This window comes from Lissotriton helveticus, chromosome 3_1 (genome assembly GCF_964261635.1).
Source record: "Lissotriton helveticus chromosome 3_1, aLisHel1.1, whole genome shotgun sequence".
In the NCBI taxonomy this organism is placed as follows: Eukaryota; Metazoa; Chordata; class Amphibia; order Caudata; family Salamandridae; genus Lissotriton; species Lissotriton helveticus.
Genome location: NC_136061.1, coordinates 1,200,604,477 through 1,200,676,565, shown reverse-complemented (window position 1 = coordinate 1,200,676,565; position 72,089 = coordinate 1,200,604,477). Strand labels below are relative to the sequence as shown.

Below are 72,089 nucleotides of genomic sequence, written 5' to 3'. Positions count from 1 at the left end.
GCAAGTGTACAATCGCTCTGTGCCTCGATATCTGTGCCACACTTAAGTCTAAGATATCAGAGTGATCTGTGTGTGGTGGTTGTAAGGGGCCCAAAGACAATCTTCTCTCAGTGAGCTTGATTTCACTGCTGACCAAATTCATTGCATGTTCTAGCATGGTGTCTATAGAAGTTATTTTATGCACTGGGGTAATATCATTGTGTTTGCCCATTATGGCGTGACCCAATCTCCCACAAGTATTCTATAAAGGGAGACGCACCACTCACCACTCATAAGCCGATTACGAAAATGTTAGAGAATTGGCCTGGCCCGGCCTCCTCCTGCCCCGGATGGCCACAGACGGTCCCGCCCTTGTCCCGGGCTTAACTCGCGCACGATCCCGCGACGCGGGGGCTCTCAGCGATCTTTATGCGCCTCCGGGCGCGGGACAAGGCGTGCGCAGCTTCCGGGCGCAGGTGAAGATGGGTGTTGAAATCCCCCCCTCACTGCGGCCTAGCTGTGATCTAAAGAGGCTGCGGCGGCAGGGGGAGACTAGCGGCAAGGGCGCGATGCAGGGCGCCAACAGCAATCAGGCAGAGTCCACCAGGAACCCCCACGGCCACAAAGGTAGGTCAAATGTTATTCATAAATAAAGTTTACCAATATGTTATAAAAATATATTCACGCATTGTAAGTATTCTTTTTTTTTAATTAAAATTGATAATTAACTAGTAATGAACTAGTAATTTTTAATAAATGTAAATGTATAATAGTTTTAAATAATATTCTTACATTTAGGATGCTCATTTAGGCTTCTTTTCCCTCCCAAGTTACTCTTAAAATGTCTTGAAATAAGATAAACGCAGCAATCACCTAGACATCTATAGAAATAAACCAAGGACATTTCATTACATTGAAATCAATGTAAAAGCATGGGAACTTTTTAAAAAATATTTTTTTAGAATAGTTAATTATTATCTATAATTTTTTGTAAAACATATATTAAAATATATCTTTTTAAAATATTTTTTACAAGAGTTTACATTTTTTTAAAGAATAATACAATTTTAAAATAACTAAAAGTAATTTAGTAATTTACTGTTAGGAGTATTAATTACTATTCTTACTCCAGGGGGGTGTAATAGTAGGCTAAGTGTTGGATAGTGTAGGGGTTAAAAGTACTATTCTTACTCCAGGAGGGTGTGAAAGTAGAGTAAGTGTTGGACAGTGTAGGGGTAAAAATGACTATTCTTACTCGAGGGGGGTGTAAAGTAGGATAAGTGTTGGATAGTGTAGGGGTTAAAATTACTAATCTTACTCCGGGGGTGTAATAGTAGGGTAACTGATGGATAGTGTAGGGGTTAAAGTTACTATTCTAACTCCAGGGGGGTGTAATAGTAGAGTACAGTAAATTACTTATTTACTTGCATTTATTTAAAAATAAATACAAGTAATTTACTGTTAGGAGTATTAATTACTATTCTTACTCCATGGGGGTGTAATAGTAGGCTAATTTTTGGATAGTGTAGGGGTTAAAATTACTATTCTTACTCCAGGGGGGTGTAAAAGTAGGGTAAGTGTTGGATAGTGTAGGGGTCAAAATTACTATTCTTACTCCAGGGGGTGTACAAGTAGGGTAAGTGTTGAATAGTGTAGGGGTTAAATGTAGTATTATTACTCCAGGGGTGTAATTGTAGGGTAAGTGTTGGATAGTGTAGAGGTTAAAATTACTATTCTTACTCCAGGGAGGTGTAAATGTAGGGTAAGTGTTGGATAGTGTCGGGGTTAAAATTACGATTCTTACTCCAGGGGGATGTAATAGTAGGGTAAGTCTTATATATTGTAGGGGTTACACTTATTCTTCTAACTCCAGGTGGGTGTAATAGTAGGGTACGTGTTGGATAGTGTAGGGGTTAAAATAACTATTCTTACACCAGGGGGGTGTAATAGTAGGGTAAGTGTTGGATAGTGTAGGGGTAAAATTCCTATTCTTACTCCAGGGGTGTGTAATAGTAGGGTAAGTGATGGATAGTGTAGGGGATAAAATTACTATTCTAACTCCAGGGGAGTGTAATAGTAGAGTAAGTGTAGGATAGTGTAGGGGTTAAAATCCTCATGATAACTCCAGGGGGGTTTAATCTTAGGATAGGTATTGGATAGTGTAGGGGTTAAAATAACTTTTCTAACTCAAAAGGGGTGTAATTGTATGGTAAATGTGGATAGTGTAGGGGTTACAATTACTATTCTAACTCCAGGGGGTGTTATAGTAGGGTAAGTGTTGGATAGTTTAGGGGTTAAAAATACTATTCTAACTTCAGGGGGGTGTAATAAAGGGTAAGTGTTGGATAGTATAGGGGTTAAATTTACTATTCTTACTCCAGGGGGGTGTAATAGTAGGGTAAGTGTCGGATAGTGTAGGGGTTAAAATTACTATTCTTACTCCAGGGAGGTGTAAAAGTAGGGTAAGTATTGTATAGTGTAGGGGTTAAATTACTAATCTTACTCCGGGGGGGGGGGTGTAATAGTAGGGTAAGAGATGGATAGTGTAGGGGTTAAAATTACTATTCTAACTCCAGCGGGGTGTAATAGTAGAGTACAGTAAATTGCTTATTTACTTATTTAAAAATAAATACAAGTAATTTAGTAATTTACTGGTAGGAGTATTAATTACTATTCTTACTCCATGGGGGTGTAATAGTAGGCTACTTATTGGATAGTGTAGGGGTTAAAATTACTATTCTAACTCCATGAGGGTGTAAAAGTAGGGTAAGTGTTGGATAGTGTAGGGGTCCAAATTACTATTCTTATTCCAGGGGGGTGTAAAAGTAGGGTAAGTGTTGGATATTGTAGGGGTTAAATGTACTATTTTTACTCCAGGGGGGTGTAATAGTAGGGTAAGTGTTGGATAGTGTAGTGGTTAAAATTACTATCCTTACTCCAGGGAGGTGTAAAAGTAGGGTAAGTGTTGGATAGTGTGGGATTAAAATTACTATTCTTACTCCAGGGGGATGTAATAGTAGGGTAAGTCTTATATAGTGTAGGGGTTCAACTTACTATTCGAACTCTAGGGGAGTAAAATTACTATTCTTACACCAGGGGGGTGTAATAGTTGGGTAAGTGTTGGATAGTGTAGGGGTTAAAATTACTATTCTTACTTCGGGGGTGTAATAGAAGGCTAACTGAAGGATAGTGTACAGGATAAAATTATTATTTTAACTCCAGGGGAGTGTAATAGTAGAGTAAGTGTTGGATAGTGTAGGGGTTAAAATTCCTATTCTAACTCCAGGGGGTTTAATCTTAGTATAAGTATTGGATAGTGTAGGGGTTAAAGTTACTATTCTAACTCCAGGGGGGTGTAATAGTAGAGTACAGTAAATTACTTATTTACTGAAAAATAAATACAAGTAATTTACTGTTAGGAGTATTAATTACTATTCTTACTCCATGGGGGTGTAATAGTAGGCTAATTTTTGGATAGTGTAGGGGTTAAAATTACTATTCTTACTCCAGGGGGGTGTAAAAGTAGGGTAAGTGTTGGATAGTGTAGGGGTCAAAATTACTATTCTTACTCCGGGGGGGTGTAAAAGTAGGGCAAGTGTTGAATAGTGTAGGGGTTATATGTAATATTATTACTCCAGGGGCTGTAATTGTAGGGTAAGTGTTGGATAGTGTAGAGGTTAAAATTACTATTCTTACTCCAGGGAGGTGTAAATGTAGGGTAAGTGTTGGATAGTGTCGGGGTTAAAATTACGATTCTTACTCCAGGGGGATGTAATAGTAGGGTAAGTCTTATATAGTGTAGCGGTTACACTTATTCTTCTAACTCCAGGTGGGTGTAATAGTAGGGTACGTGTTGGCTAGTGTAGGGGTTAAAATTACTATTCTTACACCAGGGGGTTTAATAGTAGGGTAAGTGTTGGATAGTGTAGGAGTTAAAATTCCTATTCTTACTCCAGGGGTGTGTAATAGTAGGGTAAGTGATGGACAGTGTAGGGGATAAAATTACTATTCTAACTCCAGGGGAGTGTAATAGTAGAGTAAGTGTAGGATAGTGTAGGGGTTAAAATCCTCATGATAACTCCAGGGGGGTTTAATCTTAGGATAGGTATTGGATAGTGTAGGGGTTAAACTAACTATTCTAATTCAAAAGGGGTGTAATTGTATGGTAAATGTGGATAGTGTAGGGGTTACAATTACTATTCTAACTCCAAGGGGTGTTATAGTAGGGTAAGTGTTGGATAGTTTAGGGGTTAAAAATACTATTCTAACTTCAGGGGGGTGTAATAAAGGGTAAGTGTTGAATAGTATAGGGGTTAAATTTACTATTCTTACTCCAGGGGGGTGTAATAGTAGGGTAAGTGTCGGATAGTATAGGGGTTAAAATTACTATTCTTACTCCAGGGAGGTGTAAAAGTAGGGTAAGTGTTGGATAGTGTAGGGGTTAAAATTACTAATCTTACTCGGGGGGGGGTGTAATAGTAGGGTAAGTGATGGATAGTGTAGGGGTTAAAATTACTATTCTAACTCCAGCGGGGTGTAATATTAGAGTACAGTAAATTGCTTATTTACTTATTTAAAAATAAATACAAGTAATTTAGTAATTTACTGGTAGGAGTATTAATTACTATTCGTACTCCATGGGGGTGTAATAGTAGGCTACTTATTGGATAGTGTAGGGGTTAGAATTACTATTCTAACTCCATGAGGGTGTAAAAGTAGGGTAAGTGTTGGATAGTGTAGGGGTCAAAATTACTATTCTTATTCCAGGGGGGTGTAAAAGTAGGGTAAGTGTTGGATATTGTAGGGGTTAAATGTACTATTTTTACTCCAGGGGGGTGTAATAGTAGGGTAAGTGTTGGATAGTGTAGTGGTTAAAATTACTATCCTTACTCCAGGGGGATGTAATAGTAGGGTAAGTCTTATATAGTGTAGGGGTTCAACTTACTATTCGAACTCTAGGGGAGTAAAATTACTATTCTTACACCAGGGGGGTGTAATAGTTGGGTAAGTGTTGGATAGTGTAGGGGTTAAAATTACTATTCTTACTTCGGGGGTGTAATAGAAGGCTAACTGAAGGATAGTGTACAGGATAAAATTATTATTTTAACTCCAGGGGAGTGTAATAGTAGAGTAAGTGTTGGATAGTGTAGGGGTTAAAATTCCTATTCTAACTCCAGGGGGTTTAATCTTAGGATAAGTATTGGATAGTGTAGGGGTTAAAGTTACTATTCTAACTCCAGGGGGGTGTTATAGTAGAGTACAGTAAATTACTTATTTACTTGCATTTATTTAAAAATAAATACAAGTAATTTACTGTTAGGAGTATTACTTACTATTCTTACTCCATGGGGGTGTAATAGTAGGCTAATTTTTGGATAGTGTAGGGGTTACAATTACTATTCTTACTCCAGGGGGGTGTAAAAGTAGGGTAAGTGTTGGATAGTGTAGGGGTCAAAATTACTATTCTTACTCCAGGGGGGGTGTAAAAGTAGGGTAAGTGTTGAATAGTGTAGGGGTTAAATGTAGTATTATTACTCCAGGGGTGTAATTGAGGGTAAGTGTTGGATAGTGTAGAGGTTAAAATTACTATTCTTACTCCAGGGAGGTGTAAATATAGGGTAAGTGTTGGATAGTGTCGGGGTTCAAATTACGATTCTTACTCCAGGGGGATGTAATAGTAGGGTAAGTCTTATATAGTGTAGGGGTTACACTTATTCTTCTAACTCCAGGTGGGTGTAATAGTAGGGTACGTGTTGGCTAGTGTAGGGGTTAAAATTACTATTCTTACACCAGGGGGGTTTAATAGTAGGGTAAGTGTTGGATAGTGTAGGGGTTAAAATTCCTATTCTTACTCCAGGGGTGTGTAATAGTAGGGTAAGTGATGGATAGTGTAGGGGATAAAATTACTATTCTAACTCCAGGGGAGTGTAATAGTAGAGTAAGTGTAGGATAGTGTAGGGGTTAAAATCCTCATGATAACTCCAGGGGGGTTTAATCTTAGGATAGGTATTGGATAGTGTAGGGGTTAAAATAACTATTCTAACTCAAAAGGGGTGTAATTGTATGGTAAATGTGGATAGTGTAGGGGTTACAATTACTATTCTAACTCCAGGGGGTGTTATAGTAGGGTAAGTGTTGGATAGTTTAGGGGTTAAAAATACTCTTCTAACTTCAGGGGGGTGTAATAAAGGGTAAGTGTTGGATAGTATAGGGGTTAAATTTACTATTCTTACTCCAGGGGGGGGTGTAATAGTAGGGTAAGTGTCGGATAGTGTAGGGGTTAAAATTACTATTCTTACTCCAGGGAGGTGTAAAAGTAGGGTAAGTGTTGGATAGTGTAGGGGTTAAAATTACTAATCTTACTCCGGGGGGGGGGGTGTAATAGTAGGGTAAGTGATGGATAGTGTAGGGGTTAAAATTACTATTCTAACTCCAACGGGGTGTAAGAGTAGAGTACAGTAAATTGCTTATTTACTTATTTAAAAATAAATACAAGTAATTTAGTAATTTACTGGTAGGAGTATTAATTACTATTCTTACTCCATGGGGCTGTAATAGTAGGCTACTTATTGGATAGTGTAGGGGTTAAAATTACTATTCTAACTCCATGAGGGTGTAAAAGTAGGGTAAGTGTTGGATAGTGTAGGGGTCAAAATTACTATTCTTATTCCAGGGGGGTGTAAAAGTAGGGTAAGTGTTGGATATTGTAGGGGTTAAATGTACTATTTTTACTCCAGGGGGGTGTAATAGTAGGGTAAGTCTTATATAGTGTAGCGGTTCAACTTACTATTCAAACTCTAGGGGAGTAAAATTACTATTCTTACACCAGGGGGGTGTAATAGTTGGGTAAGTGTTGGATAGTGTAGGGGTTAAAATTACTATTCTTACTTCGGGGGTGTAATAGAAGGCTAACTGAAGGATAGTGTACAGGATAAAATTATTATTTTTACTCCAGGGGAGTGTAATAGTAGAGTAAGTGTTGGATAGTGTAGGGGTTAAAATTCCTATTCTAACTCCAGGGGGTTTAATCTTAGGATAAGTATTGGATAGTGTAGAAGTTAAAGTTACTATTCTAACTCCAGGGGGGTGTAATAGTAGAGTACAGTAAATTACTTATTTACTTGCATTTATTTAAAAATAAATACAAGTAATTTACTGTTAGGAGTATTAATTACTATTCTTACTCCATGGGGGTGTAATAGTAGGCTAATTTTTGTATAGTGTAGGGGTTAAAATAACTATTCTTACTCCAGGGGGGTGTAAAAGTAGGGTAAGTGTTGGATAGTGTAGGGGTCAAAATTACTATTCTTACTCCAGGGGGGGGTGTAAAAGTAGGGTAAGTGTTGAATAGTGTAGGGGTTAAATGTAGTATTATTACTCCAGGGGTGTAATTGTAGGGTAAGTGTTGGATAGTGTAGAGGTTAAAATTACTATTCTTACTCCAGGGAGGTGTAAATGTAGGGTAAGTGTTGGATAGTGTCGGAGTTAAAATTACTATCCTTACTCCAGGGGGATGTAATAGTAGGGTAAGTCTTATATAGTGTAGGGGTTCAACTTACTATTCGAACTCTAGGGAAGTAAAATTACTATTCTTACACCAGGGGGGTGTAATAGTTGGGTAAGTGTTGGATAGTGTAGGGGTTAAAATTACTATTCTTACTTCGGGGGTGTAATAGAAGGCTAACTGAAGGATAGTGTACAGGATAAAATTATTATTTTAACTCCAGGGGAGTGTAATAGTAGAGTAAGTGTTGGATAGTGTAGGGGTTAAAATTCCTATTCTAACTCCAGGGGGTTTAATCTTAGGATAAGTATTGGATAGTGTAGGGGTTAAAGTTACTATTCTAACTCCAGGGGGGTGTTATAGTAGAGTACAGTAAATTACTTATTTACTTGCATTTATTTAAAAATAAATACAAGTAATTTACTGTTAGGAGTATTAATTACTATTCTTACTCCATGGGGGTGTAATAGTAGGCTAATTTTTGGATAGTGTAGGGGTTACAATTACTATTCTTACTCCAGGGGGGTGTAAAAGTAGGGTAAGTGTTGGATAGTGTAGGGGTCAAAATTACTATTCTTACTCCAGGGGGGGGTGTAAAAGTAGGGTAAGTGTTGAATAGTGTAGGGGTTAAATGTAGTATTATTACTCCAGGGGTGTAATTGTAGGGTAAGTGTTGGATAGTGTAGAGGTTAAAATTGCTATTCTTACTCCAGGGAGGTGTAAATATAGGGTAAGTGTTGGATAGTGTCGGGGTTCAAATTACGATTCTTACTCCAGGGGGATGTAATAGTAGGGTAAGTCTTATATAGTGTAGGGGTTACACTTATTCTTCTAACTCCAGGTGGGTGTAATAGTAGGGTACGTGTTGGCTAGTGTAGGGGTTAAAATTACTATTCTTACACCAGGGGGGTTTAATAGTAGGGTAAGTGTTGGATAGTGTAGGGGTTAAAATTCCTATTCTTACTCCAGGGGTGTGTAATAGTAGGGTAAGTGATGGATAGTGTAGGGGATAAAATTACTATTCTAACTCCAGGGGAGTGTAATAGTAGAGTAAGTGTAGGATAGTGTAGGGGTTAAAATCCTCATGATAACTCCAGGGGGGTTTAATCTTAGGATAGGTATTGGATAGTGTAGGGGTTAAAATAACTATTCTAACTCAAAAGGGGTGTAATTGTATGGTAAATGTGGATAGTGTAGGGGTTACAATTACTATTCTAACTCCAGGGGGTGTTATAGTAGGGTAAGTGTTGGATAGTTTAGGGGTTAAAAATACTCTTCTAACTTCAGGGGGGTGTAATAAAGGGTAAGTGTTGGATAGTATAGGGGTTAAATTTACTATTCTTACTCCAGGGGGGGGTGTAATAGTAGGGTAAGTGTCGGATAGTGTAGGGGTTAAAATTACTATTCTTACTCCAGGGAGGTGTAAAAGTAGGGTAAGTGTTGGATAGTGTAGGGGTTAAAATTACTAATCTTACTCCGGGGGGGGGGGGTGTAATAGTAGGGTAAGTGATGGATAGTGTAGGGGTTAAAATTACTATTCTAACTCCAACGGGGTGTAAGAGTAGAGTACAGTAAATTGCTTATTTACTTATTTAAAAATAAATACAAGTAATTTAGTAATTTACTGGTAGGAGTATTAATTACTATTCTTACTCCATGGGGGTGTAATAGTAGGCTACTTATTGGATAGTGTAGGGGTTAAAATTACTATTCTATTCCATGAGGGTGTAAAAGTAGGGTAAGTGTTGGATAGTGTAGGGGTCAAAATTACTATTCTTATTCCAGGGGGGTGTAAAAGTAGGGTAAGTGTTGGATATTGTAGGGGTTAAATGTACTATTTTTACTCCAGGGGGGTGTAATAGTAGGGTAAGTCTTATATAGTGTAGCGGTTCAACTTACTATTCAAACTCTAGGGGAGTAAAATTACTATTCTTACACCAGGGGGGTGTAATAGTTGGGTAAGTGTTGGATAGTGTAGGGGTTAAAATTACTATTCTTACTTCGGGGGTGTAATAGAAGGCTAACTGAAGGATAGTGTACAGGATAAAATTATTATTTTTACTCCAGGGGAGTGTAATAGTAGAGTAAGTGTTGGATAGTGTAGGGGTTAAAATTCCTATTCTAACTCCAGGGGGTTTAATCTTAGGATAAGTATTGGATAGTGTAGAAGTTAAAGTTACTATTCTAACTCCAGGGGGGTGTAATAGTAGAGTACAGTAAATTACTTATTTACTTGCATTTATTTAAAAATAAATACAAGTAATTTACTGTTAGGAGTATTAATTACTATTCTTACTCCATGGGGGTGTAATAGTAGGCTAATTTTTGGATAGTGTAGGGGTTAAAATTACTATTCTTACTCCAGGGGGGTGTAAAAGTAGGGTAAGTGTTGGATAGTGTAGGGGTCAAAATTACTATTCTTACTCCAGGGGGGGGTGTAAAAGTAGGGTAAGTGTTGAATAGTGTAGGGGTTAAATGTAGTATTATTACTCCAGGGGTGTAATTGTAGGGTAAGTGTTGGATAGTGTAGAGGTTAAAATTACTATTCTTACTCCAGGGAGGTGTAAATGTAGGGTAAGTGTTGGATAGTGTCGGAGTTAAAATTACGATTCTTACTCCAGGGGGATGTAATAGTAGGGTAAGTCTTATATAGTGTAGGGGTTACACTTATTCTTCTAACTCCAGGTGGGTGTAATAGTAGGGTACGTGTTGGCTAGTGTAGGGGTTAAAATTACTATTCTTACACCAGGGGGGTTTAATAGTAGGGTAAGTGTTGGATAGTGTAGGGGTTAACATTCCTATTCTTACTCCAGGGGTGTGTAATAGTAGGGTAAGTGATGGATAGTGTAGGGGATAAAATTACTATTCTAACTCCAGGGGAGTTTAATAGTAGAGTAAGTGTAGGATAGTGTAGGGGTTAAAATCCTCATGATAACTCCAGGGGGGTTTAATCTTAGGATAGGTATTGGATAGTGTAGGGGTTAAAATAACTATTCTAACTCAAAAGGTGTGTAATTGTATGGTAAATGTGGATAGTGTAGGGGTTACAATTACCATTCTAACTCAAGGGGGGTGTAATAGTAGGGTAAGTGTTGGATAGTTTAGGGGTTAAAAATACTATTCTAACTTCAGGGGGGTGTAATAAAGGGTAAGTGTTGGATAGTATAGGGGTTAAATTTACTATTCTTACTCCAGGGGGGTGTAATAGTAGGGTAAGTGTCGGATAGTGTAGGGGTTAAAATTACTATTCTTACTCCAGGGAGGTGTAAAAGTAGGGTAAGTGTTGGATAGTGTAGCGGTTAAAATTACTAATCTAACTCCAGGGGGGGTGTAATAGTAGGGTAAGTGATGGATAGTGTAGGGGTTTAAATTACTATTCTAACTCAAGCGGGGTGTAATAGTAAAGTACAGTAAATTGCTTATTTACTTATTTAAAAATAAATACAAGTAATTTAGTAATTTACTGGTAGGAGTATTAATTACAATTCTTACTAAATAGGGTGTAATAGTAGGCTACTTATTGGATAGTGTAGGGGTTAAAATTACTATTCTAACTCCATGAGGGTGTAAAAGTAGGGTACTAGTTGGATAGTGTAGGGGTCAAAATTACTATTCTTACTCCAGGGGGGTTTAAAAGTAGGGTAAGTGTTGGATAGTGTAGGGGTTAAATGTACTATTTTTACTCCAGGGGGATGTAATAGTAGGGTAAGTGTTGGATAGTGTAGTGGTTACAATTACTATCCTTACTCCAGGGAGGTGTAAAAGTAGGGTAAGTGTTGGATAGTGTGGGGTTAAAATTACTTTTCTTACTCCAGGGGGATGTAATAGTAGGGTAAGTCTTATGTAGTGTAGGGGTTAAACTTACTATTCGAACTCTAGGGGAGTAAAATTACTATTCTTACACCAGGGGGTTGTAATAGTTGGGTAAGTGTTGGATAGTGTAGGGGTTAAAATTACTATTCTTACTTCGGGGGTGTAATAGAAGGCTAACTGATGGATAGTGTACAGGATAAAATTATTATTTTAACTCCAGGAGAGTGTAATAGTAGAGTAAGTTGTGGATAGTGTAGAGGTTAAAATTCCTATTCTAACTCCAGGGGGTTTAATCTTAGGATAAGTATTGGATAGTGTAGGGGTTAAAGTTACTATTATAACTCCAGGGGGGTGTAATAGTAGAGTACAGTAATTTACTTGCATTTATTTAAAAATAAATACAAGTAATTTACTGTTAGGAGTATTAATTACTATTCTTACTCCATGGGGGTGTAATAGTAGGCTACTTATTGGATAGTGTAGGGGTTAAAATTACTATTCTTACTCCAGGGGGGTGTAAAAGTAGGGTAAGTGTTGGATAGTGTGGGGATCAAAATTACTATTCTTACTCCAGGTGGGGTGTAAAAGTAGGGTAAGTGTTGAATAGTGTAGGGGTTAAATGTAGTATTATTACTCCAGGGGTGTAATAGTAGGGTAAGTGTTGGATAGTGTAGAGTTTAAATAACTATTCTTACTCCAGGGAGGTGTAAAAGTAGGGTAAGTGTTGGATAGTGTCGGGGTTAAAATTACGATTCTTACTCCAGGGGGATGTAATAGTAGGGTAAGTCTTATATAGTGTAGGGGTTAAACTTATTCTTCTAACTCCAGGTGGGTGTAATAGTAGGGTACGTGTTGGCTAGTGTAGGGGTTAAAATTACTATTCTTACACCAGGGGGGTTTAATAGTAGGGTAAGTGTTGGATAGTGTAGGAGTTAAAATTCCTATTCTTACTCCAGGGGTGTGTAATAGTAGGGTAAGTGATGGACAGTGTAGGGGATAAAATTACTATTCTAACTCCAGGGGAGTGTAATAGTAGAGTAAGTGTAGGATAGTGTAGGGGTTAAAATCCTCATGATAACTCCAGGGGGGTTTAATCTTAGGATAGGTATTGGATAGTGTAGGGGTTAAACTAACTATTCTAACTCAAAAGGGGTGTAATTGTATGGTAAATGTGGATAGTGTAGGGGTTACAATTACTATTCTAACTCCAGGGGGTGTTATAGTAGGGTAAGTGTTGGATAGTTTAGGGGTTAAAAATACTATTCTAACTTCAGGGGGGTGTAATAAAGGGTAAGTGTTGAATAGTATAGGGGTTAAATTTACTATTCTTACTCCAGGGGGGTGTAATAGTAGGGTAAGTGTCGGATAGTGTAGGGGGGGGGTGTAATAGTAGGGTAAGTGATGGATAGTGTAGGGGTTAAAATTACTATTCTAACTCCAGCGGGGTGTAATATTAGAGTACAGTAAATTGCTTATTTACTTATTTAAAAATAAATACAAGTAATGTAGTAATTTACTGGTAGGAGTATTAATTACTATTCGTACTCCATGGGGGTGTAATAGTAGGCTACTTATTGGATAGTGTGGGGGTTAGCATTACTATTCTAACTCCATGAGGGTGTAAAAGTAGGGTAAGTGTTGGATAGTGTAGGGGTCAAAATTACTATTCTTATTCCAGGGGGGTGTAAAAGTAGGGTAAGTGTTGGATATTGTAGGGGTTAAATGTACTATTTTTACTCCAGGGGGGTGTAATAGTAGGGTAAGTGTTGGATAGTGTAGTGGTTAAAATTACTATCCTTACTCCAGGGGGATGTAATAGTAGGGTAAGTCTTATATAGTGTAGGGGTTCAACTTACTATTCGAACTCTAGGGGAGTAAAATTACTATTCTTACACCAGGGGGGTGTAATAGTTGGGTAAGTGTTGGATAGTGTAGGGGTTAAAATTACTATTCTTACTTCGGGGGTGTAATAGAAGGCTAACTGAAGGATAGTGTACAGCAGTGTTTCCCAAACTGTGGTCCGCGGACCCCCAGGGGTCCGTGACACATTCCCAGGGGGTCCGTAGACAGCAGTTTTAAAAGGACAGAAAAGTTTCTTGTGTAATTAGCAGCTTTCCAGCAACAATAAAAGTGTCAAGATAATGCCAGTGATTTATGTACCTGCTGGAGAGCAAGGCGAGTTTTGTTCAGTAGCAGCTTTGACTTAACTAATGTAGCACAGAGGGTTAATGTGCCTACTGCAAAGAACGTGTAGCATGCATTTTAGAAAAGCAGTATTTTATGTGCATAGGTTCGTGGTTACTGCTTTTGTCACAGTGATTATTTTGTTACTGTGCACTTCATAAGTGGCAATCGTAATCTAGCAGAGGGGCCTATAAACTGTCATCAAAGAGCTGCTTGGAAACTGCATGGTACCAGTTAGTAACTTATATTTTTCCCCAGTTATTCATTATCCGGATGCTGCTAAAAAGATTTATTTCGGCGGAAATATACTTTTAATGTTACTAGCCACTGTGTTATGTTGTTTATCCTGTTTTTGTGCTTTTCCAGACCAAGCACTCTTTAAAAATGCCTACCAGTATGAATGACATGTAATCCTTGTAGTCCCCTTTACCTTATGTAACATTTTATATACACACTGATTTACATGTATGATTCAATGTCTCTATATGTGTGTGATGTAAAGTGCTCTGACATCCTACAATGGTATGAGAGATGCTATAAAACAAATGAAATACATGTGACAGAGAAGCTGTTCCTTCAATATAAAATACTAAGGGCCAGATGTACCATCCGTTTTTATATGTGCGAATGGGTTCGTGAACCCATTTGCGCATGCAAAAACCTATTGGGCCATATACATAGCCTATTTCGCGAGTTGCAATTTGTTTGTGACTCGCTAAATAGGTTTAGCAACTTGCTATTTGGAAGAGGCATTCCCTTCCAAATAGCGAGTCTCATGTACAAATGTTTTTCGGTCGCAAAACACTTGCAATTACCACCTACTTCAAGTAGATGGTAATGCATTTGCCAATGGGAAGGGGTCCCCAGGGGAAATAAATGCTAAATTATTTTTTAAGGGCAGGCTGCGGTCCCAGAGACCTCTGCCTGCCCTTAAAAAATGAAACTAAAACGTTGCGTTTTCTTTTTTTTTTTTTTAAATGCATGGTAAACGGGCTGCATTTTTAAAAAACTGCTTTATTTAAAAGCAGTGCCAGACATGGTGGCCTGCTGAGCCAGCAGGCCACCATCCCTGGGAGGGCGGGCATTTCCAATGGACTCGCAAATTGCGAGAGGCTCATTAATATTAATATTAATGAGGCCCGCATTTGCGACCCCATTGGGAATCCCAAACAGTGTTAAACACACTATTGTACATTTCGTTTAGTGACTCGCAATTTGCCACTTGCATTGTGTCGCCAATTGCGAGGCGCTAAATGAGATGGTCGTACATCTGGCCCCAAAATCCTTAGTACTTCGAGTATTTGTTTTGTGTGAACACGTGTGTGTTTTTTTAAATTACTGTTTTTATATTTGAAATGTAACTCCTACAAATTGCTCGGGGGTCCCCGGCTTCCAGTGGTGACTCAATGGGGGTCCTCAGGAGTCAAAAGTTTGGGAACCACTGGTGTACAGGATAAAATTATTATTTCAACTCCAGGGGAGTGTAATAGTAGAGTAAGTGTTGGATAGTGTAGGGGTTAAAATTCCTATTCTAACTCCAGGGGGTTTAATCTTAGGATAAGTATTGGATAGTGTAGGGGTTAAAGTTACTATTCTAACTCCAGGGGGGTGTTATAGTAGAGTACAGTAAATTACTTATTTACTTGCATTTATTTAAAAATAAATACAAGTAATTTACTGTTAGGAGTATTAATTACTATTCTTACTCCATGGGGGTGTAATAGTAGGCTAATTTTTGGATAGTGTAGGGGTTACAATTACTATTCTTACTCCAGGGGGGTGTAAAAGTAGGGTAAGTGTTGGATAGTGTAGGGGTCAAAATTACTATTCTTACTCCAGGGGGGGGTGTAAAAGTAGGGTAAGTGTTGAATAGTGTAGGGGTTAAATGTAGTATTATTACTCCAGGGGTGTAATTGTAGGGTAAGTGTTGGATAGTGTAGAGGTTAAAATTACTATTCTTACTCCAGGGAGGTGTAAATATAGGGTAAGTGTTGGATAGTGTCGGGGTTCAAATTACGATTCTTACTCCAGGGGGATGTAATAGTAGGGTAAGTCTTATATAGTGTAGGGGTTACACTTATTCTTCTAACTCCAGGTGGGTGTAATAGTAGGGTACGTGTTGGCTAGTGTAGGGGTTAAAATTACTATTCTTACACCAGGGGGGTTTAATAGTAGGGTAAGTGTTGGATAGTGTAGGGGTTAAAATTCCTATTCTTACTCCAGGGGTGTGTAATAGTAGGGTAAGTGATGGATAGTGTAGGGGATAAAATTACTATTCTAACTCCAGGGGAGTGTAATAGTAGAGTAAGTGTAGGATAGTGTAGGGGTTAAAATCCTCATGATAACTCCAGGGGGGTTTAATCTTAGGATAGGTATTGGATAGTGTAGGGGTTCAAATAACTATTCTAACTCAAAAGGGGTGTAATTGTATGGTAAATGTGGATAGTGTAGGGGTTACAATTACTATTCTAACTCCAGGGGGTGTTATAGTAGGGTAAGTGTTGGATAGTTTAGGGTTTAAAAATACTCTTCTAACTTCAGGGGGGTGTAATAAAGGGTAAGTGTTGGATAGTATAGGGGTTAAATTTACTATTCTTACTCCAGGGGGGGTGTAATAGTAGGGTAAGTGTCGGATAGTGTAGGGGTTAAAATTACTATTCTTACTCCAGGGAGGTGTAAAAGTAGGGTAAGTGTTGGATAGTGTAGGGGTTAAAATTACTAATCTTACTCCGGGGGGGGGGTGTAATAGTAGGGTAAGTGATGGATAGTGTAGGGGTTAAAATTACTATTCTAACTCCAACGGGGTGTAAGAGTAGAGTACAGTAAATTGCTTATTTACTTATTTAAAAATAAATACAAGTAATTTAGTAATTTACTGGTAGGAGTATTAATTACTATTCTTACTCCATGGGGGTGTAATAGTAGGCTACTTATTGGATAGTGTAGGGGTTAAAATTACTATTCTAACTCCATGAGGGTGTAAAAGTAGGGTAAGTGTTGGATAGTGTAGGGGTCAAAATTACTATTCTTATTCCAGGGGGGTGTAAAAGTAGGGTAAGTGTTGGATATTGTAGGGGTTAAATGTACTATTTTTACTCCAGGGGGGTGTAATAGTAGGGTAAGTCTTATATAGTGTAGCGGTTCAACTTACTATTCAAACTCTAGGGGAGTAAAATTACTATTCTTACACCAGGGGGGTGTAATAGTTGGGTAAGTGTTGGATAGTGTAGGGGTTAAAATTACTATTCTTACTTCGGGGGTGTAATAGAAGGCTAACTGAAGGATAGTGTACAGGATAAAATTATTATTTTTACTCCAGGGGAGTGTAATAGTAGAGTAAGTGTTGGATAGTGTAGGGGTTAAAATTCCTATTCTAACTCCAGGGGGTTTAATCTTAGGATAAGTATTGGATAGTGTAGAAGTTAAAGTTACTATTCTAACTCCAGGGGGGTGTAATAGTAGAGTACAGTAAATTACTTATTTACTTGCATTTATTTAAAAATAAATACAAGTAATTTACTGTTAGGAGTATTAATTACTATTCTTACTCCATGGGGGTGTAATAGTAGGCTAATTTTTGGATAGTGTAGGGGTTAAAATTACTATTCTTACTCCAGGGGGGTGTAAAAGTAGGGTAAGTGTTGAATAGTGTAGGGGTTAAATGTAGTATTATTACTCCAGGGGTGTAATTGTAGGGTAAGTGTTGGATAGTGTAGGGGTTAACATTCCTATTCTTACTCCAGGGGTGTGTAATAGTAGGGTAAGTGATGGATAGTGTAGGGGATAAAATTACTATTCTAACTCCAGGGGAGTTTAATAGTAGAGTAAGTGTAGGATAGTGTAGGGGTTAAAATCCTCATGATAACTCCAGGGGGGTTTAATCTTAGGATAGGTATTGGATAGTGTAGGGGTTAAAATAACGATTCTAACTCAAAAGGTGTGTAATTGTATGGTAAATGTGGATAGTGTAGGGGTTACAATTACCATTCTAACTCAAGGGGGGTGTAATAGTAGGGTAAGTGTTGGATAGTTTAGGGGTTAAAAATACTATTCTAACTTCAGGGGGGTGTAATAAAGGGTAAGTGTTGGATAGTATAGGGGTTAAATTTACTATTCTTACTCCAGGGGGGTGTAATAGTAGGGTAAGTGTCGGATAGTGTAGGGGTTAAAATTACTATTCTTACTCCAGGGAGGTGTAAAAGTAGGGTAAGTGTTGGATAGTGTAGCGGTTAAAATTACTAATCTAACTCCAGGGGGGGTGTAATAGTAGGGTAAGTGATGGATAGTGTAGGGGTTTAAATTACTATTCTAACTCCAGCGGGGTGTAATAGTAAAGTACAGTAAATTGCTTATTTACTTATTTAAAAATAAATACAAGTAATTTAGTAATTTACTGGTAGGAGTATTAATTACAATTCTTACTAAATAGGGTGTAATAGTAGGCTACTTATTGGATAGTGTAGGGGTTAAAATTACTATTCTAACTCCATGAGGGTGTAAAAGTAGGGTACTAGTTGGATAGTGTAGGGGTCAAAATTACTATTCTTACTCCAGGGGGGTTTAAAAGTAGGGTAAGTGTTGGATAGTGTAGGGGTTAAATGTACTATTTTTACTCCAGGGGGATGTAATAGTAGGGTAAGTGTTGGATAGTGTAGTGGTTACAATTACTATCCTTACTCCAGGGAGGTGTAAAAGTAGGGTAAGTGTTGGATATAGTGTTGGGTTAAAATTACTTTTCTTACTCCAGGGGGATGTAATAGTAGGGTAAGTCTTATGTAGTGTAGGGGTTAAACTTACTATTCGAACTCTAGGGGAGTAAAATTACTATTCTTACACCAGGGGGGTGTAATAGTTGGGTAAGTGTTGGATAGTGTAGGGGTTAAAATTACTATTCTTACTTCGGGGGTGTAATAGAAGGCTAACTGATGGATAGTGTACAGGATAAAATTATTATTTTAACTCCAGGAGAGTGTAATAGTAGAGTAAGTTGTGGATAGTGTAGAGGTTAAAATTCCTATTCTAACTCCAGGGGGTTTAATCTTAGGATAAGTATTGGATAGTGTAGGGGTTAAAGTTACTATTATAACTCCAGGGGGGTGTAATAGTAGAGTACAGTAATTTACTTGCATTTATTTAAAAATAAATACAAGTAATTTACTGTTAGGAGTATTAATTACTATTCTTACTCCATGGGGGTGTAATAGTAGGCTACTTATTGGATAGTGTAGGGGTTAAAATTACTATTCTTACTCCAGGGGGGTGTAAAAGTAGGGTAAGTGTTGGATAGTGTGGGGGTCAAAATTACTATTCTTACTCCAGGTGGGGTGTAAAAGTAGGGTAAGTGTTGAATAGTGTAGGGGTTAAATGTAGTATTATTACTCCAGGGGTGTAATAGTAGGGTAAGTGTTGGATAGTGTAGAGTTTAAATAACTATTCTTACTCCAGGGAGGTGTAAAAGTAGGGTAAGTGTTGGATAGTGTCGGGGTTAAAATTACGATTCTTACTCCAGGGGGATGTAATAGTAGGGTAAGTCTTATATAGTGTAGGGGTTAAACTTATTCTTCTAACTCCAGGTGGGTGTAATAGTAGGGTACGTGTTGGATAGTGTAGGGGTTAAAGTTACTATTCTTACACCAGGGGGGTGTAATAGTAGGGTAAGTGTTGGATAGTGTAGGGGTTAAAATTACTATTCTTACTCCAGGGGTGTGTAATAGTAGGGTAAGTGATGGATAGTGTAGGGGATACAATTACTATTCTAACTCCAGGGGAGTGTAATAGTAGAGTAAGTGTAGGATAGTGTAGGGGTTAAAATCCTCATGATAACTCCAGGGGGGTTTAATCTTAGGATAAGTATTGGATAGTGTAGGGGTTAAATAACTATTCTAACTCAAAAGGGGTGTAATTGTATGGTAAATGTGAATAGTGTAGGGTTTACAATTACCATTCTAACTCCAGGGGGGTGTAATAGTAGGGTAAGTGTTGGATAGTTTAGGGGTTAAAAATACTATTCTAACTTCAGGGGGGTGTAATAGAGGGTAAGTGTTGGATAGTATAGGGGTTAAATTTACTATTCTTACTCCAGGGGGGTGTAATAGTAGGGTAAGTGTCGGATAGTGTAGGGGTTAAAATTACTATTCTAACTCCAGGGAGGTGTAAAAGTAGGGTAAGTGCTGGATAGTGTAGGGGTTAAAATGACTAATCTTACTCCAGGGGGGGTGTAATAGTAGGGTAAGTGATGGATAGTGTAGGGGTTAAAATTACTATTCTAACTCCAGCGGGGTGTAAGACATTCTCAATTTGCGATTAGCAATTAGAGAATCGCAAATTGAGAATGCTATTTCAAGGGTGCAAGGGTGTCAAAAGGACACCCTGTTGCACCCCAGAAATAAGCATGGGTGCACATATGGCGCACATACACATTGCACTTTGAAAAATGCAAAAAAGTGAAATTTTCAAAGAAATCGCAAATTACCACCAACTTGAAGTTGGTGGTAATTAGCGATTCCTTAAAGCCAAATTGCACTTTTTTGGTGCTTCTTACATTGCACTTAAGGAATTGCAAAATTTGCGATTCCTTAAATGCAATCGCAAAATAAGGAATGGCAAATTTTGCGATTCCTTATTTTGCACGCAATTTTGCCTTACTACATACCACTAAGCAAAATTGCGATCGCAAACGCCAAAATACTGCGAATTTCGGCATTTGCGATCGCAATTTTTCTTGATACATATGGCCCTAAAATCCCCACTGCGTCATTCGGTTACAATTTCTTGAACTTTTACCATGGATAATGTTACCACCCATTCTGTGTAAATGAGGTCAGAGTAGGGAATAAACTGGGGATCAGTTTCACCAGACCCAAAACTGGATTCTTAACTATTAATGTCCTTTTTCCAAAAACAAAGTTCCCTAGGTTAGAGTAGTAATTTTGCACTACTCCCATTCTGACAGTAGAGCTGGAACTAGGGGTTCGGCAGGTGCTGCAGCATCCCCATATGAACCGCAAATATCATGGCAGGAGAATCGGCATGAATAAGGCCTTTCATGCTTCCATTTCTTGCAGGGTTTGGAAGATCAGAGATTAAACGCAGTAGAGATTTGAAGCGATTTCTGGTCACAAACTACTATTCATTCTCTGCACATGTAGATACATATTTTCTTTGTCACCAAACCGAGGACATTTTGCTTTAATTCAAACATTGTTGAGATACTGGGTATCACACAGCAGTGGCGCTGGAAGTAGTGCACATCTGGGGCTGCAACACCCCTGCTTGGATGACCTGAGACGTTAAGCAGGTTAATGTGCAGGAATGAGGCATTTTACAATCCTTAATTTATTCAGGATTCAGTGTCTTGTCAGAGAGGGAACAATGTGAATATGTTTCAAGAAAATTAAAAAGTGCGTCCATTTTGTGACTCAGATAGAATTTGTTATTGTCATTCTTCTGAGGTATTGGTTTTGAAACTTCCAAATATACTGTTATGCTATGCATATCAAGTTATCTTAAATTGTGTTCTGTTATGCTGTATCTTGCTATGTTACTCTTTGTAATGCTGTGTTTTAATGCTGCATCATGGTATATTATGCTATGCAATAGTTTAATATGCTGGATCATGTTATGCTAAAATATTCTTATTAAATCATGTTGTGTTACATTTTGTTGTGCTGCCTTATCTCATGCTTTGCTTTGCTCATTCATACCAAGTGATGCTAGGCATACTTTGCTATGTTGTTATGTAACATTGTATTGTGCTGTGCTATGCTTTAGATATTGTTTCAAATTATGCAAGCTTTATTATGCAGTGTCATGTTATATGATGACTTGTAATGTTATGTCATTGCAGACGACATTGAAGGGATCTCTGAATGGATGAAAAGTTACTATTACCTACAAAGGTTTTCAAGGCACTTCTAAAGGTAGCAACATTGGGGTGTGGAACTTTAGCACGTGCGGCAGAGGAGGACTGAAGGGTTCTGGTTTGGAGGAACTGAATCTTCCTTAGGAGGACCTTGTCAATGAAGAGCGCGATAAGAGTTACCCAATGATTCTAAGGTGGACCATTTGGCCATAGCGAGCTAAAAGAGTTATGAGATGGCTAGAGATCGAAGAGTGAGAGAGTAAGTCATGTTCTATTGTAATTTAAGAATATTAAAAACAGCTGTTTGGTGATTGCCATTTTTGCAGGTATTTGAGAACATCCAAATACAAAGATCAAGGCTTCTTTAGCAGTACCTATTTCAGAAATTAAAAGTAGTTTTACATTGTCATTGGCTATATACATCATGGACATTTAAAATTCATATGACTCCCATGAGGCATGAGATCCTAAACATGTAAAAAAAAATGTTTTAGAATTTAAAATGTAAGCCCTTTCTTCCTCCTTATAAACTGTATAGCCAATAAAAATCTACTGACACCCAATATAATAAGCTTGGAGCTAACAGTTTTTAATATACGCAGCATTTCAGTGTATTTCCTAATACTCAAATTCCTGGCCAAACATTTTATCCATTTTCTTCTAGGATTTGCATAAGCAGGGCAAACAAATAGGACATGTGCAATGTCTTCCTTGCTTCCTAGATGGCACTGGGGACACTTACAGTCTTTTCCCCCTTTCTGTATCGTTCCGCACTTAGATGTAAAAGCCTTTATCTGGAGAGAACCGTATCTGAACTTCAGATACAATACCTTAGCAAGTTGAGGCTCGATTTCATCTAAAAATGATTCAAAACAGGGGGTTATTTTGAACATCAGGAATTGAGTTGTGAGTGTACCAGATCTACAATTGAAAGTGACACACTGCCTAATTAAATTCCAATAAATGGTTTTAATTTCCTGCTTTGAGTCCGGGGTCAGCGTACTCGGTTGTTCCCAGAATCTACTCAAGCCCAGATCCAAAAGCCATTTGCGAATATGGGCCAACCACAGGAAGGTGACATGAATGTCAAGAACCAATAATTCACTCAATGCTGTCTATAGGTTTGCGATTCCTCGTTGGTCCTGTTGCGCCAATTTGTGTACCATTAAAAAACCTGTGCATGAACCCTGATTGACCAGTAAGGGAAGGAGTAGGGGAAGTGACCTCACAACTCAATGATAGCAAAGGAAGTAACATCATTTGACTTTTGATGCCACAAGATCTTAATCCTGATGACATAATAATGATTTACATCACTGAAGCCCAGTGTAAACCGCAAAGGCAAACCATATTGCTAAATCACAGACAGATGCAGAAAAGAGAGAAAAAAATTGTGGTCAGGTACACTAGTATTAATTTGTTTGTACTATAAATCGTATATGAAATATGTTGTTTGCTTAATTTAATCCTTTGTATTGCTAATAAGTTTTGATTCATCATTGCTTGTAGGGAACTATCACAAATGCATAACACAGAGGTGATGGTTCTATTCAAAAACTCATTTCTTCCAAGCATTCACTGTACTGGAGACCGTGGCAAGAAGTTTTTAAATTTTATTTTTGAATTTGTTTCATTTTAGCTTGTATTAGCAAGAGTGTGCATTCCTCTTCTGACTCTATTTATTTCTAACTTAAAGTGTAAACTCCTATTGGGATCTGCAGAAGGTAAACATTGTTCACTAGAACACTGTTTACCCTCAGTGCTTGGTACTGCTTTTGAGCTGGGGAGTTTCTGCTTAGGGCTCTTGGACCACGCCCCTCTGAAATTCCTACATCTTTTCTGCAAAAAATATAAAATGCATCGATTTATTGTGAGATGACCTCAGATCGTATTTCTAAATAAATTGGTGTATTTAATTCTCAGCTGCCTGTCCGAGACTGCCTGCCCCATTCTGAACAAGGAGCCGGAATCCAGGCAGTAAACAACTTTCTATAAAATGATGCATGATACAATGCTTACCTTTCTAAAGCTCTTCCGTGCCATCGGATTCTTTGGTGGTATCCACTCTATGCCAGTGATGCTTCTGATATCACGGTTTGGGGCATTGAAAGTGGCATCCCTACATGAGACCAGGCATCATTCACATGCATAGATCGTACCCTTTCCTATTCATCCTGGGGTGGTTTTGGATGCAAGCACAATGAGTGAGATTTGGCACCTTGTCCTCTGTGATGATAAATGTTTAATGCTGAACTTGTATAAGGTATATTGTGCTGAGACGCTTAGTCATGCTGGCCTTCCCTACTTGGACACCCCAAGCTGTGGTTGTAAGTTGTTGACCCCTTTGAAAGTGGAGCTGCTGTATTTGTCCGCAGGCAAACTTGGTCCAAAAGTTGTGCAGGGTTTTTGCCCCCTAGCAAAGGTGATACACATATCCTCAGCTTTTGAGGGAGTCAAGCTCAACAGGAGACACATGTGCATATAGTATCTTGGTTTGTTGAATACCACAAACATGTCAAAAGCCATTAAATGCTATAAGTATGCATGCCTAAAATAGGGCACAGATATTTGGGTACTTATTGAAGTCTTGATTAGTTGTGATCGGCGCAATGTGTCTAGAATGTTTTATTCATCCACTGGACATGTTTTGGATTTTAAAGGCAGTTAGACACTCTAGCATGCTCGATGTTTGTGGTTGTGTAATTCTGGGGAATAACAAATAGCATTAGAACAGACATTGAAAAGGGTCACTGTCAGTCTCTATAGTCATTCCCTTAACTAAGCGATTTAGCTCCTGTTCCTGTATCTATTTCACGTCTTTTACTTCATCTTGCATTTCCTATGAGTGTTAGCTGTTTCCATCATGTTATGTGCCTGTATTTTTTGCGCATCTTATTACTCTTGTAGAGTGTATACTTTGAACTGAGTCATGCCAGGTGTTTATGACAATCCGTGATTGAGAGCGCTGGTGCTGAGGCTGAATGCAGTGCAAGTTTTTCATAGTACCTATCAGTGGGTTTTGGCCTCTGCAGAGCAATGGTCACATATTCCAGTTGCAATTGAAATTCTATGTAAATGTGTGTGAAAGAGTACACAGTTGTTAAAATGTAAAAGTAAATAAAGTGATTACACGTGAGTACGAGCAGTGTATGTTTGTGGGGATGAAGTGAATGAAATGCAAGGAAGTGCTTCAAGAGAGAGCGAAAAGAGGGAAGTTGAAGAAGAAAGAGATGGGGTGTAAGATATGCAGATGGACGAGATGTGGAGAGACAAAAGGCATACATGTCTAACATAAAGTGCCCATAACTGAACACCAATACTCCTTAATAATTAAATTCACAGTCTCACAATTACAAATGTAAATGTACAGGAATTTATATAGCGCAAATCACCAAGCTGTTTCTAAGCACTTGCTTAGGGAACCCGTCCTGGTATTCCCCTGTGAGATAACCCCGGCAGGGTATCCGCAAGGTGAAAGACAGGCATCCCGCCGCGAGGGGCCGTTGTGGAGATTAGGCAAGCTATTGCCCAGAGTCGCAGAGTGTGAACCCGTGAATCGAGTAGGCACCGGAGCGAGAATTGTCGAGTCCATGGACATTTTAGGACTCAAGACCCCGCCGAGCCGGGAATTGAACCCTGGTCCCGGGCTGACCTCTACTTCCAGGTCTGCCTCCTCTAACCAGTGAGCCACACTTCTCCAATTACAGAATTGAATCATTGTTAATATTAATTATTTACAACAAAATCAGTGCTGTTACTCATTTATCTCAAACACCTAACAACCATTGACAAAGCCAATAGTCCTGGCAGGTTGTAGGTGTATGTCAGTTGTTGTGTTATATATCTTGATGCAATAACAGAAAGCTAAGAGAGAAGCCAAAATACCATTCAGGTTGCATACTATGGAAATCTCAGAAATATACTTTACATGTTTAATCCACATACCATTTAGCGACCTCTTTTTTCATCCCACCTAAAGCCCTGTCTGCACGTGTTTCTACACGACGGATTGCAGCCAGCAGCTGGGGGTGCTTCCCCAAGCCTCGTTAGAGCATGTTCTTCCAAAGTTGATGCCACACAGTGCAAGACACTGGGAAAGTACACACTTTAATGGGACTGAAGTTGTCACACACTACAATTTGCACACTAGAGTAAATGTTGAACATATTAATGCAGTAACATGTGGGGCACTTCTTAATGTGTTAAAATATTTGAAGAGTACATGTTCACAATTGCATTATAAACCTTCTTACTTTTACATTAAATTCTTTATTAAAATGTACTTTAAAAGGCATCATTTGCCAATCTTTTTTCAATTTGTTCGCGGGGAGGAGCCCCCGAACCCTAAATATGTCCATCGAGCTCACTCGCTTCGCTCACTATATAAAAGTGATACCCAACTTTTACTTCACATCACTTTCAAATGTCACCAGCCGCCACTGCTCCTCTGGGGCCATCGGTCACAAAAGCAAATCTGCACAATGCAATGTGAGCATATGCGGAACCATTAACAAATATTGGCCAAACAGTCATAGAATTATGATGAGGGCGAGAAGGAGGTAATTAAGTCAGGAGAGTCCAATGCAGTTCTTAAATATCTTAAATACTTCTCTGACTGAACTATTGGCATTAATCTTGGAAGAAAAGTGCACATGCCAATTTAACCATCTTTAAGTACTGTTAGATAGTTGGCTCTAGCAGTTGGTCAGTAGAGGCGCTGTCCCCAGTGCTTACTTTGCACACAAAAAAGTGCCAGGGCCCTGCCAATGACAGCACCAACACAACTACTAACCATCACACTTCAACAAGTGTGACAATTCAGACTATTCTGGGTCCCCAAAACTGTAAGAATGGCTTGGGCTGCAGTTACAAGTCCATTTTAATGTATATTGAATTAATAAATGACGGTTCTTGTGTACATCTCCACATTATACAGACAGCGCCACCATCACCCAGACTGTCAGAAGTGCTGATGTTGACAATTCAATGCCATAATCTGGTTTCACAAGATAACTGTGATGAATGCCTTACTCTAGCACACAGCCTCAGCTGCTTGAATTCTATGTGGGTGCAGTTTTAGTCCTTAATCCAGAGTAGCAATGTTCTATGCCACATTACTTCTATGGAGCATTGTTTCTACTGAGTGTATTTCTGACAGCAATGCTTTCCTGGCAATATCGTCAATATGATATTTTTAACCATGACACATTATTCTTCAAAAGCTGATGAGTTTCTGCAGTTTTAAGGTTGAGAGGAATAAAACAATTTAGGATATTCCCAAAGCAAGCCCTGGACCCCCATGGAGATGCGCAGGGAAAATGACTGAAAATAATTGAGGACTCAAAGGAAAACAATACTACACAGAGTATGAGCTGCTCGTCAGGCAAGGAGCTGCAGGCAAAGGAAACAGTAATTATAACAGCAATTTACAAGCAGGGCGTGTCGTATGCATTATGAGGAATGCAGCACAATCATGTTAAAGGGCCTTATTTACAAAGGAATTATTCTGACTTACGCATTTAAATGGGATCACCTTGCACTAGCATAACTTACACCATACAGAATAACACAATAATAATGTGTTAACTTAAGCTGTCTCTTAAGTGTCGCTTGAGTGTGTGCCCGGGAATGCGTCAGGGAGTATTACAGAAATATCTTGCAAATGAGGCGCGCACCGAGTCAGGCATAACTTTTGGGGGATTTCCAAAGCGTTTTATGGGCATTTCTCAACATTTCAGCATAGATAAGTTACAAGTGGAGGACAGATACGCAACTGCTACAGGAGTGATAGGGAGCATCAGTTATGCCAGTGTTATCGGAGGGAACGGATGGAGAAGGAAAGACATTCTAGTGGAGAAAGGAATTCTAGAATTAATGAGAAAATCTATGAATTTCTGAATCGTAAACTCATATATTTTACATGCATTCATGAAATATGAATACTTAGGAACATTAAAACAGTTTTTAGTCATATCTGTTTGGAAAGGGATGGTTGATAAATACCTAATTAGACATAACTTAAGAAAAGACATAGAAGTAACTCATGAGAGGCATAAGTTATGCCTGTGTTTGTAGCTCAGAACCTGAATTCGAAAGTGACTCTAAAGTAAGGAAATATAAAGGCCATTTTTCGTAGGATCTGGGCTCTAACATTAATGTACAGATGACTACAATAGGAGGGCAGATAAACATAGTACATGGGGCACTGATGGCATTTGTCAGGGCAGCAAATATACTCTCCTTGGCATAGTATTGTTTTCCTTTGAGTAATCAATTATTCTCTGTCATTTTGTCTTTACAGACACACCTTGGCCCAGGGTTGTGTTTGCTGTCCGTAGCGTTAACTCTAATGTCTCATATGTTGTTGCCTTCAACATTCTACCTCTCCATCATTTCATGAAATCCACTTTCTCCTCAAATCCAAGAACTTCATCCAATATTGATTTTGGTGCTCACAATTCCACCTACGTCCCATCATACCCAGGAGCACTATTCACATTACTTCGTATCTTCAGAACAACAGGCCCCATGTGCACAATCAGTGCTCCTCAACATTCCAGTAAGTCATGCACAACAGTTATGAACCCTGGATTCTAGACCCAGTTCTGCAGGGGTTGGGTTCTAACCCACAGATGCAAGGATTTAGCTCGGTGTACCATCGCTGAGCGAGGAAGTCCAATTCAACTGCAGCCCCAGACAACCCACTTTGATGTTCGAGTGTCCTGGGTTAGTAACAGTCTTATAACAGGTTCAGGGACACTGGTCATTCATACCCAATTTTGTTCTTAGACTATCACACTCAAGCACAGGAGTATGAATGCACTGTTTATTTGAAAGTGTTTATTTCAACAGTCTTACTCCTTTGCCTAGTACATGAATAATAAGCACACATAATATCAATAAAACAGCACATGTGCATGTTGCTAGCAGGGAGGCTAAAATGAACAGTTCTAGCATGCACTGGAATGTTCCTAGCTTCCGACTACCTTAATACTACCGCTTAATGCTACTTCTATGCGCTACACTAAGAGAGGATGGAAAAGCTAACTTGCCTCAAGAGTTTATTGGGGCCCTGTGCACTGCAAACCTGTTCACAGTGGATCAACTCTGTTATCAGACTTCAGTCGGGAAGAGAGTGTGCCTTTGGAAGGAAAACACGCTATCACCTAGACTCAGCTCCTCTCATGACTTGATCAATTCTTGGCATAAGAGCAGATGCTCCAGCAGTCAGGGAGGACCTCTCATGATATCCTGGTGTGAAGGCTTCTCCCTCCTCAGTTGTCAATCCCAGCGGTTTGATGACTGACATTTAGCCTACATGGCAAAATAAAGTTGGGGTTTTCCAAAATACGAGATACAAATACGTCAATTTGGGCTGCATGTTTACCCTACATATCTACTGTCTTGTGCCACCCGATGTGAGAAGAAAACAGTGTTTAGATGAAAATGATACTTTTACAAGTTCTGTAAATCCTAGTGACATGCTGACTGAGCGCCAAAGACAGACAGGCTCCTTCAATGTTTTTCAAAATGGAGTCTGACTTGCAGGTTTATGACACAAGAATACAAGTCCAGTTACTCCAAGGGCATTTTAAAGTTATATTTATCCTGCAGCACACACAACGTATCCATTTCAGAAAATAACAGAAAGTCAGACACCTGTAAAATATAAGTGGATGTGTACATTTCACACAGTTTTCTAACCTTCTAGAAATTCACAAACATCCCTAGTACGTGCAAATATAGGCTAATCCTAAAACTTCATGCATTCTCGTGATTCTCTGCGCTTATTCACCAGGCTGTTCACAGAGCAGATAATTAAAATGAGAAGTGCAGGGAGATTGTGTTTTTCCACACTTACCTCTGCCTTTCTTTTTTCCTTCCCTTTAATATCACTTTTTACATGAAAAAACCCTTTACATAAATGTCCTTAGAAATTGCATGTGTTCTCTTTCCGTTTTAGTAGTGTCATTTCTATTGTTTCTGGAGTAGGTAAGGCTTTCCAACGCTTCCCCAAGGATTGTGAAAACCCACAATCGATCAGTACAGTGTTCAATGTATTATGCAAACACTCACCCCTTCCACATCAACCTTTATGCCCTTAACCCAACCTTAGCGCTGTGAAAACCGTACTATCACGTTTTCTTGCTACTAAGTATTTGGACTCTTTTTTATAATTATTTAGAATTGTATTTTCAAGAAACATAACTGCACCAGTCAATATCAGTTGTAAAGTGTGCAAGACATAAGAGTTGATCTCCATGCTCATGCTATTTTTATTGATTATTTAAACATGATCTGAATATGAATATATTTGCATATGGCAGTGTTGAAATATACATTTATAAGCATAAAAGCAGGCATACACAAAGTCAAAGTCGCAATACGGCAGTGTGGTGAGTAAACAGGTTTGAACCCTATGAAGAGGGCACGGGAAAGCACCAGCCAGCATTCTCCTCTCTGTTTTCTTATTTTAGATGGAATCTGAGAGTCTCCCTTCTTCGGCCACCTTTGAGGTTGTGTTTCTTTTTTTCTATTATTGTTCTGGGGGAGTATACATTTTGCTCTCAAACATTTGATGATAAAACGCATCATTCCAAAGGAGACTGAAGGAATGCAACATGTGTAACATACTTAAATTACACAAAACTTTAAATAGGTATTGTGTAGACTTTAAGTTGATAATCATACATATCAGTGGAGTATAAGTAATGAAGGGCAGAGAGTAAAAGGTCCGCATCAAGACATAATTTCAGTATACCAATGGTCAATGGAATTATAGCAATGGTAGACCAAATTTTGTGGTAGACATTAGGAAGCAGAAAAAGGTGAATTTTGCTGCTTAATCCGGCACCGTCTGTGGTAGTATTATTTTGCAACTTTTTTAACAAGGACATTTTCTGAGAAAAGGTTGCAGCTCAAGTACCAGTTTCACATCACAACATGGCACCCACTGTGGCGCTTATATAGAATAATTATAATAATATTTAATCTGTTGGAGCTATAAATAACTTTTTGGTTGAAAAGTGTAATTTATGCAGCAATAGGGGGGACTACGGAACTAGATCAGTAATTCTCTAATTATGTAGAAATCTCCATAGCCACAGAATCATATAATTCCAATGGCCCTGGACATATCTAATAAGAAAAACATGGCTTTAATCAGGAAGAGGATTTCCATTGCTTTTAATATTACCTCAAACCATGTCAGATTTCTTTTCTATCAGTTACCCTTCTTCATTATTTTTTTTTCATTTTACTTTGTACTAATTGCTTCAGGGCGACTATGTCGTTTGAAGGAGCAAATACCACATCAATTACTTTGATTCTGGTTGGGTTTGCAATGCAATCCTCCTCTAATCCACTGAGCACCATGCCACAGTTGGGGGGCACCCAAGCGCAGTCGTAGTCACTGCGCCATGATTTCTGGAGAGGGTGTCCCTGCCGATCAATCTTCTTCACTCTGCCTACATTCACTCGAAGTTTCAGAACGACGTTTCGACCCTCCATGCCAATTGGATATCTTCTTGCTTTCTCAATCGCTCTGCTGACGTACACCCCAGGACCCAGCATTCCATCCTTCGAGCTTCTGAATCTTGACTTTATAATGGATTCTGCCTGTTCGACGGTGGTCCCGTGGTACATCACGTAGAGCTTCCCGTCAATGGGATCCTCGAGGGGCTGCAGGCCGACATCACTGTAGTAGGGGAAATCCTCTTCTGCCCAGAGGTCATTCGCATTTGCCAATGAGAAACTCATTGCACAATCTAGAAAACATAAGGAAACAAAAGAGCACGAGTCTATCGCTGTCTATCATTCGGAAATTAAGTTAGATATTTTCACAAAAAGGCTGCAAACATTGGTCATAAATACTTGTTTTGTGATGAACACATTAATGTTTATGGGCATTCATGAGAATTTAAACTAGAGTGATAAACGATATCATCTTAAATCAAGTAGCAATCCTAAGACTGTTAGAGCTGACATTTTTAGCAGGTTTACCCCCAGACTTTTTGCTTTTTAACTCCCTGTTTTTGACTACATTTTTGTTGGTTTTAGGACTCTGAGCACTTTATCACTGTTGATCAGTACGAAAGTGTTCAGACTGCAATATACTCTCGAAAGGTTGCCGGTCTTGAGCTGGGGCATGATAAGGCCCCGTATACCATTGGTGGACAGGATGAATGTAACCCCGTGTGATAACGATTGCCATAGGATGGTACAACAACCAATACTCTAGTAATACTGTGAATACTCTATACTACACCTTAAGCCCTGATGAAGTTCCTAGGCATCAAGGAACGAAACACGTTTGCCAATTTTTAAAAATATTTTGGAATAATAAAGGAACAAGATGGACTGAATGTTGTGAAATTGAAATCTCTTTTCTGGTACACCTTCCTTTCGAAGAATCTAAAGTGCATATGCTCTCTATGTAAATCCTGTTACTGATTTGTATATCCATGATTTGCATATTTGATTTACTAATAAGTCCCTAGTGTGCCCAGGGCCTGTAAATCAAGTGCTACTCGTGGGCCTACGCCACTGGTTGTGCCACCCACTCAAGTAGCTCTTCCAGTGTGTCTGCAGTGTCAGTGCACGCAGTTTTAAACTGTTATGTTGAACTGTCACGGGCACCCACTTGCCAGGCCTATCCCTTCCCTTTTATTACATATGTCACTCCTAAGGTAGGCCCTAGGTACCCACAATGGCAGGGTGCAGTGTATGTGAAAGGTAGGACATATAGTGGTGTGCTTTACATGTCCTGATAGTGAAATATTGTGTATTTCGATTTTCACTATTGAAAAGGCTAGCTCTTCCATAGGCTAACAGAGGAGTTGCCATGTGACATCTTACATGGGTAACTTTCACTTGGGAGCAGCTAGAGATTTGGAGTTCAGGCTCTCTGAACTCTGAATTTACTAAAACGCCTTTTAGTAAAGTAGGTTTCTAAATTGTGGGTTTGAAAATGTCACTTTTAGAAAGTGGGTATTTTCTTGCTTACCCATCCTGGGCCTCTGATTGCCTGTGGAATCAACATCTGGTTTTAGATTGACAGGGCACTCCTCACTCCAAACACTCACACAAAGGATGCTGAGATGTGCCCTGCATATTCTGATGCTTGCCCCTGAAGGGGCTCAGGGTGCCCTGCACAATGCTGTCTACACCTCCTGTAGTGTGGCTAGACAAGGGAGGACTTAACTGGTTTTCACTGAGCAAGGAAAACTTCCTTACAAAGACTTCAAATGGAAAAAGGGGTATAAGTATTAGACCTAAAACCCATAAACGTTAGATTACTTCTGGAATCAAGAGGAACCTCTGCCAAGCAAGAAGAGCTGAAGAGCTGTGAGTAGGAGCACTGCCCCTTTGCTGCATTTTACTTTGCTGGGTTCACCTGCAGTTGCTGCTTCTGCTAAGGAGAGGGCAAAGACTGCACTTTATTGTGAAACCTGCTTGAGACGGATCTCCAAGGACTTGTGCGTGTTTGACTCCTGTTCTGAAGTCTCAGGGAGACAAAGGCTTTACCCACAGCCTTCTTGAACTCCACTGCTGGAAGTCCTGACCTGCAAGGGGGTGCCTATTCCAGTTCAGGGCCCCTGTAGGTCGTTCCTGCTACAAAAAGCTGTGAAGACCTGAAGAAACCAAGAAAATCGACACTTCGCTCTTCTTGCGGCTGTTTTATTTGATGCTGCACAGCCATACAGTGGAGAAAATTCTGGTGCACTGCCCCATGTGGCCGAAGAATCAAAGCAGTGCCTATCATCGTTTAGAGAAACTGCTACACGCTGATTTCGGTGCACCAATCTCTGAAGTCCACGATTACCACACCAACTCCGACGCAAGCCCTCCCGTGTGGCTAAAAGTATCGACGCATCGTTGGACTGCAGCTAAAGCAATTGATGCATCGACCTCCAGCACAACTGGATTTCCACGCATCGCAGCTGTGCACCAAATCTACATCAATACTGGTGCTACAGTATCATCTTGTGTGTTTTGCTGTTCACCCTCTGTGGGAAGGGTATGCCCAGACATGGGTTCCTTGCTCACTAAGCCACTGGAGTCAAGCTATCCTGGCTGAAGACGGCTGATAGCCAGAAACCGGTCCTAGGATGCTTGATTCTGGTCCAAAAAGACATGGCTTGGCAGTTCGGGCTGGACTGTTCCCATGAGGCACAGAGTCAAGACTGATTTGCATATGGCCATGTCTGAACTGGGGTGGCTTGGTGAGCAAAATAATGATGGATTAAACCCAGATCTGTGACTGGGGGTGAATGTTTTGCCATTGTGCAACATTCCGTCCATCATCTTGTGTGTTTTGCTGTTCACCCTATGTGGGAAGGGTATGCCCAGACGTGGGTCCCTTGCTCACTAAGCCACTGGAGTCAAGCAATCCTGGCTGAAGACGGCTGATAGCCAGAAACCGGTCCTAGGATGCTTGATTCGGATCCAGTAAAAACATGGCTTGGCAGTTCGGGCTGGACTGTTCCCATGAGGCACAGGGTCAAGACTGATTTGCATATGGCCATGTCTGAACTGGGGTGGCTTGGTGAGCAAAATAACGATGGATTAAACCCAGATCTGTGACTGGGGGTGAATGTTTTGCCATTGTGCAACATTCCGTCCACCATCTTGTGTGTTTTGCTGTTCACCCTATGTGGGAAGGGTATGCCCAGATGTGAGTCCCTTGCTCACTAAGCCACTGGAGTCAAGCTATCCTAGTTGAAGACGGCTGATAGCCAGAAACCAGTCCTAGGATGCTTGATTCTGGTCCAGTAAAGACATGGCTTGGCAGTTCGGGCTTGACTGTTCCCATGAGGCACAGGGTCAAGACTGATTTGCATATGGCCATGTCTGACTGGGGTGGCTTGGTGAGCAAAATAACGATGGATTAAACCCAGATCTGTGATTGGGGATGAATGTTTTGCCATTGTGAAACATTCCGTCCATCATCTTGTGTATTTTGCTGTTCACCCTATGTGGGAAGGGTATGCCCAGACGTGGATCCCTTGCTCACTAAGCCACTGGAGTCAAGCTATCCTGGCTGAAGACGGCTGATAGCCAGAAACCGGTCCTAGAATGCTTGATTCTGGTCCAGTAAAGACATGGCTTAGCAGTTCGGGCTGGACTGTTCCCATGAGGCACAGGGTCAAGACTGATTTGCATATGGCCATGTCTGAACTGGGGTGGCTTGGTGAGCAAAATAATGATGGATTAAACCCAGATCTGTGACTGGGGGTGAATGTCTTGCCATTGTGCAACATTACGTCCATCATCTTGTGTGTTTTACAATAAGAAACCGATGCATCACCTCTCCGCACAGTAAGAAACCAACACTTCACATCCTCTCCAGTAAGGAACCGACGCATCACCTCCTGTGCGTGGCAGTAAGGAACTGAAACATCATCTCCACTGGAGCAAGGAACCAACACATCACCGTCCTGCTCATAAGGAACCAACACATTACCTTCCCAGAGCCTATTTTGCTTGTGAGTTTTAACAGATGCCAGGCAGTTTGTCACGCATACATAGTTTTCTATGGACCGAACTGTTTTACCTTTTAAAAGTAACATTTTGATATCTGTATGTTGGATTTTTGTCATTTTAGTCTTGTTTGGTTTAGATAAAGATACTTTTTTTTCTAAACTGGTGTGGTGTCCATTTGTAGTACTTTCACTGTGTTAGTGAGTGTTATGTGCTATTGCTTCACACATTGCCTCTGAGATCAGCATGACTGCTCGTGCCAGCTACCAAGGGGGGGAGCAGGGGTTTGTTTAGACGTGTAACTCCCTAATCCTGACTAGAAGGTAGGGTCCCTACTTGGACAGGTAGAAAGCCACTGCCAACTAGAGACCCCATTTCTAACAAAGACTAATTTTACATCAATAATCAGTAGTCAGTAGACATAAGCTATTTACCTGTAGTTTGCAGCTTGACCCATCATAGACCCGCATGCTATGCATATCACACCTCATATGCTTTAGGTCTAGATTAAAGGTTAGGTGATGGCAATGTCTTTTGTGTGAATGAGGTAAAATTACATTAGATGTCATCTGCTTTCTATCATTTAGTGGAATGTCTTATTTCATGGGCAGTTTAATTTGGCCAGTCTGTCTTCTATATCTGTCTGAAACTTAAAGTTTGAATGCATTGTAGGGATCCTGAGCTGGTGGTTATTGAATGCAGACACTATTTAAGAAAATAAAATTCAGGCATGCTGTAGTGCAAATCTGCCTTTGTTCTGTTAATCTAAAACCTTGAATTAATTGTCACTTGGACTCTGGGTGTAGAAATAAACATTAACAGAGGCCTTTAATTATACTCCAAAACTCTACTAATAGGCAAACAAACAAGCTCAGATTTTACAATTAAATGGTACAGTTTCCAATTTTGCATTGTATTTTACAATGCAGAAATGTGTAAGCTTGCTTTTGAGTGAACTATTAGATCTCTACGTGATATTCTCTTAATTGAGACCATCTGCATTGATAATATTATTCAAATACAACATACACCCAATGGCTTTAGTAAAGCTGAAATATTAAATTAAGTTGACATGTAGAGGAAAGTAGATTGAGATTCCATTTGTAAATATATTGTAAATATTGCCCACTGGGGCTGAATAAATGTGCATGCATGTACTGCTGTATAACTACTGAATTACATTTAAAGATGGCGGCAAAATAGGAGGACTGATGGAAAGTCCTTAATTGATGTTTGTTACGAGAGGGGCCATTTAAATACACTGTGCAATGATCCTGTCTGCGTCGTGACAAAAGCTTATAAAGCTGAAACGCGTCTGCTGCTTTACTTTTGCCGAATTTGGATTAAAATATTGGAGTGAAGCAACGCTTGGAATGCCGTGTTCCTTTGTTTATCCTGGATGAGATGTCATTGATATTATAAATATTGTAAATATGATTGCTAAGCCCATGCCACAATTTCTTCTCTAGTTAATTAGGCCTGGTATCATTTAGGCTTGGGCCCTTCTTGAAATGGCAGTGTGTTAAGACATTGAAGAACGGAAAGAACTTCTAAAGCATGGACCAAACACCTCTTCTTTGATTGGATGGAATTTATTGGTTCATGATTTTTTTTACACCTTCTCCAAAGCTATTAGATGCTTTGATCAGTTAGCTGCCATTGCAGTTACAAGATAATCTTACACCAACAGACACAATGGGCATGGCCCAAAGCTTCTCTTTTAGCATCAGAAGCCATTCCATAAAGTTGTTTCTCTTTTCTCGTCCATTGATCCACTTAAGCCAGAGTACTTGATTTTATTGTTTGTTCCTTATATCCATATATTGTGTCCTCAAAGACCAGTACTAGCTTGACTGAGTCATCAATACTGAATGTGCGAGGAGTATGTCAAGTTTGATTGCTATTTTTCTAGGTCGACGTCTGCACTATCTTCGTTTTCTGAAGGCATCTTGGGGACATTCAGAAAGCATCCTTGGAAATGCACTCTGCCCTTTGCTTACCATTGGCTTTGTAGTTTGTAACTCACATTTCCTTACTTTCTATTTGCTGGCTACATTTGTTTGAGGGTGTCTATCTTGAGTTTGTCCCTTCCCTTGCCCAAACCTTGGTTACCGTACACTTCTGAGATCTCCCTTTCTGTAACCAGGCCTTTAAATCTTTTTCTTATATTGTCACATTTACTGTGCATTTATGCATAAAGGTCCAATGTCAGGCTCCTTCTTCCAAGGTAGCTTGGTGTTTACTTTCCTTTCTGTGACTTCAAAGTGAGAGCACTTATTGGAAAGCAAGAGGAATGCAGATTACTCTCCCCAGGGAGCCCGCCCATGCCCTTCCTTCCAGGCCCTTTAATGTAGGCTGGGTCTGAGGGGGGCAGCCTTATACTTTTTTTCAATTTGGGGGTTGATGATTCGAGCCCTAACTGGGTCTTTGAAGACCTCTGGTGCATGCTTAATGACCCCTTTAAGCATAGGTAAAATTGAGGTGGACCTTTGTGTGGTATCAAAGGTATCCATAAGGAAATCTTCGTCTACTGGGTCAGTATGTATGTCAACTCCATGATATGGGGCAGCTCTATGGACAAGTTGGTTAAATCCCATAGTGTCCTCTGGTGGGGAAGGCCTGGAGGGGTATATGTCATCTTGTGGGATGTTAGGGACGTCTGGGGTACTATAATCATCCCAAGGGTCAGGTGAGCCAGGAGGACTAGGATTATCTAGTGGCTCATTATCTGCACCATCTCCTGTGTCATCAGAGGTGTTATCCCCGTCATTATCATCTTCTAATGGAGTAGGAGATGCTGTAGGGGAGTGATGTGGGAGGGGAGGAGGTGGTGGAGGAGGAGGATGAGGAGGAGGAAGAGAAGGTATTCTTAGAGGAGAGGTCGCAATGTCCTTCTTCTTAGAATGAGGAGCCGGTGCAGCCGTCTCTAATGGGCATTTTTTAGAACTAAGAGTCAATTGACCAGTTTTGGGATCTTTAACAAGAGTCTTTTGTGTAGGATTTGGATGGAATAGTTCCTCTGTGGGAGGTACATCTTTCGGTGCCAAGGTTATTGGTTCCGTAGGCTTTTTCAGCTCCGAACCGGTAGCATCTTTTTACTTAGAAACATGTTCTTTTGTAGTGTCTTTGTCCGGTTCCGGTGTTTTTTTCGGCTCCGAAGCATGGGAGTCGGGTGCTTTCAGTGGCAATTTCTTGCTCAGCTCCGATTGGGGTTTTGGTGCCAAGGAGCCGGTGCCAGTCGTCGGCGCCGAGAGCTTAGATGTGGAAGCAGCTGGTGTGGAGGCGGAAGAAGATGGCTTCTTTTTCGGTGCCGGTAGGTGTGTGCCGGCACCGGGGGTGGGCTGACTCGAGCCCGAGTCACCTAATGGCTTATTATGCTTCTTTGCCGAGCCCGAAAACGGGGCATGGGAAGCAGTCTCTTGATGTGCACCCAGGCCCGAAGGCGAGGGTGTGACCGAAGCCTTTTTGGAGGGTGTTGAGGAATGGTCGGGGTCAATGTGTGTACTTACGACCCTCTGTGCCGGAATGATGTCCTCGACGTCTGAGTCGTTGGCCTCGGAGTCGCTGTCAACGCCATGTTGTTGCTCTTGCTCTGGCACGTCGACTTCCTCTTGGAAAATGTCATCCAGGATCGAAGATGATGAGTGAGCCATGGTTCTTCGAGCTTGTTGGTCCCGAATAGTCTTCTTAGAGCGGAAGGAGGCACAAGCGGAACAGTCTCTGGCCTCGTGCTCCGGTGAGAGGCAAAGGTTGCACACCTCATGTAGATCGGTGTGGGGAAACTTCGACATTGAGGACACTTCTTAAATGACGTCCTTTCCATGAGCCAGAGAGTTAGGCCCAGGTAGACCCGACGACCTTCGTCGACTACCGGAATTGAAGACTTCGAAGTCGTGAAGAGTCGCGTTGATGGGAAACGCGATCGAGACAATACTGTCGACCTGGGTGAGGATTGCGCGCCGAAGGAGAATTCGTTCCAAACCGGAGCGCAGGCAACACATCCGAGCCTGATGGCGGAAAAAAAACAATCTAAGAATGGAGCCGATGCCCATGTGCACTATTGTCCAAAAGAGGAGTCACCTATCTCGTGACTTCCAAAGACTTTTCAGGAGAAAAACTGCAGACATCCGAGCCCAGCACTAGGTGGTGATCTATGCACAGTGTGTAATCTGCAGCTCATATGCCTCGAACATTAAAACCACGTGCCATATCCCTGCACTCAGAAACTGCTCACTTCCGATGAGTATCAGACTGAGGAAACATATATGTGTTGACGGACATGCATCACTAGCTGTGTTTGAACTTTCAAGCTTTCCCCACTATAGATTAGGGAGAACTGGGACAAGCTTGCGAATTAGTGCGTGCCCCCACCCCATTTTCAATATTATTATGTTATGTCACAGCAGGGCACCAGTCATATATGATACATGAGGAAGATACTTACCCTAGGTGAGCTTTCTGTGGTTTACTTCAACAGTTCTACAGTGTTCTGTGAAACTTCTGATGGGTATGAAAAGTCCTGTCGATGTAAGAAAAACATCAAACTATGAAACCCTGTGTTAGCTTTTCATAAAGAATCAATGCCATCTGAACATGCCAGTATTTACTGTAAACCGCACAGGAACTTCACTGGTTATTGGTGGATTGTCCAGTTGCTCTACCCATTTAATTGCCAAAAGATGCCATTACTTTCCAGTTATTCAGCCATTCGTAGAGACACAGACTGAATTTCAAGGCTGGTGCTAAATTAAGCCAGCAGCTTTGAGGAGCAGCATTTGTCAACATCAAGTTGGCGAGTGAGGAAAATCCACCTCTCAGCGAGATTTTTCCTTGGACGCGATCGTCAACATCAAGTTGGCGAGCACGGAAAATGAACTTCCCTTTGAGATTTCTCAACGCAGGTTGTCAGAGTTCTCATTGCGAGTGGTCGTCTATGCTCGCGGCCGCTCGCATTGAGAAATAGTCCATTCGTGTTGAGAAAGTTGCTGAGTAAAAAGCTACTCGAGCGGCAGAAAGAAAGCAGCGCCCGTTTGCGCTGTGCATGGTGCCGTTCGCTATGATTGCACAGTATGAACAAGCACCTGGCACTGAAAATCACAGCAAACACCATTTATCTAACGCACTCCGCTGCTCGCGAAGCTCTGCGTAGCGCACCCGAGTTTATTTGCACTTTGCAGAATTTTGTGTAGCGGAACTCTGTGAACCACACTCAGGATTATACAGGAGTAAACAAAATATTACATAAAGAATCTCTGGAGCATACAAAAGAAAATGAGTAGATACTTGACAGGTATATTCCAAAAAGATTTTTTTAAAATGATACTACTTTCTTCCAAACTTCTAGCCAACACCTGTTATATAGTTAGTCGTTGTAGTTGGTGGGTGTTACCAGGGTTTACACACAATTAGTTAGGACCCAATTTGGGCTGTAGTTTTAGGAAACAAGGGTACCCCATAAATCGAACCTGGGGTTGAAACGTATTTTAGAAAGACAGTGGTTCAATGGTGGCCTGGATAGGTCCTAAGAGAATAAAGCGTATACTTAAATCACGCTAGGGAGATGAATGCGTAGGGAAACATATATTCAATCATTTATTTTCAAGTCTTAACATGTAATAGTGCGTTTCAGGTGCTCACATGAGTGACAGGGTGCATAACGTGACATGAGTGAACAAAGTGGAGCAGAACGAAATGTCGCACAACAACAAGGTATAGTCCACAAAGCAGTATACAATGGGGTGGGGGCATTTCCTTGGGTGGGTCGACGACGTTTGGGTCTTTTATAATTTTGTGGAAAATTAGTGCGTTTTGGTGAACATTATCTGCGCCATCTTGCCTTTTCCCTGATGCCACACTTTTGTCGTGCGCGCCCGCCATTTTTTTAAGATGCCCCGATCAGAACAAACCCTTTTGCATGCCGCTGGCCCCTGACATAGCCCTTTGCCTTCGCTAAGCCCGCACGCTGACCACCCCCTGCTTGCACCTGCCTTGAGTCATAAACCCCTCTCCGGCGCTGCTCTGCCCCAGGCCCTCATCCTGTTCCCAGCGCGACGCCTCCCTGCTTTCCTTTCATGATCTCCGGCCTTTAGATGCAAACCCCTTTTTCCCGTGTGCCCGTTTTGTCCTCCCCGTTCCCAAGCCGACACCCAGCTCTGCCGATACCATCCTTGCCCCTCCCCATACAATAGAAAGCTTCCCCCATCAAAGAATCCCCGGGTTGATCAAAGCCCCCACCCCATGAGATCCGATCAAACTCCCCACATTCCGTGAATCGGCGGATTATCCAGCTGCGCGATGCTCATCACCTGTTGTGACTAGGGTGGGGACTTCAACTGTAAATGTGTGTGGGAACGGGCCCAAAGGGGAGTTCCGAGAATGTCTTTTCCATACATCAAAGCTTTAAACATGTATGTGTAATCTGCAATAAAATCATAAATGTGGGTATAAGAGGCCAGGGCCTCAGAAATACAGTTAGAGCACCTCAGAACGATACCTTCTGTCCGTTTCGTTGTGTTCTCCTCCGGAGAGAATAAAAAACCTTGTTTCCTGCTTTCCAGTCTCCAGCGCCTGCCTCTTCATTGATTTAAATAACTAGAGGGTCACAGAGGCAATACCGCCGGGCAAATATCGATTGTCCCCGACCCGATTGAACTTTTTTTACAATTGGCGTCCCAAGCGTGGGGCCCATCAGCGACTCGTGGATCCAGTGGGAGAGGTCCCGACGACAGAGTGAACGACTGCAACGATCGGGAGAGCTCTTGCCCAATAGACCCTCGTCTGGCAGCCGATCATCCGAACTTCACTAGTTCCGAACAGACCTCTCTCGAGTGATCTACGGTCCTGACTGGGAACCATCAGGAGTGCCGTGAGAAATACGAGAAAAAGAGGACGATCGGGCGCTGGATTCGGAAGACAAGAAACTGTCCACATGGTCCGGGTAAGGTCGTGTTGCCACGACAAGTTGCGAAATTTGTTTTGATTGCTTGATTGTTCAAAATACTAGTATTGCTTTGTTTATTTTTATTTAGAGATTCACTGTCTGCAAACGGAGAAACAACAGGCTCCCTCTCCCTTTGCAAGCAGTGGAGGATAGGTAGGGTAGCAGCCGTGCTTGTTCTTTTTCTCCCCCACTCAATAATTGCTTGAAACTGAACTGTTGTTCACAAAACTATTGTTTCCTGGAGATTCCCTGTCTGCAAGCAGGGAAGAGACCACCCTTTTTGCAGATAGTGAAAAGGGTAGGTAACGCAGATCTTTGCGGACCTACTCATTCTCCCCATTGTTATTTATTGGTCGTTTGGTTTTATATTTTTTTTGGATCCATGAGGTATTCACTACCTGCAAACAACGTAGAATAGAAATATTCTGTCTAGTCTTTGCACCTAGTGATAAGATAGGCAGTGCTGACTTTTTAGTCCCTCGTTACGAGCCGTCATGTCTGTCTTCTCCCCATTGATAAATAGCCTGTTTAGCCCGGACCGGGTGTTAGAGGTGGACCATATAGCTCCACTAGAAGGCACCCCTAATAAGGACATGTTCATAAACTATGGGTTAGTCACCATAGCTTATAATAAATTATGGCACAGGTATACCGAAGATAGCCAAGACAAACAGTGGCCACTGGCAGGATCCTTTGACCTTGATAAAATAGAAACGTTAGAAATAGCCCTTCGAAATAATAAGACGACGCCAATTATGCTCGACAGTCTCGGTATGTGGCGCAGAGAGGCTACGAAACGACAGAGAAAAGACGAGGATAAACCAAGTAGGGAAATATACCGACAGGACAACCCCAGGACACCGCTACCCACAACTTATCCCCCGACACTATGCAAAGGACGACCAGACTTAGGGTCAGACCAATGCGCTTTTTGTAGGTATGTCGGACACTGGAAAGCCCAATGCCCGACTCTACTGAGCGTGAGTAAAGGCAAAGGGCCGACAAGAACGACAGACCGACAGTACGAGAAAAGGCGCGAGACAGAGAAGAACCCGACTTACATAGACAGACCAGACAGAACCACCACGTTTGATTATGCCCGATGGCACAGATTTCGCCAGGAAAATCTCAGCGGCATGCTCAAGTTCTCCTAGGTCGGGCAATGTCAAGACGGGAACCCAGCCTCGTTTAAAAATTCACAGACGGAAAGAGATAATTATGACCAATAACTGTTTTTATATTTGTCTTGGGTCTTTGTATGTCGTACTTGTACTGTCCCCCGTCTGAGTTCGTGTGTATGTAATGTACAAATCTGCGTCATCCCTCTACACGTGTTTCCGTGTTACTCGACCCCTGTTAGCAGAAACTTAGCATAAAAGCAACCTGGAAAGAAAGAAATGATAAAACAAAATCCGTAGACCATTAATAAACTTGAACTTTTAATTTAACACAACAAACAAGGAATAATAACGATAAACTGTAGAAAATGAAAGTCAAACAGAACATTCGCCCCCCCCCATTCTGGAACCTTCCAAAATAGGGCAGGGTTACGGCTACGCCCAACCAACGGCAACCCATATAAGGCGAGCCCCGCCGCCAACTCTTGGTCAGGAAATCTTAACGTACGGGGGAGCCGGAGGAGAGGCAGGAGCCCGCAGCCTGGGCATTTGCAGGTAGTCCCGCCACATGTCTCCTTGGCCGGCCGCAACGGGCCTGGAAAGACTAAGGTAGTCCCGCCACATGTCAAGAGGAGAACGAGGCACCTCTTCCTTTTCTCTTCCGTCACAGCCGCAGCAGTCCTGGACGGCGGGATGTCCTGCACGTACCTCCACAACAATTTGTCCAAGTTGGGCTGGAAGGGAGATGCGACGCGGACGAGCCTCTCCCACCTCCACCGGTAGGAGGTTTCCCAGCCCCCAGCCCGACGCCGAACATCCCCAGTCAGGCGATGGTGCCCATACTTCCACAGCACCGGACACACCATGGTGGCACCCCAGTACTTGCGCAGACCCGAACGTACAATGGTGGCACCCCAGTATTTGCGCAGCACCGAACGTACAATGGTGGCACTTGGGGAACACCGGATGTGGAGAGGCCTTCATGCGGGGCGATGAAAAGGAGCGGCATGGAGTGCACCGGGAGAAGGAGACGATGTGAACGAGTCTCCCTCGCCCCCCAGGTGGGGGCATCACAGCTGCACCCCAGCTGAACGTCCCGCTTACACAAAACAGGGACCTCTTCCTTTCACTCCGAAGGGTCTCTTCCATTCTTGCAAACTCGACGAGAGTGGCCCCTGTAGGGCCTCAAAATGGCGTCTGGATCCGCTGGAAGGCGGGCCCCGGCCACTAGAGTAACTTTGGCCAGCCATACAACTCGAACATTTGTCCCATGGAGCACGAGCCCCCATCTCCGACAGCATCTCCGCAGCCTTGAAGATCATACAAAGGTCCCCGGCGGAACCTTCGGCCTTTGCAGGTTTCCGGTAAGGGACGGCTGCCTTGATCGCCAACGAAACAAACATGACATTGCCACACCTTCTGTTAGCGTGAATTCTAGAACTGCCGAAAAGGACTCTGGTCCAAACTGCCAGTAATGGAAACATTTCCCCCTGATGCTGCTTCCGGACTGTGCCGGCCCCGCCCAAAATGGCGCTGGTATCGATCGGAACTTACGAACACCTCGTGGTGTTCCTTCGCACTAATATAAACTTGATGTTCTGAGATTTTATATGATCCTTTGTACACTTGGCTAGAAAAGACGAAGAGAACTCACTCGACGAATAGTGTGAAAAGATCCCCGTTACAAATGTTGATTACGAATGTACAATGTATTATATTTTTATAACTGATGTAAACCTCATTTACGATGCACACGTACGGTATGCATATAGGAAATCTGATTACAACTGTTATGATTATGTTTCTAAATTATGAAAATATATGCCCCCGAACCCCCAGCCAATTAATAGACGTTTTAGTCTCTTACAAATGAATGAGTAAAACTTTCCGATGTTTTTATTGTTGCAAACGACACCCCCCACTGTACGCACTTTAGCCATTGCCACGACCGACCAAATACGACCACACCCTCCTAATCCATATGCTGAAATGAATTTGCAAAATAAAGTCTTTGAAACTATGGACGGGTATTGCATGCTTTATTTTAAAACAATATGGGATGGGTAGGAAAGTTCTTTTTCTGTGCACCCTACTCTGCTCTCTCTTTAAGGTTAAAGGAAGATGGTTGCCCAGCCCTGGAGGACGGATCGGATCGACAACACGACACTCCGTCTTAAAAGTACGCGACTGACTCATGAACTCTCGCGTAGAGGAAGACCGTGACTTCCAAGGATGGGTAAAACGAATGGTGTAAATGAGGGAATGTAAAAGGAGGGTGAAATGAAATAATGTAAATATTGTAAAGTACAACGTTCCAAAGTAGCAGGGACCCAAGAACCGAAGAACTTTAGAACGCCACGGCGTTGAAAGAGGTTTAAGGATCCCGATAGTGAGATATATCCTTTGACTAGATACCTCGCACTAGGCACCTCTGGTTTCCTTTTTATGTTTCCCCGCACACGCCCTACATGAACACACTACCCCCCCTCGACTCCGAAAACCATATCCCCGGGGACCCTGCCCCAAGGAGGAAAGACGAGTAAGAGGTAAGTAAAGGACTTATGAATCCATGTATTTGAATGCGCGCGAATGCTGTCTCCCCCACCCCCCCTTTTTTTTCCTTCCTCTGCAGGTTACATCAGAGATTACAGCCAAGGTGTGGCGAAGATCTGAGACCTTGCCATGTCTAAATACACGAAACGGACTAGCGCCGCAGGGTGGTGTCTAAGCACGCCTGCAAACTACTCACGTATCGAACAAACCCGAAAAATTAGCACAACCTGATAAAAAGTGATCACCCTTAAACCAGACCGGACGAATGAACCCATGTCACGTATGATGCGAAACTGTGAGGGAATGTGTGTGTGTGACTGAGGCGTTGACCCAACTGGTCAAAGGACCGAGAATGCGAGAAAGTGCGACAAAGTGGTACCTCCTTTTTTCTTCTTTCCTTTTCTCAAAGCACGTCCCCTCTACCCTGTCTAATGCTCAAACTGCATGATTACAAGATTCTAACGCGGACTCGTGAATACCCTTTACTGTGTAATGCACTAAATAGCCTTTCTTGAATGCACTGCCGCCCTCTCTGTTGCACGTGTACTATTTAGCCTGCCGTTGCACTCTCTCTCTCTCTCTCTCTCTCTCTCTCTCTCTCCCTCTCTCTCTCTCTCTCTCTCTCTCTCTCTCTCTCTCTCTCACTCTCTCTCTCTCTCTCTCTCTCTCTCTCTCACTCTCTCTCTCTCTCTCTCTCTCTATTTTTGCACTACCACTCTTCCGAGTGGTTAGCCCCGAAATTGGCAGATTGCCACCCCTAGCACACCACCTAATTGGCTTCAAATACCGTCAGTATTTGCACAAACGCTTGTCTTTAATACAATCACCCTGAGGCCGCGTCATTACCTCTCCTTTTCCGCTAGAAGTCAATGAACCCAGGTTGGGCCCTAAGGGAAAGGACAGGTAAGACGACAGAGGTTCCCTAATCTGGCCCGAAATAAGGGAACTACATGTCAACGGCTCCTATAGTATAAAACAAGGACCTCAGAATACGCGACCCTCCCCTCCCCGAATTGTCGCAATACCCAAACCAGAAAAACGATCACCCCCGTTACCTCCCCTGTCTATGTCCCTGGTTGTTTCCCATAAAACCCCTGTCCTTCCTAGTTAAGTAACCGGGCTGTAAAAGGTTACGTAGGACCCAGAATGATGTTTTACAAGGTTAACAGACTAGACCAAGGTAAAGAAATCATCAAAATGAACCCCGCAGTAGTTGAAAAACAGGATGCACCGATAGAAAGGAAATGTTTAGCCATGTTCGTCTCTCAGCAAAATACCTGTGTAGTACCATGTTGACGACTCACTGTACCCTTTTGTAAATGTGAAACTCTAGAGAACGGCATATCTTTGCCAGATTTGTCTCCCGAAGGTGGGTTACCATCAGATGAACTGTCATGCCTGTAATAAATGATTATGAAGGAAAGTCATAGTAAATCCAACAGGTCCGCCACCGGTCATTCATATGCCAGTTGTGAACGTTAAATATAACGGACATTTTCATTCTTTGCCTGGAGCTGGGAGAGAAATAGACTTTTTGATTATCTTCATCTGCAAATTTTCTAAAGACTGTCTTTTCAAACTTGTTTAAGGGTACTGCTGTTGGAGGAGAGAAGGACCGGATGTGGGAGCACGAGGCCCGACTGCAGACTAAGGGACACCTGCGACATTAGCCAAGGCGAGACCACGACTGAAAGGAGCTGCAGGACGAGGCACTGTTTTCGACAGCATGAAAAGAAAGGGTCGACCTGATGCCCCTGCTCGACGTCCAGTGCCTTTCGACAAGTCCCCGCTCTCTGAATTCCGTCGCACGCCCGCCCATTTGAAGTCTCTCGTTCCCCTAGTTTGTTCCCAATTTGGCCTTGCTCCATCCCCCTTTTTCCTCTGACCTACCCTATGGACTGTTTTGAACGCTCTTCTTCCATCGGAACTTTCTGACAATCACCTCAAAGGACACAGGGCGAAAAGGACCTTTCCGACCAGAAACGCGAAGGAAAGGGTCGTGCCCTGCAACGCAGAACTTAGAACAGAGCTGGACTTGTAGCTCCACCGCCGGTGCTCAACAGCGCCAACGAAAGACCACAAAGAACAATGAGAACTCATAAAACTTCGAACATTCGACATCCTCAACCACCGTTTTGCTACGCCTCATTTCTCTCCCAGCCGCCATTGTATTGATCCCGCTCCAATCCGGATCTGAAACATGTATTAACCTGCCAGTTCACGTTATGATATGTACTTGCTGCTCGCCGTTTTTGTATTTCATTCCTATGACTTTCCTGCTTTATCAAATAGGTGCACCTCCTAAAAAAAAAAAAACTAGAAACCTCAAAATGTATTGTTTACAACTCTTTTCCATCTAGGGTTCCTACCGTTTTCTTTCTCATGCTCACCACAGTAGAACCGAATAGAAAATGAACCAGCAAGATGTCTTGAATATGTTAAAGGGAGGACTGTGGAAAATTAGTGCGTTTTGGTGAACATTATCTGCGCCATCTTGCCTTTTCCCTGATGCCACACTTTTGTCGTGCGCGCCCGCCATTTTTTTAAGATGCCCCGATCAGAACAAACCCTTTTGCATGCCGCTGGCCCCTGACATAGCCCTTTGCCTTCGCTAAGCCCGCACGCTGACCACCCCCTGCTTGCACCTGCCTTGAGTCATAAACCCCTCTCCGGCGCTGCTCTGCCCCAGGCCCTCATCCTGTTCCCAGCGCGACGCCTCCCTGCTTTCCTTTCATGATCTCCGGCCCTTAGATGCAAACCCCTTTTTCCCGTGTGCCCGTTTTGTCCTCCCCGTTCCCAAGCCGACACCCAGCTCTGCCGATACCATCCTTGCCCCTCCCCATACAATAGAAAGCTTCCCCCATCAAAGAATCCCCGGGTTGATCAAAGCCCCCACCCCATGAGATCCGATCAAACTCCCCACATTCCGTGAATCGGCGGATTATCCAGCTGCGCGATGCTCATCACCTGTTGTGACTAGGGTGGGGACTTCAACTGTAAATGTGTGTGGGAACGGGCCCAAAGGGGAGTTCCGAGAATGTCTTTTCCATACATCAAAGCTTTAAACATGTATGTGTAATCTGCAATAAAATCATAAATGTGGGTATAAGAGGCCAGGGCCTCAGAAATACAGTTAGAGCACCTCAGAACGATACCTTCTGTCCGTTTCGTTGTGTTCTCCTCCGGAGAGAATAAAAAACCTTGTTTCCTGCTTTCCAGTCTCCAGCGCCTGCCTCTTCATTGATTTAAATAACTAGAGGGTCACAGAGGCAATACCGCCGGGCAAATATCGATTGTCCCCGACCCGATTGAACTTTTTTTACAATTTTAGATCATCTTCAGGACAGGGGAGCTTCCTGAAACTGCAATAAGGTAAGCAAGATTAGCAATTGGCCCTACGTAATGCATTCTTAACGCAGTGATTTAGTGCTCCCAGTGGCATGATGAATTAACATGCACAGTTATATTAAATAAAAGGAATGGCGCTAACCTGAAAACCGTGTTTTGGCGCGCTATGTCATATTTACATGGGTGATGGGGTCTATTACGTGAGTAAAGATAGCGCTCAAATTGTTCAAAAAACTTACTTGGATAACCATCAAGTGTCCAAGTTAATTCATGCGCGAGGGACAATTCAATCTTGCCAGGTTTTAAATCCGGTAGTTTGGTCTAAGGAGAGATACAGTGTATTTAATAAGGGAAGAAATTATATGACCTGAGTTATTCTTGTCTATTATTTAGGGCTCACTCATTTGGTCATTTTCGAGATTCCTCACGGAGTTGGGCGTTGAAGAATTAGGGTAGTTCTGGAAAGTAGAAGGTAAAGCAGGTGCTTTATCGAGTGCCAAAAGGTGCACAGTCCGCTACAGTTAAAAGGAGCATCTAACTTACTTGTGTTTAAGCATTAGGTGGTCCTGATTCAAATGACTATGAGGATAGGAGACGAGATCTTGGACGGGTATGATTTCCGATAAAAACTGTAAGGGATATACAATTTTTAAGCAAGGTGGAGATTTTTGCTCCATTTTAATTTTAATTAGAACGCCGAACTTCCAGGGCTGGGCTGTGGCACAAACCAAAACCGTGGTTTCACTCAGATACCACCTATTCCTAAGTATTAACATGTGTGATTGGTTATATATAGTCAATTACGACTTCTCTGCTCACAGATTCTGGTTACATAGTAAACACTACTTATTGGAACATTGGAATGTCGGAAACTCCATTGAGGAAAATGAAGTGACTTAGGGTTAAAAATGGCTGGTGCAAGCCTTATGCTCCAACATTGCAAGGTTTGTCTTATGTTCCTCCCTTTTTAATGTAGAACATTCTCCCCTCAGTTGTTGGAATGTTCTAATAGCCTTATAGCCATTCTGCCTCAGACTATTCCGGTTGTTAAAAGCCCTTTCCACTCCACTCCAGTATACTCCACTCCAATATACCCCAATATACTCCAGTCTACCCAAATCACCTCCAATCCAAACTACCCCAAATCGCTCCACTCTAATCTACTCCCATCCACTCCACTCTTCTCCGATCTACCCCAATTCACTCCACCCTAATCTATCCCACTCCACACTAATCAACCACACTCTATTCCCTTCTACCTCACTCCACTCCAATCAACCCCACTCCACTCCAATCTACCACAATCTACACCACTCAAATCTGCCACAACCTACCCCATTCCAATCCACCACAAACTACCCCACTCCACACCTTTTCAGTCTACCCAACTACACTTCACCCCAATCTACCCCCTCCACTCCAATCTACCCCATTCCACTCCAGTCTAACCCAATCTAATTGTATATTTGCATATTTATATGTAAAGCGCAACATTCATCCAGAAGGATATCATGGTGCTGTAATAAGACTCCGGTAGATGACTGAGCTGTAAATGAGTTTGGCCAGTATTAGGTTCTAGAGAACATGTGAGTCTTAATTTTTTCCCTGCAGACAAGATAGTCCTCAGTAAGGCAGAGGTCTTGTGGTAAATCATTTCAATGCTTTGCTGACAAGTATTGAAAAGCTACGACCCCCTGCCCTTGCTTTCTTAATGTGTTTTGTTCTGGCTTGAGCTAGAGACCGTGATCTTAGGCATCTAATAGGTAGATAAAACTTTACTCTGTAGGATAAGAGGCCCTCGTTGGTGCAGAGCCTTGTGTGTGTAGCTGAGCAACTTAAATTCTGCTCTTTGGCGCATTAGCAGCCAATGAATTAGCTTCTGGCACTCAGACGCTGAGCTGAGTCTGTCTTTGTTACATACCAGTTTGGTGGCGGCATTTTGCACCACTTGTAGGCGTGTGAAGAGGTAGTCTGCCATGCCCATGAACAATGCATTACCATAATCTAATCCACTGGTAAGTAATGCTTGCTTGACAGTTCTCCTACAATCTTGCGGGATCCAAGGAAACTCCACTCCAATCTACCCCACTCCAGTCTACCTCATCCCAGTCTACCCCACACCACCAGACTCCAATCTACCCCAACCCAATCTACCCAACACTACTCTACCCCACTCCACTATACCCCAAAAACCCTCTACATTTCAATCTACCCCACTTCACTCTAATCTACTCCACCCACTCCATTCTATGCTGCTCTAATACATCCGGTCTACCCCACTCCAATATACCCCACTCCACTCCCCACTCTGCCCCAATCTACCACACTCACTGTACCGCAATCTACCCCAGTTCACTTCAATATACCCCAGTCCATCCAATCGAGCATACTCCACTCAAATCTATCCTATTTCACTTGTCTACCCCATTTCACTCTAATCTACCACTGTTGTATGGCGTTTTAGGATCCAAGTGAATTTTCCCAATTCATGCCCTTATATAGGTACAATTCACACTGCCCTAATCTAGGCATAGAAATCATTCCCTTATTTAGACATAGCTCATGCAGACCAAATACAGGCATGGCTACTTCCACCCGTATCAAAACGTCACAAAGATTTCTTGGAAAATCGGCTTAAGCAGTCAGGGACCTTCCCTTGCTTGAATAATGATTTGTCCAAGAACTCATGTACTTTACAAAGAACTACTATTCTCTTGGGGTTCTTTCCTGACGTTATTATGCCCGACTTTACGTCAAGCTAGACACCTTCAAGGTATATATATGCCTTCACTTGCTCTAGCAAGACACGGTGGTTCGGAGCAGTTTGACTATCTACTTGGCCGACGCAGCTCGCTACAGCAAGTGCCGAAGGAAGTCGACCCTCCAGCTGACACACTGATCGAGAGGCTGCATTTCTCTCGGCGAGAATCCATCTCCAGTGTTTCCAAGCTCCCCTTGTGGGGTGTTGGGAAATCGGGTCCCGAGACTGAGATACCAGACCTCCTTCATTCTAAACTAAACATATGGAGCTGATTAGAACCTAGAGAAACCTTGGATAGATTCTTGGCAAAGAAAAACTAAACCTATGCTACACCACACTTGCTCGTTCCCGCATATAAGGCGTAGGTTAGGTACATTGGGGTAGGCGTATTTTAGAAGCACCAGTTGTGTACTTTTAGCCCTTGTTATTTATGTATGTATTTATAAATGGTTTAGAAACCACACAATGCTCTTACAGTATTATTTTATAATCTTGTTCTCGCTGTTCGCATTATACTTTGCAGTTTGCATTACGATTGTAGCAGTTCACTTTCCTTGCATGAGAAAGAAGAATGTTCAATAAAACCTTTTATTGAAAATGCCCATCTCTCTATTTCTCTACACCTCTGTAGAAATTAAGCATGCACGAGTGACTGAGTAAAATACTTATCTTTTGTTTCCGCAACTCTAGAGATACTTTTCTTATTCTTGGTAAACAAAGTTGTCATGTTTATGCAGTTGTCAGAAACTATTCCCTTCTTGTGAATTTGAGAAAGTTTCTAGTGACCTCTGAGCTGGCTGGCATTCACTATTAAGTTTAATATATTCGATAGAGACCTAGTTGACCTCAGTCCCACGTCTAAACTATAGGATATATTATTCCAATGCGCAGAGCCTATTGGGAATATAGGAACTACACTACACCACAGTCTACTCGAATCCACCCCAACCCACTCCAACCTACCCCAATTTGCTCCACTCCAATATACCTCAGTCCACGCCACTCTTCTCCAATGTACCCCACCCTGACCTATCCCGCTCCTCTCCACTCCAATCTACCCCATTCCACTCCAGTTTAACCCAATCTATCCCACTTCAATCTACTCCAATCCAACCCACCCCAGCCTACCCCCTCCCAGTCTCCCCACACCACCCCACTCCAATACCCCCATCCCAATCTACCCCACACTACTCTACCCCACTACCCCACTCCACTCCAATCTACCCTAATCTACCCCACCCCAGTTCACTTCAATATACGCCACTCCAATCTACCCCATCCCACCCAATCTACCACACTCCACTCGAATCTAACCCATTTCAGTCCAGTCTACCTCATTCCACTCCAATCTTCCCCAGTCTACTACAATACACCCAATCCACTCCAACCTACCAAATTCGCTCCACTCCAATATACCCCAGTCCATCCCACTCTTCTCCAATCTACCCCACTCCACCCTAGCCTATCCCACTCCTCTCCACCCTAATCTACCCCCATCCATTCTACTCCAATCTACCCCACTCACTCCAATCTACCCCACTCCCCTTTCCCCATATCTGCCCCACACCACTCCAATCTCCACTCCAATCGATCCAACTCCACTACAATCTACCATAAACTACCCCTCTCCAATATGGAACAATTTACCCCACCCCAATCTACCCAAATCCAATATACCCCACTCCACATCTCTTCAATTTACCCCACTCCACTCTACCCCAATCTACCCACTCAACTTCACTCCCATCTACCCCACTCCACTCAAATCTACCCACTCCAATGTACACCATTCCACTCCAGTTTAACCCAATCTATTCCACTTCAATCTACTCCAATCCACCCCACCCCAGCCTACCCCATCCCAGTCTACCCCACACCACCCCACTCCAATCTCCCCATCCCAATCTAGCCCACACTACTCTACACCACTCCACTCCAATCTACCCCAAAATTCCCCACTACTTTTACATCTACCCCACTTCACTCTAATCTTCCCACCCACTCCACTCCATTCTGTGCTGCTCTAATCCACCCAGTCTACCCTCTTCCAATCTACTCCAACCCACTCCAATCTACCCCAGTCCACTCCAGGCTCCATCACTTATCTCTACCCCAATCTACCACACTCCACTGTACTCTAATATACCCCACCCCTGTTCACTTCAATATACGCCACTCCAATCTATCCCATCCCACCTAATCTACCACACTCCACTCAAATCAACCCCACTTCAGTCCAGTCTACTCCAATCCACCCCAATCCACTCCAACCTACCCAATTCGCTCCACTCAAATATACCCCAGTCCACCCCACTCTTCTCCAATCTACCCCACTCCACCCTAGCATATCCTGCTCCTCTCCACCCTAATCTACCCCATCAAGTCTACTCCAATCTACCCCACTCACTCCAATCTACCCCACTCCCCTTTCCCCCAATTTGCCCCACTTCACTCCAATCTCCACTCCAATCGATCCAACTCCACTCCAATCTACCCCACTCCAATATGCCACAATTTACCCCACCCCAATCTACCCGAATCCAATCTACCCCACTCCACATCTCTTCAATTTACCCCACTCCACTGTACCCCAATCTACCCACTCAACTTCACTCCCATCTACCCCACTCCACTCAAATCTACCCACTCCACTCCAATCTACCCCATTACACTCCAGTTTAACCCAATCTATACAACTTCAATCTACTCCAATCCACCCCAACCCAGCCTACCCAATCCCAGTCTACCCCAACCCAATCTACCCCACACTACTCTACCCCACTCCACTCCAATCTACCCCAAAATTCTTGACTACTTTGAAACCTACCCCACTTCACTCTAATACACCCACCCACTTCACTCCATTCTATACTGCTCTAATCCACCCAGGCTACCCCATTCCAATTTACTCCAACCCACTCCAATCTACCCCAGTCCACTCCAAGCTCCACCACTCATCTCTACCCCAATATACCACACTCCACTGTACACTAATCTACCCCACCCCAGTTCACTTCAATATACGCCACTCCTATCTACCCCATCCCACCCAATCTACCACACTCCACTCAAATCTAACCCTATTCAGTCCAGTCTACCCCATTCCACTCCAATCTACCCCAGTTTACTCCAATCTACCCCAATCCACTCCAACCTACCCCATTTCGCTCCAATCCAATGTACCCTTAGTCCACCCCACTTTTCTCCGGATCGACCACACTCCACCCTAATCTGTCCCACTCCTCTCCACCTTAATTGACCTCCATTCTACTCCAATCTAACAACTCACTCCAATCTACCCCACTCCCCTTTTCCCCAATCTGCTTCACTCCTGTCGTGTCGCCTTGCCAGACCCTGATGTTGGGACAGGGCAGGCAGAGGTGGAAGGGGCGGGGACGGGAAGGGAGGAGAGAAGGGCAGTCGAGTGATGGCACAGGAGAAATAAAGAAGTGCCGAGATCGAACTCTGTGGTCGAGTCTTCCTTGGGGGCTAAGGGGGCCACTACACTGGCGATGAGGGTGGGATCCTGTCCACCCACTGCTGCTGCCCCCTCGCTGTGAAGGTGCAGCCAAATAACAGCCTCCTCAGCGTGCCAAAATGCAAAAGAGTGCGAAAACGTGATCGAAATCGCGAGGAGAGTCGAGCGCTGCTTGAGCGCCATCCCACGAAGACTGGAGCTGCAAGAGGGTGAGTCCAAAATATTGACTACCCTTGAGGAAAGAGGCAAATAAGAAACCGGAGCCACTGTAAAGATAGAGATCCATGTCCCCTTTGGTGGCCATCTTTAAGTCAGGAGCCAGACATAGGACTACATTGGCATTTATCCGGCGGCCATTTTGAAGTCAGGCAACCTACGAAAAACTTCAAAACCACCAAAATTCCAGTAAATAAAGCACCGTCTGGCCTAGAAAACCGGTATCTGAGCCAAGAATGTCAGTAGAGCCTAACACCGCACGCCCAGCAGCCATGGGATCAGCCATGCAACCCCAGCAACCACACCCAATGCTACTGGGAGCATCATAACTGCGCCCGCCAGAACCGTTGGAGCTGATGTCAGGGAACAGCATGGGGCCCAAATGGAAGAGTTGGGCTGAGGATTTTGAAGACTTTATGACAGGGTCTCAAGTACAAGACCCCAAGCAGAAGCTGATAGCACTGCGAAACTTGATAGGGAAAGACATTGCACAAATCATCAAAGAATTGCCTGCCGCCAGCGCCGCCTCATACAACGATGTGAAAGGGGCCCTGGATCGGAAGTTTCTGCACAAGCGAAATTTAGACTACGAGCGGTACACGTTCAACCTCGTGTCACAAGAAAAGGATGAACCGATGTGTGATTTTATTGCTCGCATTCGACGTCTAGCCCGATGTTGTGAATTTGACACATTTAACACAGAAGACGCGCTGCGACTACGCATAATTGCAGGATGCCAGTCGGAATCATTACGCCACCGATTATTAAAGAAACACTACACACTCGAAGAAATAGAGGAACTCACGCGCATAAACGATCAAGCGGAAGACCACGCCAAGAAGATGGAAGCCAACAGGTCTGAGAGAAAGGAGCAAGCGTTTCGAATGCAGTCTCACACACACCCGAAGTGCCGGTCGGATCACCGCAAGTCAGGAAGATCAATTCAGACCTCCCGGGGGACGTTGTCACGCAACAGAACTCGAAGCAGTCGTACAAACAGATCAGCCTCGAAATGTTATGGGTGCGGACAAGACTACCCCCACTCAGGACAGTGTCCCGCCATCGTACAACAGTGCCACCGCTGTGGAAGAGAAAACCACTTCGAAGCAGTCTGTCAAACACGAAGATCAGAGATAAGAACAACCAAGTCAAGTTCAGAAGCTCGTCACCAAGCCAGAGCAGTGAAGGGAAGGAGAAGCCGTTTATCCAGCTCGTCAAGGTCGAGCGTCCAATCAGCCAGCTCATACAGATCCCAGAGGTCGACGTCCCGGGAATTGTCATCTCTCACACCTGTCTCGCAGGACAGCGATGAATATATGTGCATGGTGTCGGACCCTGACAGACTGAAAAGATACCCAAAACTGGATATTCAAATAGGGAATCATTCCGCCAAGTTTGTACTGGACTCAGGAGCATCTTTAAACTACATCTGCGCCCTGGAATATCAAAGCATGAAACCCCGGCCAAAACTGGAACCAACAGCTGTTCGAGTCTACACTTGGATGTCCAGGAAACCACTACCTTGTCTGGGACGGTTCCGCACGACCCTAATGTATAAAGACCGACAGATGCAAGCCTACGTCCACGTGGTTGAAGGTCCAGACGCAGCAGATTGTCTTCTCAGTCTACCGACAGCAGAACGCCTCAAGCTTGTCGAACTTCTGTACATGGTAGATGACTCTCCAGACATCGTCAACAAGTTCCCGAATCTCTTCAAGGGTCTTGGAAAACTTAACCAGTTCAAGGTCAAGCTACATATCAACGAACAAATACCACCCATAGCACAACAGCACAGGAAGGTACCGTTTCACCTGCAACAAGCTGTGGATGATGAACTACAAGACCTGCTGAGGACGGACATTGTTGAACGGTCCACAGGGCCCACTCTGTGGGTATCACCAGTGGTGGTAGTGCACTAGAAGGGACAAGACAATAAGGTACGCACGCCAGTGTGTGGACATGCGCGCACCAAATACCGCCATTGAAAGGGAGCGACACCCCGGTCCTCATATCAGCGATATGATTGCCCGCCTCAACGGAGCAACCGTCTTCTCAAAGCTGGATCTCAACAAGGGATATCACCAGCTAGAGATGCACGAGAAATCCCGCTACATTACCACCTTCACCACTCACCAAGGCCTGTTCCGCTACAAACGCTTAAACTTTGGAATATCCTCTGCTGCCGAGATATTTCAGGAAACCATTCGGCAAGTAATTCAAGGCATCCCAAATGCCTTTAACTATAGTGACGACATCCTAGTTTTCGGAGAAAATCAAACAGAAAACGACAAAGCATTAGACCGCGTATGCCACGCGTTACTCAATGGCAACCTCACACTTAGCTCAGACAAGTGTGAATTCCACAAGTCTACATTGAAATTCTATGGACATACCTTTTCCAAAGATGGCATGAAACCAGATCCTGAGAAGGTGTCGGCCCTCGCGGACACCCCACAACCACAAGACATTAGCGACCTTCACTCGTTCCTGGGGATGGCGAGTTACTGTGCTCGTTACATTAAAGACTATACAACCATCAGCTACCCGCTCAGAGAACTCACCCGCCAGGGTCAACAATTCCTGTGGTCACCTGCGTGTGAACACACCTTTAACAAAATTAAGAAAGCTGTGAGCTCTGCCATCAACCTAGCCTACTTTGACACCAAAAGGAAAACTGAAATCACAGTGGATGCCAGTCCTGTTGGGCTAGGTGCCATCCTGGCACAATACAACGAGGAAGCAGACCAACGTCATGTGGTTGCCTATGCCAGTCGCAGTCTCACCGACACGGGGAAGGCCTACTTGCAGCCCGAGAAAGAGAGCCTCGCGGTTGTATGGGCCTGCGAACACTTCCACCTGTTCGTATACGGGAAACACTTTACTCTCATCACAGACCACCAAGCACTTGTCACCATATTTGGCAACCCAACGTTTGCAAGACTATATTTACACCATTGTCCATAAGCCTGGGAAAGCGGAGAACCCAGCGGACTATATGTCACGGCACCCACAATCGCATACCCTGGAGCGATGCTCTGTAGCCGAAAAAATACATTCACTTTGTCGTCGACAATGCATGCCCTCCTGCAGTACCACTGGAAGCCATTTGTGAAGCATCTAGTCACGATTCAGGACGTCATGGTCCAAATACGTACCAACTCATGGAGACATCTAAGGGACAACCATCAAAACACAACCGTTGATGCCCAAGAACTTGTGGCATTCAGACATATCCAGGAGGAACTGTCAATCAGCACGGATGGTCTATTGCTAAGAGGGGGGAGGATAGTCATTCCTCAGCGACTGCGACAAGGAATTATCAACTTGGCCCACGAGGGACACAGAGGAATAGTAGCCACCAAGAAAGCACTTCGGGAACGCGTCTGGTTTCCCCTACTTGATCAAATGGTGGAAGCCACACTTAAAGACTGTGTGTCATGTCAATTCGTGGGTCGCGACGAACCGCCAGCTCCCCTACAGATGTCCGAACTACCAGATGGGGTTTGGCAGCAAGTAGCTATTGACTTCTTCGGTCCACTGAAATCGGGCAAATATATCATCGTCATCATGGACGAGTACTCTCGCTTTCCCATCGCACATCAAGTACCGTCCACCAAAGCGACAGCCGTCATCCCCGTCATTGATGAGACCTTTGCAGCATGGGGAATCCCCACCGGAGTAAAGACAGACAATGGACCACCGTTCAATGGTCACGAATTCACTGAATTTGCAAAACATCTTAACTTCAAACATAGGAAAATCACCCCCTTATGGCCTCAAGCCAATGGTATGGTGGAACGGTTTATGGGGACCCTCAAGAAGGCAGTCCAGCAAGCAGAATTCGTTTGTCGTGACATACAACAAGCCTTGAATGAAGTACTGCGAGCCTACCGCACCACGCCACACAGTACCACGAATCAATGTCCGGCCACCCTGATGCTTGGACGAGTTCCTTGCACACGGCTACCTACCTCAACCGCTGTCATGCAATCTCGAACTGTGACTACGGATCATGATACGCTGGTGAAGCTGGATCACGATAAGAAATTAAAAATGAAAGACTATGCTGATCAACGCAGGCATGCAAAACAGACGGACATTCAGGAAGGAGATTGGGTGATGGTCAAGCGCGATCGCAGAACAAAAGCAGACAGTCGATACCTCGCACACCCGTTGCGAGTCTCCAGTCGTAAAGAGACCATGGTTACAGCTGAGGCTGACAACAAACGAATAACCCGAAACATATCTTATTTCAAAAAATGTAATCCCTCTGCTCACGATCGAGCCCAGGCTCGGGACTCCAGCACTGATTCATTGAGCCAAGGAGAACAAAGTGACCAAGAGTATTCCAGCCCGACAAGGCATGAAGATGTCAGAGACTACCATCCTCCTGAACAGGTGCGGGCCAGCCGCCCACGTCGGATTACCAAACGACCCGTCCGCCTTATTGAAGAACTCTAAGAGACAGTAAGCCTTACTGTACAAAAGGGGGAGGTGTTGTGTCACCTTGCCTGACCCTGATGTTGGCACAGGGCAGGCAGAGGCGGAAGGGGCGGGGACAGGAAGGTAGGAGAGAAGGGCAGTTGAGTGATGGCACAGGAGAAATAAAGAAGTGCCGAGATCGAACTCCGTGGTCGAGTCTTCTTTGGGGGCTAAGGGGCCCACTACAACTCCACTCCAATCTCTGCTCCAATCGATCCAACTCCACTTTACCATAAACTACCTCAATCCAATCTGCCACAATCTACCCCATTCCAATCTACCCAACTCCACTCTACACCACTCCACACCTCTTAAATCTACCCCACTACACTCTACCCCAATCTACCCACTCAACTTCACTCTAATCTACATCTACCCCATTCCACTCAAATATACCCCACTCCACTCAATCTATCCCAATCTACTCCAGTCCAATCTATCCCAATACACCTCACTCCACCCTACTCCCGTCTACCCCAACCTAATCTAGCCCAAACCACCCCATCCAATCTAACCCATCCCAATCTACCCCACACTACACTACCCCACTCCACTCCAATCTACTCTACTCCTCTCCAATCTACTCCACTCCACTTCAATCTACCCCACTCCAATCTATCCCACTCTAATCTACCCATTCCAATTTACCCGACTCCACTCTAATCTACCCCACTCCATTCCACTCTACGCTACTCTAATCCACTCTATCTACCCCAGTCCAATCTACCTCACTCCACTCCAATTTACCCCACTCCACTCCAAGTTACCCCACTTTCCTCTATCACAATCTACCACACTCCACTCTACCCGAATCTACCCCACTCCAGTTCACTCCAATCTATCCCACTCCAATCTACCCCACTCAACTCCAATCTTCCCTAATCCACTGCACTCCAACCTACCCCAATTCACTTCACTGCAACCTACCCAAGTCCACCCCACTTCACTCTTCCCCAGTCTACCTGACTCCACTCCACTCCAATCTACCCCAATACACCAACATCTACCCCAATCCACCCCAATATATCCCAATCTACCCCACTCCACTCCAGTCTAACCCAAGTCAATCTACTCCACTCCAATTTATCACCCCAATCTATTCCACTCCAATCTACCCCACTCCACCCCACTCCAATCTACCCCAAACAACTCTAATGTACCCCACTCAACTCCACTCTACTCCACTCGACTCCAATCTACCCCACACTACTTCCCTACAACCTAACACTCCACCCCAATCCAGTTTACCTCACTCTACCCCAATCTACCCCACTCCACTTTATCCCAATCTATCCCACTACACTCTCCTCCAATTTACCCCATTCCACTGTACCCCAATCTACCTCACCCAAATCAACCCAAATCTACCCCACCCCACTCCATGCCACTAACTTTTAGCCATGCTGAACAGCAGCCACACTGGTGTACAACATGGCCAAGGCACATTGCCAAAGCCAACAGCTCATTAATAGGTGTGACCTATTTGCTTTGCTACTGTTGGTTTGTTTTAATTTCTGAGGTTAATGCATTTACTGTCACTATCCTGATGTGTGAAGCAATGTGTTTATTTCTCTGCTCATGGTATGGCTTCCGTACAGGAGTGTAAAGCGTGAACGGTCCTTTCCATTGTGTTATGATTCCAGTGCTTTATCTGAGCCTGTGGTTGCAGGTTGTATTATTTACAACAAGGGGTGGTGATGGACAGAGTCTCTGAATTAAGCAGAGTACTCTCACCCAGTCAAGAGATCAGGGCTAGATCCAACACCGTTTTTTAGCTCATTGCACCATCCCAGTTTCAGAACCTGGCTGTATGCAAATTAGTCTGTCCCTGGCCCAGTGCATCATGGGAACAGGGCAGACCAGACTACAAAAGCCAATTCTTACACTGGGAAGGAAACAAGCTTCCGGGGACCGGTTTCTGCCATTTCAGGCGTCTTCGGCAACCGGTCCCTGGTAGCTTGTCTCCTTTCTGGTGAAGAATTGGCTTGGTAGTTTGGTCTGCCCTGTTCCCATGATGCACTGGGCCAGGGACAGACTAATTTGCATATAGCCAGGTTCTGAGCTGGGATGGGGCAGTGAGCTAAATAACGGTGATGGATCAAGCCCTGATCTTTGGACTGGGTAAGAGTGGTCTGCTTAATTCAGACACTCTGTTCATCACCACCCCCTTTTCTTAATCGTTTTTGGCCACTATAGGTGTGGCAGGGTATACTCAGACATGAGTCCCTTGCTCACTGCTCCATCAGGATTCAAGCAAGCCGGGCCGACGAGGCTGAAATGCCAGAAACCGGTCCCTGGTAGCTTGTCTCCTTTCTGGTGAAGAATTGGCTTGGTAGTTTGGTCTGCCCTGTTCCCATGATGCACTGGGCCAGGGACAGACTAATTTGCATATAACCAGGTTCTGAGCTGGGATGGGGCAGTGAGCTAAATAACGGTGATGGATCAAGCCCTGATCTTTGGACTGGGTAAGAGTGGTCTGCTTAATTCAGACACTCTGTTCATCACCACTCCCTTTTCTTAATCGTTTTTGGCCACTATAGGTGTGGCAGGGTATACTCAGACATGAGTCCCTTGCTCACTGCTCCATCAGGATTCAAGCAAGCCGGGCCGACGAGGCTGAAATGCCAGAAACCGGTCCCTGGTAGCTTGTCTCCTTTCTGGTGAAGAATTGGCTTGGTAGTTTGGTCTGCCCTGTTCCCATGATGCACTGGGCCAGGGACAGACTAATTTGCATATAGCCAGGTTCTGAGCTGGGATGGGGCAGTGAGCTAAATAACGGTGATGGATCAAGCCCTGATCTTTGGACTGGGTAAGAGTGGTCTGCTTAATTCAGACACTCTGTTCATCACCACCCCCTTTTCTTAATCGTTTTTGGCCACTATAGGTGTGGCAGGGTATACTCAGACATGAGTCCCTTGCTCACTGCTCCATCAGGATTCAAGCAAGCCGGGCCGACGAGGCTGAAATGCCAGAAACCGGTCCCTGGTAGCTTGTCTCCTTTCTGGTGAAGAATTGGCTTGGTAGTTTGGTCTGCCCTGTTCCCATGATGCACTGGGCCAGGGACAGACTAATTTGCATATAGCCAGGTTCTGAGCTGGGATGGGGCAGTGAGCTAAATAACGGTGATGGATCAAGCCCTGATCTTTGGACTGGGTAAGAGTGGTCTGCTTAATTCAGACACTCTGTTCATCACCACCCCCTTTTCTTAATTGTGGTTGCAGGTTGGGCCCACCACAGTCATTTTTGGGGACTGGAACTTACTTTTCCTCATCAGTCATTCACCCAGAGCTGAAGAGAGAAAAACTCAGAAGAGGGAAATGAAGAGGAAGAAAAAAATCAGAAATGTTATGTCAAAGGAAGAAAGCATGGATAAAACATCTTAAAGAGTGAGATTAAGAGGCAGTGAGTATCTGCCGGTGGATTAAAGAGGAATGAGGTGGTATCAAGACTACTCAACTTTCATATTCGGCACCCCCAACATACGTCTCAGACACAAGCTTCTGTGAACTTTGGGCCACATCACTTATTCCTTATAAACTAACCACTGTTGGATTTCAAAGGTGTGTGTAATTTCAAGCATCTCTTTAAGACCCAAGCACAATCTGGAACTCCCCTTTTGGCAAGCAAGACCTTCTGTTAGGTTGCTGCACCTGCCACGCATTTGGGCACAAGGCAGAGGGATGGGACAGAAGAAGACTCAAGCTGAGGGCTTGTTATCCTTCTTCTGAAAGGCTGGTTGTGCTGGGGTGGAGATAGGTACATGTCAGACAGATGTGTACACAGGTAAGATAAAGCAGTGGACTAATGCACTTCTATACATATTTTTGAGAGCCTTGCATCATGTTTGGCACTACGCACAGTGGTACATGCGTGACGCAAGGCTCTTTGTGAGAGTTATGAAGCCACGCTCTGTGGCTTTGAATGGCCTCATAAATCTTGAGTAAGGCAAATCGCTGTGTTGCCTTACTCTGCGTTAGGGAAGCGTTCCATGGGCATTGCGGTGGGTGTTGCTGCACAACTCCCATGGGTTTTGACGCACTCCCAGATTTACAGGGACTTGTAAACCTGGAAATGTGACAAAATCCTCCAGCTCCCCAGGGCATGCGTAATGAGGAGAAATATCTTCCTTTCTCTTCATTTTTTCCTCTTTCTATATGTGCTGCACACACACAGAAGGAGGAAAATGCCTTTATCTATTGTTTTCGTGCAGGAAGGTTCCCCTTCCTGCACAAAAACAATCCTACCTAAAACACGTGGTGCAAGGGTGCCAGAGTTTGGCACCAGGCTGCCGAAACAGCGCCAGCACAGGGGGAAAGGACAGGAATGCTGGAATGACAGGAATGATGTAGGGCAGCGCAGCAAGGTGACATGCTGCGCTGCCCTTCGCCAAAACTCCATGAATGAGGCCCTTACTGTAGACGTTGTATAACTTGAAGACCACAGGTTTGAATCTTGGCAGGTCCACTCAGTTTTTCATGCTTGTGAAGTCAATCAAATGAGCACCATTGAGTTAAGTTTAATTAGTGCCTGTTTCCAGTGGCTAGAGATCAACACCCATCAGGGCCGGTCCTAGCCATGGGCGGTATGGGCAGCTGCCCAGGGCCTCGCGCTCAGGGGGGCCCCGCCGCCGGCCCCGCAGTTGCGGGAATAAATAAATGATGATGGGGTAAAGCGCTGCCAGTGCAGTGAGCACAGCACTCGCGCAGGGGCCGGGCCACAGGCCCGCAGGCAGTAACTAACTAAGGCAGGGAAGGAGGCCTGGGAGAAGTCAATGTTCTGGTTATGAAGGCAGTGGGACCGGAGAACAGTGATCCGAGGTGCTAGGAGGCGTGTCCAGCTCTGGTATTAAAGATAGGGGCATAGAATGCGAGGCCCCTAGGGCAGGCTAGTCCAGTCTTTATGAACGATGGCTGGAGCTGAAGGTAGAGAGGGCCGGCTGCTTCAGCTCTGGTATCAAAGGTTCAGATTTATTCCTACATGAATGCATTCTTCCATCCGATAATATCGAGTGTGTTTATTTTGCAGTTACCAGGCCTCGTTCTCCACACTCTGTTGCACGTGGCCGGGAGACCCGGGTGTGCCTACAATCGGCATTTCTATGGTGTCTGCTGGCTGCAAAGAAAGTGCGAGAGGAGACTTCTAAGAGCTCTGTATTTATTCAGCCATTATTCATTAGGCATCACTGCCCCTGGGCCCCCTCTTCTGTCTTACTTCACCTAGGGTCTCTGCGTCCCATCTTTGAGCAGAGCCTGCTGCTACTTTTAAGTCAGCACCTCCTGCACAATACAGGGAACAACACTGTCTGCGCACGCACGCAAAGATGCCTGCACGCACCCCCCACCACCTAGCTTGGTTGGTGGTGGTGTGTGCCCTGGTGGTGACGTGACGCCGGCGTCGCCGGCCTTGAATCTTCCTCATGCCTAGTCTAAGGCCTAAACACCAGCTATATCATTTGTAATGTCTAAGGCATGAGAAAGTTGGCATTAGACTAAAGAGTACAAATCTTCTGTATAGTGAGGCAAGACAAATTCTACAGCTGCAGCAATAATGAAAATGAAATAATAACTTAGCTATTATAATTTTATTTTTACTTAAGTGATACTTCTTAAAATCAGTGGGGCGACCCTCCTCCGCCACTGGATGTCGGTTTTCTATGATGTCACTTCTTGTGATGTCACATGCAAATTAGAGTGGTCTCACATCTTCCATTTCGCCCAGGGCCCCACAATTCCTAGGACCGGCCCTGACACCCATAATATAGTGTAGTAATGATTGTTCTTGTGGGAGGACAGGGGGGCTAGGACAGTGAGTCAGGAGTGTTGCGGGTAACTCAGGGAGAGCCACAACTGTGGGGGGAGGGGCTTAGGGAGGCTTCAAGCAGCGAGTAGGGCTAGTGAATCATGAATCTGTGATTCTGGTTCAAGTCAGCTCTCAGTGTATCGAACGGCCAATGTGTAGAATATATGTATCTGCACTTTAAATGCCAACGACAATGCAAGACTTTGACGGGGTGTTTTCCGGGCCTCATGTACCCTCCTACCCGAATGTTCAGATATCTGATGCTTAGTTCTGTCACCGACTCCCAATTGCACATGGCCTCTGAGCTACTCATGTTCAAGCGGGCCGCCTCAGTGTGCAAGTGTTTGTAAATAAATATACCAAGCTTCCTGCCAATGAATGCCCCTCGGTCCAGGCCTAGGAGCTGTAATTATCAACCTGTTTAACTAAGTAGTGACTCACAGACATATGGCCTCCTTCTATAGCGCTCTGAAAGCTCAACCGGCCGAAACAGAAACATTAATGGAGGACTTACATATCACAGACGTGATTTAGGTCATGGAGAGATTTGTAGACTGAGGAGACAGAAAAGGGCTGTAAATAAACTCTCGTCCCCTACGCGATTTCAAAGTACTTGTTGCAAAAATGTTCAACGTTTGCATGCTAATGGGGGTCATATGTGGAGTCACGAGCAATGTAATCGACTATGTGACGTGTAATGTCACCACTGGCACCACATATGACGCCATCAGTATGGGTGGGTTTCCTGGTTGTGTACCTCACCAAAGTCGGAGGCTTTGAGTAGTTTTTAGGTCTTGGGTTGTTGCCCTAAACTCACTTAAGAGGAGTTCATTTTAAGGGAATGGCCATTGGCTGTTTCCAGCAGCCTCCGTGTGTCAGGGCGTCTGCCTTCCACAGGCCTTGTGGCCCCTGAGCCTTTAGGCTATGCTGTGGCGTCCGAGTTCAAGCAGCGCCATCTATGCCTGGGGGACCGAACCTGGGGGCATATTATCAAGACAGGCGATACAATTATCGCCGTTTTAGCGGCAGAAACTGCCGCTAAAACGGCGATAATGTTATTTCTTGATAATATGCCCCCTGGTGCGGACAGGATCTGGCCCTATGGGGCGAGCACTGGCCACGCCCGTTGCCACGTAAATCAGGCCTTCACTGTACTTTTCGAGCACTGGGCCAGGGCATGACTTCAGCAAAGCCCCGTGTGCCTTTATCCCAGCCGGGCGTCAAACAGTGACAGACAATACAACAAAGTCCAACCTGTGCGGTCACGCAAACTGCAGGGGTCTGCAAACCGTGCACATACGGTTCCGATGTCTGCAGATTAATTTTAAATTGAAACTGCTGATCGTGAACTGAACGTTGACCAAAAGTTTCCGAATATCCGAAATTAAGTGGTACAAATACCCACACCGACGATTTACTCTTTGAAGCCCAACTGACACCATTTCCTAATCGTTTAAAAAACTACAGAGCGGATTTTCAGCAAAAAAATCTGTTCATAGCAAATTTCTAACTTCATACCAAGCTTAGTTTAAACCTGTTCAATTCTTTACTTACGTATCGAAGAATATTTTTTATATACAATAAAAAATTTCAGAAATTAAAAAAAAAAAAAAAAAAATGGGCACTGCTTAGTTTTGGGGACCGGAACTTATTTTTCTGTGTCAGATATTTATATTCCTGGAGTAACAGAGCGAAAAGTATACGAAGGAGAAATAAACAGGAAGAGCAAAACAGAAAACCCGTCACAAAGGGAGAGAGACAGCATCCCCCGACAAGTGTAAAATAACGGGCCGGGGAGTGTCTGGCAGCGAAAAAAATGCCTCGAGGTGGATTGCGGACTACGCAGCTTTGGTATTCGTCACTGTGACATTTTATAGCGCCGACAACGGATGTGTGAGCAGCGCTTTGGTGCTCATGTAAAGCGCTCCGATACCCTCGGGTCGTGTTCGCGCTATAAATTAAATCTCCAAAAAGCACCACCTATACTTTAGCCAAGTACATGAAATGTAATCGAAACAGTTGGAGGTGGATGGGATAAACATTTACCGAATTGTATGCGGATTCTTGTATGCAGGGCTATTTGTTAATGAAAAGGCACTTTCTGTGTAAATAGTCACTGAACAAAATGAGTTGCCGGAGCTGCCTCCTAAATTTGTAAATGTGCTTGCTCTTCTTTTGTGTTCAAACAGTTCTGTAGTTCGAACAAGTTTACAGATCAGGGATTTTTTTTTGTTATGATTTAACACATTAAATACTCTGCACTACAGAGTGAGATGCCTCAACAGTTCTCGTTTCTTCGTATGAGTTGACACTGACAGCTGTGACCTTGGAGTTTGCACCCACTTATCTGCAGCGGCGGCTGAACCCACTGAGCTTTCCTACATACAGCACATGCATCTTTCTTCTCCCATCGCTGAACTCACGTTTCCGTTTTGATGGACTCAGGAAACAGATGAAAAAAATATATGAACGTTAAGAAATTGTTTTCAGAAGAGTGAAACCAGCTGGCCAATTATTGTATGAAAAATAAAGATACACAAACAGACACACACACACATTTCGAGCCTGCCTGTGAAAGGAACCTTGCGCAATTCAGCAGTCATTTTTTGCAAATAAATATGCTCTAAAGAGCAGAACTTACCGTGGAGAAGGCGTCTCAAGGTGTGTCTCTGAACACCGGTGCCGCAGGTTTTATATCATTTCAGGGCAGTGGCTTTCGGTTTCATTTCTCCGTTAACACTCTACATATTTTAATAAGAGGCATGGGCACTTTCCTTCCTTTGGTAGGAGGGCGGGTCTGTTAAATTTCACATTTAACTGGGCAGAAGCCAATTTTCCAGTACATCCTTCTAGCTTTGTCGGGAATAAAAAGGCAGCATTCAGGAAGTTTTGGAAAGCCCCTGAATGAATAGGGCCGGGTCCTTGCACATATTTGTATGTTTATATTGCACCAACCTGCTGCTTACAGTGTAGGAGGTGAGGCTGGGAGTTTTGTTCCAAGTCAGACTTATGTGAAATGTAGCTTAGAAGCAGCAGGCTCATGGAAGTGGCATCCTTTCTACTCAGTTCTACATCCCATTGAAGCGGATGTTACCGTGTGAGGTGGTCACTGTATAGTTCTCGAGAGCGCTATATGTCTTAGCAGGCGGGCAACAAGAGCCACATTTCGGGGGTGGGGGGGCTGAAAAATATTTCGTGGGGGGGCTAATTCTTTCAACCATAGACAAAGTGACTGTAAGAAGGCGGGAAAACACAACAAAAGCCTAATTTACAAGTGAATGGTCTTTTAAAGAGCTGTTAAGTACTGAAATTAGATGGTCGGTAGCCCTCAAAGCTGCGTCAGCCCGGGCTGACACACACGAGGGGGGGGGGGCGCTGAAGAAGCCCCGTGAGCCCAATGGGTGTTGCGTGCCTGTCTCTTAGGTACCACACTCATTACAGCACACATCGCAGGGAAACTAAGCTGGGCGAGAAGCTCATAGCAATCCAATAAATTGATGTAATCATTGTTTTATTTAATTTTACCTATCCCGTCTCGGTCGACTTCACCCCACACCCCGCCCAACCATTCTTACCTGTGCCGGCCACGCCTGCAGCTATACCTGCCTACCTTGTCAAGGTTCTGTCTTTTTTCTGTTTTATGAAATGTTTAATGAAATGTTTAATAAATTATTCAGATTCAAACATTTTGGAGCCCAAGCCCAAAATAAAATCTTTGAATTAATCATGTTCATCCCTGACTTAAATTCAGCACCTTTTTTTCCCAGTAAGCAGCTGCGCAGCGAGAGCCTCTTAAGCCAGACCCTGATATGTGTACGATTCAATCATATGCTAGGACTGCACTCCTAGAGGTGGAGTTGCTTGTGTACCTTAATCCATTCCCAGAAACACAGTAGTAGTAGTAGTAAACATACTTTATTGCATTAATCATTTGATTATAATAAATAGAAAAAAGGCAGACATAAAAGTAGAATCAAACAGTCACATATTTACCATGCGTAGTATCGTAAAAGAAAAGATATACATAGGTCGTGATACCTGTCTTTGAATCTATATACAGATCCAATAAAAACCATCTAGTCAAGTAATATTTTATAAGCATGCTCTAAAAACTGTACCATCCTTCTGATTGCACTTTCCCCTGTAAGCCTAAAACAATAACGTATAGCCTCTGTAGTTGTTCTTATTTTGGCATTATTAAATATGGGGCGTAAATATAACCTGCGTGTGGGCAAAAGTCTCGGGCGAATGCATAGCAAATGTTCAAGAGTTTCCTTGCCAATTCCACAAAGCTGACATCCCTGAATATCTTTGAGAGCCTTATTTCAAGTCCCTTCAAACTCCCCTATTGGAATATAGAATTGTCTGAACCGTACGTATTTCTGTTTAATGTAGCTAGTCAAATTCCATCCCAAGTATTCTTAAGCCTGCTGGGTATATGAATCAATTAATTAGTCTGTGTGTATATATTTCCCGGATTGTAGGCGATCTAAATTCCACTGTGATAGCTTTAATGTTTTACCTATGAGTTTTTTACGCACATCCTGGTCATTCGTCCCATCTCCTGCATATCAGGCAGTTCACAAAAGGTCTATTTCCCTCATTGTAGTAGAGAGTTGCAGATCTCTCACATTTTTACTACAGAGTGCCTTCATTATTAGATGTTTCAATGTACATGAATCGGCCTTAGCACAATATGTTTAAATGTCTAGTGGTAGGATCTTCAGGGCTTCTGTCTCGAACCTTTACATTTTTGTGACTTTACACCAGATGTTTTTTTTTCTGTTCTACATTTTCTCACAATTACTGTTCAAAGATGTCATGTGCTGCTTTTGGAATTTATGGTGGGTCACCTGATGGTGACTGTTTTTCACCTCAGAGTGAAGAAGCAACAACCAACGTGCCAATACTGATGTTTTTTTCTTAAATTACTTAGAAGTCATAAATTGAACACTGTTTGGGCCTACCCTTAAATACAAGGTTGGAAAAAAGTGTAAATAATGTGAAACCTGTAGGGTATGTTTGTCTTGTCAAGTTTATATCTTAAGAATTTGTCTTTTTCTTTCTTTATGTAAAATTTGTCATGTATGTTCCATGTTCTATGTCTCCTTAAGCTTTGTTTTTTTTTTTAACATTTCTTGTTTAAATAGATGACGTTGTGGCAGAAGTGTTTCCTTAAATTTTGGTTGCGGTGTTTGTAATGATTTATGCAGAACTTGCCCAAAAAAGAAAAAAAGTAAAAAAGAAAATAAATAGTTTTGTATTGAAATATAACAAGTACATTAATACAAAGTTTTTGGGGTCACATGAAGTGATTAATTTGTGACTTAACCATCAGTATTGGCACGTCGGTTGTTGTTTCTTGATTATTGGGCTCAGCTTTACTGATAGGAGCAAGAACCCTTTTATGTTAGCTAGCTATTTCACATCAGAGTGAGCATAATCAGTCTTGACAAGTAATATCATCCTATGTTGTGCTAATCTTTAGAACACGTGTGCGTGGACCAACTTGTGACTTTTACTAATATCATGTTGAGGAGTTGGCCATAAGCAGGGCCACTTGAATAAAGTGGTTGTGCAGCTGATTTATTTGTATTATTTGTCATATAATCCATAATTTGCTGCATGATCTTCAGAGTTTATCAAAAACTGGATTCTAGCTCAAACAGACGACAAGTTACTAAAACTGCAGCAATACGAATTGCAGCACAGTGGGAAGCCATTGACACACTGACCTGTCAAGCCTTCAGTTGCTTATTCCTATCCTTAGATGTTAAACTGGTACTAATGATGTGAAGCTTTTCCCAGTGCAAACATTCATAGACCTCATTTAGGGGTTGGCAGGGGTCGCAACTGCGACCCTTGTCTTCCCCCTTGTGACCCCTGGCCCAGGCATTGCAACCCCTAGAGGTGGTTAAAGCAGAGTCAGGAATGAAAGATAAACTGTGCTCTTGTTACACTTTCTTATCACTCAGCAGCAAACAGAGAGTTTGGCTGACAGAAATAAACACAACCCATCAGTGGAATTCACACTGCACAGAAGCAAAATGTTGTTCCCATCAATGAGCGTGTGGCCCTGTCAGGAGCTGCCTTTGTAGTCTGTTCTGAAGGCAGTATGCTACAACCAAAAGTAACTGTTGCAACACAATTACTTGTTGATAGTTGAGAGGTCATGGCAAAATAGGAGTCTAAAATGCCTTTCACACACTTTTGGCAGGTGACAAAGGAGAGTGCATGCAAAAGAATTAGAATGAGTGGGTCAAAATTGGACTAAGTGAGACTGAGAAAGAAAGAATGAGTGAGTGCAAGTGAGTGTGTGATCATTTATGAGTGAGTCTCAGCTACAGTGAGTGGGAAAGATTGAGAATTAGTGAGGGGATGTTAGTGAGTATGAGAGAGAATGTGGTGCTATGCTTCCAAGTCTACAGTTGGCTGTGATGTACTGAAGATAATTCTTGGTTTATAGAGGCAGCCCTGGCAAAATGCTTGCGCTAGCCTACTAGATACAATTCTTAGCATGCCCCTCACTGTATTCAGGGCAAGTATTACGCCCAACCACTTTCAAAGATCA

At 43.1% G+C, this 72,089-nt stretch overlaps 1 long non-coding RNA gene across 1 annotated transcript; it reads right to left on the bottom strand.

Annotated features, from left to right (window-relative positions):
• Window positions 1–29,564: 29,564 nt before the first annotated feature.
• Window positions 29,565–68,208, bottom strand: LOC144823373 (uncharacterized). The gene is made up of 3 exons (XR_013608777.1): window positions 68,160–68,208; window positions 39,268–39,342; window positions 29,565–31,108 (listed from the first exon to the last, which is right to left on the bottom strand). It is a non-coding gene; the product is annotated as an uncharacterized LOC144823373 (long non-coding RNA).
• Window positions 68,209–72,089: the final 3,881 nt, after the last annotated feature.